The sequence below is a fragment of the Tribolium castaneum genome, chromosome 7 (genome assembly GCF_031307605.1).
Source record: "Tribolium castaneum strain GA2 chromosome 7, icTriCast1.1, whole genome shotgun sequence".
Lineage (NCBI taxonomy): Eukaryota > Metazoa > Arthropoda > Insecta > Coleoptera > Tenebrionidae > Tribolium > Tribolium castaneum.
This window is the reverse complement of record NC_087400.1, coordinates 387,127-448,074: the sequence shown is the minus strand read 5'-3', so window position 1 is coordinate 448,074 and position 60,948 is coordinate 387,127. Positions and strand designations below refer to the sequence as shown.

Genomic DNA, 60,948 nt, shown 5'->3' with positions numbered 1-60,948 from the left:
GTCACGTATTGTGAGCTGTTGGACCGGTGTCTGGTGACATAAGAGAGAGCATAAATCTCCGTGTAAAATCAGTAATGAGTATAGCCATGTGCAGGTCCGGCCCCACAATGGGTTAAATAATTCCTTAACCAAGGCATTTACGAGCGCCTTTTGTTGTGTAATGCCTTAGCTACCGGTCCTATTGTGTTTTTTGCTTTCCCTTTCAAAATTTTCCTTTTACGGGGCCATTTATAACCCCTTCGGTGACAGAAGTTGATCGTTGTCCGCTCCTACACCCCCGAATATTTAGTCCTTGCTGTAGGCCGTCAAGATTTTATTAATGATATGGCCACTGTCCACTTGGCGCCGGACAATAGGCCCTCAAGAACACCTCGATAATTATCGCTTAAACACCATTTAAAATTCTCGGAAACGTGATGCAACTCAAGGGCTGCTCCGCAGATGGATACACTTGGAGAAAAAATCTACAAGTGTGACGGCAACCAAGCGAAATTCGTGCTCGGTTAAGCCTTTACGGGACGAAATCTTTTAAGCCCCAAACACCCTAAGAATCCAAAGCTTCAAGAATTGTGGAGGAATGCCTGCAAAATTGAGGTTCCTGTAAGTTCAAAATTTTGGCGTTTTCTCTATTTAGGGTATTTCAGAATTTACTTTTAAGTTTCTTATTTGCGCTCGAGTGTGTCAGTGCACTGCATGTACCTCCTCGTGGTCGTAGCGTGGGCAACAAAGCAGACCTTATTTTGTTTTAAGTCTCGAGCAGACAGGCAAAACATGCCAACACTGACTGATTTAATTTTTTGATAATTTTTGTATAATTAAGAAATAATACAATACTTTAATTTTTTGAAAAATTTAATTTGTTATGTTACTCAAGTGTACAATAAAAATGTTAACAAAATCTGTGTTTTATTACCCCAAAACAACTTTTTTTGTAAGTTTCATTGCAAATTTTGTTTATAATAAATATAAAACGTTTTCATTTTGTTTAAAATGAAAATATATTTTTTTATTTTAAACAATTTGCAATGAAACTTGTAAGATAAAAATAATAAAAAACAATATAAAAGGAATTTATTCAAACGTAGCGCTTTACCGTGGTAGTAACGCACTTCAGCACCAGAGGCGCTGGATTCTCCTGTTGCCAGTGATTTACTAGGGAATTATCACTTCTTAACTCGTACTGTTCTGTTCTGTGGCTGTTCCAAACCAAACTAGATAAAATGGTGGTGTTTTGGTGAATTTCCGTGTTAGAAAAAATCAAATAAATTAATGAAAAAAACTCGAATTACCGACAATATCGTATAAAAAACACTAATCAAAATGAATAATAAATAAGTGAGGTGTTTGCCGCACATTTAAATAAGTTTCAAGCAACCTAACCTAACATGGCCCCTGTACCTCTGGAAGGAATCCAGACTTTGGTGGCGAACGCCGCGGCTCAAGGGGGCCTCGGGGGCCCCCAAGAGGGCAACCGCGGCGGCATGATATCCCTCGCCAAGCTAATCGACTATATTATCCAACGAACTTACCACGAACTCACAGTCTTGGCCGAACTGTAAGTCGCAATAAATTGGTTGTAAGTTTGTTAACCGCCCTTGTAGTTTACCGCGGAAGACTGACATGGAGCGAAAAGTCGAAATTTACAACTTTGCCACAAGAACGCGCCAATTGTTCGTGCGGCTGTTGGCCCTAGTCAAGTGGGCCAACAGTGCGTCCAAAGTGGAAAAATCAGCGGTAATTTTTCTTATTTCATGAGAGTGGTAGTAATGGTAACTTTTAGCGCATTATGGGGTTTCTGGACAAGCAATCATTGCTCTTTGTTGAGACAGCTGATATGTTGTCACGCATAGCTAGGGACACCCTGGTGCAGGCCCGTCTTCCCAATTTTCATATCCCTGCCGCTGTTGAAGTCCTGACCACGGGGACCTATGGCCGATTGCCTGCCTGCATCAGGGAGAAAATTGTGCCCCCAGACCCCATAACAAGCACCGAGAAACGCAACACTTTACTCAGGCTAAATCAAGTGATACAACACCGGCTAGTGACGGGGAATTTGTTACCACAGATGCGCAATTTGAAGGTAACTACCAAATTAAGTTGGCTGAGATAATTAAATTGCAATTGTTTTAGATTGAAAATGGGCGCGTAACGTTCCATGTCCAACACGAATTCGAAGTGTCGCTGACTGTGATGGGTGATGGGCCTAACATTCCCTGGAGGTTGCTAGAGATTGATGTTTTGGTGGAAGATAAGGAAACAGGGGATGGGAAGGCATTGGTCCATTCTTTACAAATTCAGTATATTCATCAGTTGATTCAAACCCGGCTAGTGGATAATCCGCAGCCTTTAACAGAAGTCTATAATTGTTTGCACTTTTTTTGCCAGTCGTTGCAATTGGAGGTTTTGTACTCGCAAACTTTGCGTCTGATGAGAGACAGGTTGGACGACCACATTCACGTTGACGAGTATATACCAGGGAAATGTCTAACAGTCTCTTATTGGAGGTAGCTATTGTTTTAAAACTCATTTTATTAATTTTAAAATGCGCTTTCCAGAGAGTTAACAACAAAAGGCAAAGAGTCCGCCAACAAAGACCTGCGTTCGGAGCTCGGCTACCGCCTCACCATCCAGGTGGACGCCCACGACCCGGCGCGCCCTCTCGCCGTGTTGCACGTCCCTTCCCTCGGCAACAAAGAGAGCGAAATCGCCGATCGCGCCATCCGCTCCGAAATCCTCTCCATGGAGCGCCTCCTCGTGCACACCATCTACGTGCGGACGCGCAGCCGCCTCAGCGACATCAAACTCGAGATCCAGGGCATGGTCAAAGAAGTGGAATGCAACCTCCAAGGCTCCCCTGCCATCCTCTCAATCGCCATCCTCCAGCCGTGTCTCCGCGCCGAGCAACTCCTCATCACCGTCGACACCCACACCGGCATGCTGCAATGTCACGTGCCCCAATACGACCCGCCCCTTGTCCCCGAACTGAACAACGCCCTCAACGGCGACCACTCCAAACTACCGGTTCTCATAAGCGAATTGCGCTTCTGGATCACGCAGAGACGCTGCGAGAAGACTTTGCAACATCTACCAGCCACTGCGCATGAAAGACTACCACTGTTGCATCACTCAGATCACCCGTTGACTAAAATCGGACGACATCGGATGTACATCCAACTGCACCGGCACCCGAATGTTGTTTTAATCGTTGAGTTGAAAGAGAAGGAAACGTCGATGTGTGAAGTCGACTGTGCGTTTCACATGGCCGTGGTCAAGCCCTCAAGCATTGAGGACAACCCTGATGATGACACCATCGAAACCGAAATCCCGAAAGTCTACCTCAAAGTACAAACTCTAATCGAGTTTGATACTTTTGTTGCAACGCACGGTCCCTTCACTTCAATCGATTCAGATTCCGATCACACTGAACTAAATAGTTTGAAACGTAAGGGCGGAGTCAAGCCGGAACCGCCCACAAGGCGGTCCAAACAACCCGCCTACTTTATATCAGAATTAGCGCATGTCGTTGCCATGTGTGACGAACGTTTGCCGTACGTGAGCCTGGCCAATGAGTTGAATAAACGCAGTATTTTTCATCAAGGCTTGCAAGTTGAGGCTAACGCCACCGGTTTGGTGTTAAAATTGATCCAATTACCGCCTCCAACGACCGAAATAGGCGGCTCACCGGCTTGGCACGCCCTCTTGAAGCGATTATTGACCGTTTCGATCAGGGTTTTGAGCAAAGGGATGATGAAAAGTTGGATGACAGAGTTTGTTTTTTATGCGACACCGTTAACTAGCACGCATCCGAAGGAACAAGGTGGGTCGGTATTACAGGAAACTGTTTTCTAAGCTTGGTTTAATGTAGGGTCGCGACGGCCGGTGTACTTCCAGTACGATATGGCCACAATTGACGCCACTTCACGTACGGTTGACTCATTATTGAGTGATTGGTACCAAATTGTGCACTTGTACACGATAGTGCATGATTTGAGTGAATATTTAAAGGGCGGTAAGTTTGGTTGGGTCAGTTTAAGTGTGTCTGTTAATTTGTGATTGTTTCAGATAAGTACAATTTGTCCAACATGTTCAGTATTAAGTCTTACAATTATAGTAAGTTAGTTTTGTGTTATGGCCCTGAAAAGGGTGCCATGGTTTCGATACATTGGAACAGTGGGGAGAAGGCGTTCAAGTTGGCATTTGGTGCGACGAATAATGCGATCAATGCGCATTCTTTGATTCGGGAACAGTTGGAGAGTCATTTAAATGAGTATCGAAATTTGGCGCAAATTATCCAATTGTTACACGAGACGTACGAACCCTTGATTTCCATCAGTAAGCTGCCGACGCTCCCGCAGCTAGGGATCCAAAATACAGTAAGTGTTAACGTAACAAAGAAGTTGTTGTGTGACATTTGAATTGTTGCAGCGCCCTCAAGTGCCCGTCCAAACCTTCACCATAATGGCCCAATCGTGCACCCTCATCCGGCTCGCCTACCAGGGCATGTACTGCCTGGAGCTGCGCATCCGCGGCGCCGGCCTTGTCTCGCTCCGCGACGGCGCCTACAGCCGTTTCGACCGCAGCAACGTCGTCGACGTCTTCTCGCCCACTCAAGGCCTCAAAGCCTTCCTCTCGAAATACGTGGACGAGACGGCCGTCTTCCGCCGCCGCTCTCAATCCGAGGACGACAACCCCCCATCCCCCGTCTCCATGGAGGTGGAAGGCGGGGCCAGCGCCGGCGGCGGCTTCCTCGGCCACCACCGCGGCCCCCAATCCCCCGCGGGCACGCGCGAGCCCGGCCTCCGCTTCCACCCGCCCCTGACCCCGCCCTCCGGCTCCAACCCCCACACCCCCGCCAGTCCCCACACCATCAACCAGACCCACACCAGTTTCGGGTCAAGTCCCGCGACGTCCTTTAATCTCTCATCGCCGACTTCGCTCCCAGCGAATATTAATCCGAGTCCGATGCCGCACCCAAGTCCCAGTGGACTTGTTGCCAATTCGCCGCTTAATCCACAATTGCCAAGTCCTGGGGGTTTGTTATCGAATTCGTCACCGGGGCCGGTTTCGACCAGTCTTCCGGGTCATAGTCCCGTTAGTAGTTTTATGGCAACGGGTCATACGGATGGAAGTCCGTTCCCGTCCTCGCAGAGTATGGCGTCGCCGGCGGCGTCCAATTGGCCAGGTTCGCCGAGTATGCCACGGCCATCGCCAGCAAGGCCGGGACAGTCACCTGGGGGGCACCCCATAATGCATAGTCCGCAGAGTGGGGATATGAGGACGGGGAGTCATTTGTCGAGGGTTTTGCCCCAGAGGTCGTGGGCGGGGGCTGTGCCCACCTTGCTAACACATGAGGCGTTGGAGACGTTGTGTTGCCCGTCTATGCACCCGCAAGGGCTGCCGGGGCCCGAGCTAGCGCCTTTGGAGAGGTTCCTGGGCTGTGTTTATATGAGGAGGCAGTTGCAAAGGTTCATACATAATGAGAATTACGTAAGTATTTTATTTAATTAAGTCAATCTCTGACTATTTCAATTGCAGTTAACTGCCATCCCTAATACCGAACTGGGCGTCATCCACTTCAAAGTCACAGAAATCCTGCAATGTCGAATCGGCTTGAACCCACAACACTTGCAAAGTCTCCACCTCAAAATCACTCCTCTGCCCGACCATAAGGACGTATGGACGTCAGAAGAACTCCAAGTTTTGGAAAAATTCTTCGACACACGAGCAGCAGCGCCCCCTTACAAACCAACCGCAATGTTCACTTTTTGCACAATGTTGAACGTTCCAGTCAACGTCCTTAAGGATTTCATACAAATCATGAAACTGGAATTGATGCCTGGACTCGTCCAACAACAAGGTATGAAATGGTCGGTGCAGTGGATGCTCCGGATACCGCCCTCCGCCATGCCCATCGTTCCCACGGGAATGTCAGGAGTGCTCGTCTACCGGGCAAAAATCCTGTTTTTTGTAAGCACTTGGTTGATTTTTGTGACTCATGTTTTAAAAATTATACTTTATAGTTGCAAATTACTCGAATTGGAGTGCAGTACCCCCCGAACATGGAGCCGCCCTCCCTAGTGCTCCCTTTCATCTACGACGTTAATTCAAACATGACGCAGTTGGCCGAGAAAAGGGAGGCGGGGACTGTTCCCGGCATGGCCGCCGCCAGTCAACTCCTCAAACACTTTGCCCAATTCCAGTCGAACATCTCCGAGTGTTCGATTTTCCCAGCCTTGAGGGAACTCCTCCTCAACCTAGTGCTGCCAACTGAACCGCAACAGAGTCCAGCACCACAGATACAATCACCGGCGATGCAAATGCAACAAGGGGGCCAACCAGGGTATCCAGTCTCCATGCCCATGGGCATGATGGGGCCACAATAATGTATTTTGTAAATATGAACGAAATGAAATAAACAGGTTTGTTTTATTCATTACATGTAGAAAAGTCCAAATTGGTGTGTACACGTGCAAGTCGGAAAGGCACTGTTACAATAATACTGAATTTCCCCGAAAACTATACGTAACGACTAGATTAACATAATGCTTGGTCCCAAGCCTCCTACTTTATGTACCCATTGAGGGCCTTAGCTAAACAAAACGCCAGAAATATCCCGACCAACTCGAGCAAACCCAAACCGACAGCCACACCAATGACCACATCAACGTGGATCATGATCCAGTGGACGAGCGCATCGAAGCAACCCTGGAAAACCAACATGAACCAATGGCATTCACCCACTTGGCACTTACTTGTTTGTAGTACGAGTTGACTTCGTTCGGACTCGTCACACACGACGGAACCTTCGGCTTCAACTTCAGGGGATCCCCTTCGAGGACGCAGCACGACTCAGGAATCACTTTCCCACTGTTTGTCCACTTCGTGCTGCTCCGATAATCGGTGTAATTATTAACGCCGCAACATTTCAAGTTGGCCTGGAGGTGGTCCCACATCAACGTCACGGCGTCTTTATTTTCCGGCGGTGAGTAGTAATTTTCAATCGTTGATTTGAGTAATTTTCGAGTTTCCTCCTCCGCCTTTAAAAAACTGGCTTTAAACACAGAAATGCGACAATCGCGACTCACCTTCGGCTTGTACGCCACTGTCAGACAAGCCACCGCGATTTCGGCGATCAAAATCACCAACAAACAAATGCCGTACTGGAAAAAAAAACAATAACTGGGGAGGACCGCAGACTAAACACTCATTCAGCCAATCAATTAACTCGCCCACCGAATTAATTCCAATTACTTGTTACGAGGGGTTTTTATTGCCATACATCCTAACACGTATTTTTGCCTCAACCTTGATTAATATTCACTCTGAGTGGCGTAACGAGGAAAATTAATCTATTTACCCCATGAATAATAAATCGCATCACCTTGCACCACTTTTGACTTACCGTCGTTAGGAGGCATTGGGACTCTCTTAAGGCGCCACAATAGCCCAAAAAACTGACGATAAACATGAAACCGCCCACGGCGATCAGAATATAGGCCCCTTGTTCGATGACGGCAGGTTGGATAAATTGCTAGAAATAAAACCAATTTGACTATGGGTCAATTGTTGCACGACCTCAGAATTCGCAATAATTTAACAATTAATTGCTTTATTTAATATTCAAGACTTGTCCATCAAATCGACTTATTTTTTATTCAATTATTCACAAGAATGCAGTCAATGGCCCCGGTTTGTTTTGTAAATACGACGTATCTTGTCCGATCTTTTTTTTCCCTCAATAATTAAAAAAATACAGTTACAATTTTGTTGCATTATGAATTAAGCAAACACACGAATTGTTTCCATGTATCATTTGAGACTGAAATTGTGTTTATATGAAGCGATTGTTATTTGCTTTTAGTAGATAATAGTAATACGACGTTGTTTTCCTTTTATTCGAACAAAATCGCAAAAATGGATAATTTTATTCATTACAGTTTTTGTATGCAAATTTTAATCTGCATTAAACTAGGTGCGGCAAAATGACACTAATTATTATATTGTATTATTATTGTTGGAAAAATGATCAAATTTCAAGCGGGATCAAAGTGTGCCAGAGGTTAGCGTGTTAACTGCGCGAAAAACCGAAATTCATTTTTTTATTTACGAAAATTCATCACAGAATGACTTTGTAAGTAAGCAGTTTAGAGAAAAACGAGAGAATAATTTTAGTCAAAACCGCATCTCGCTATCGTCTTTTGTTTTCGATTTATAAACAAAAGTTGGCATTTTTGTGAAATCTTAAAAAAATTCATATCTTCCTTATTATAAAAGATACACATTTGAAACAAAGACATTATACAGGCACTTTTTTCAGAGAATTTAATCAGCGATTTTTTTAATTATTCGTTTAGCTGTAATAACATAAAGTTGTATTTTTTTTTAATAGGAATCATAGTTGGCTATGACATTTTCGAAAAGCTTATTTTTTTCTGATTTGATGTGTCTATTTGTATAATACATTAATTTTAAATATTTAAGAAAAAACAAAACATTTCGCTTTTTCTTTATAGTAGGCCATGAAAAAATTTTGGATTTTTAATTAAAACTATGAAAATTGTATTACCCAACAAGTATTTATAATTTAATGATTTTTTAAACCCTAAATAATTCAAAAACAGCATAATAAATTTTTATTAGATCAAATTTTTGCAATTAATAAAAATTATTTGTTTTTATATTTAAAATGGCAAGCTTACGTTGTCATTCTATTTTCCAATTTTAAACATGAAATGTCGGAAGAAGAAAAATCTTATTAATTGTATGATTGCGTATCAATAAAATTTTTTTTACAAAAAAATGTCAATCCAAACACCAAAATCAAATTCCATGTGCGGTAAAAAAATACACAACATTATCAACGTCACCTCCATTGCACTAAATCATAAAAAAGTGGCATCAAGTGGTAGTGAGACATCGTTTGCAATTGTCTGCACATTTTTTATGTAATTAAAATCTGCGACGCTCGTATATTTGTTCAATTGAAAATAACTTTAACTTATTTTTATAATTTCACATTTTTTACTTTAATAACCGTTCACAAAATTTCTAGATTATTCACACATTTTATATGAAATAATTTTTCCATGGCCAACTACTTTACTTTCAAATATTTTAAATATATTTTTATCAAAAATATATAAAAATATCAAACTATATTTATATGGTTTTGAGTTCAGAAAAAAATAAGCTTTTCAAAAATATCACAGCCGCCTATGATTCTCATTTAAAAAAATACAACTTTATGTTATTACAGCTAAACGAATGGTTGAAAAAAATCGCTGATAACATTATTAAATTCTCTGTAAAAAAGTGCCTGTATAATGTCTTTGTTTCAAATGTGTATCTTTTATAATAAGGAAGATATGAATTTTTTAAGATTTCACTAAAATGTCAACTTTTGTTTATAAGTCGAAAACAAAAATTATTCTCTCCTTAGTTTTGGAAATCGCTTATTTAGAGAAATAAAAATTACAGTAAATTACACAAAACTGGAAAGTTCTATGAAACACAAATTTCCTAATTTTCTTGCAACAAGTATTGGATTAAATGACTAAACAATATGAAAAACAATTATAGGAATTATTATTTCTCTGTAAATAAGAGTTGAGATCATCCAAACAGTTTCATGTTTACATGACCCGACTGTCGTTTGTTTGCGGTAGATAATGTGCATTTCTCCGCTTCATTAATTAACCGTGGTTTAGGAACACAATACCAACATTTATGGCATGGGTCGTCGTGTTGCGAGAAACTCTATTTTTACGACGTTAACACGGTTTTTGAAGTAGAAATCGCCTTTATTGTTTTTTTCCTCAATTATTAAGTTTCAAATGTAAAGGTCACGTAATTACCATATTTATCAAAAATTGACAAGCGAACAAAACAGGTGATTAATTTACAGCCAAATTCCCTCGCGTGTCATTTGACACAGTTGAATGGTTCCAGCAATTTGTAAAAATTAATCGCAAGATTTTAGGAAAATGAATGATAAAGGGTCGTTGACCCTAATGGCATGCGAAGGGTTGCTTGCAGTGAATGCAACCACACACACGCGGCACTCTTCGATCTAAAAACTTACGTAAAAATAAACACAAACGTGATTTTTGATTATTGTAGCATGACAAGTGAAAGTTTCTTTTTCTTCTGTGACTAATTATTGTACAGAGATAATGATGAAAATGGCCGGAATTCGGCTCGATTGTAATCGTTTACGCTTCCTTACCTGGACATGGTCGCTGGGAACGATTTTGCTCAGTCCTACGAACGAGTTTTTATCCACGGCCAGCCAGATGCCAACAGCTAGGACCACAGAGCCAGCTAACTGAAAAAATTACAATTTTTTCCTTCAATTTTTGACAATTTTTTCAAGCCATTGGACAAAATAATTAATTTTCGATTTTTACTACTAAAGGTGTGTCGAAGAAATATTATTATAACTCCAAAAAATACCCAAAAAAATTCGAGTGGAAAAATCTGAAAACCTGTATATTTTTTGCACCATTTGATGATAAACATGATATGATTAAATAATAATTAAAAACAAATTTAAAAAATTATTAGCTGTTTGAAAAATATAAAAACTCCAACGTCGCATTTTACCAAATTCTCGAGAAAATATAAAGTATTTGATAGCAAACGCTGACTTCTGTGTGATTCCCATAATTTATGACACAACAGACACCTTGTAATAATAATTGAAAAAAACGAATTATTTTTTTTAATTCCATTATTTATTAGTTTACTACACTGAATTTCAAATTACCCGGAATTTTCCGGTTTTATCGACTAATTCGATAAAACAGCATTTTACTTCGACATTGAGGATTATATGATTTTCCACAATAGCAATTTTTTAACCATACTGTTTTGTTGTAATTACACTGTGTGATCAAATAATTCAGTCATTTCCAAGTGTTGGAAATACAATTTTAATGACCTTATCGTGTTATTTTATATCTCCACTTTATTATTTTTTTTCAAAAATTCAAAAAAAATAGTAAACCTAGAATTTTTTATTAATAATTGTTTGAAGGAACACAAAATCACAATCACCCGGAATTTTCCGCTTTCAATTTCCGGCAACAACACAAAAAATTGATTTTCACTTAGAGTACAAATAAAAAAATAAAAAAAAGTTCAATACCCCTAATTTCCGGCGAAATAGGTGTGGAAACCCATCAATGACAGAAAAAATTCGGAAAAGTTTTTATCGTGATTGAATCACCCCCAGCGGCTTCGTGAATAATAAATAAGTTCCAAGCAGGTGTTTTATCGGAATATTATCGTAAAATTGATTTCTTTGATCCAGGACATTGTACTCTCTTATCCATAAATAATAAACAAGTGCATGTTTGCATTCGACTCTCTCGTATTGTCGTTCGAACATCAATTTTTTGTTTACTCAAGTTACGCAAGTTACTTTCTACCAACAGCAGCGTTTAGGAAATAATTACTCGAGAAATGTCGGTCAGTAATTGTTTTTTCCATCAAAGAAAAGTGAAACTGTTTTAACAAAAGCTCCCCCAAAAATCAATACTTACAAATATGATAAAATTGAACGCGCACAGAATGTACTTGGCCAAACAGGAGCCACAATCGTAGACCATTTTGCGGTTGGTTGTTCTTTCACCTCCTTTCCATCTACAGCATCTGCAACAAAAAACGTCAATTATGACACTAGAGTCACTTTTATTTTTTGGTTATTCAAGTCACGGATCACGTCCATCAGCTCCGATAAATACCGTATTTGGCTTACTTTCAAATTTCACCTATTTTTTTCCGGCATAGGAATAGGCACATATTATGCGCGAGACATGAACTTTCTAGCCGTACTTGTAATTAGGGAAAAATTCACTTTTGCCGATTTTAATTGCGCTGGTTGTGGTTTTTAGCATAATTTCGAGGAAATGAGACAAATTATTTGAGGAATAATTAGCATAAGTGTGTCAAGGGTTGGCGTGTTTTTAGACGCAAGTCTTGTTTTTTATTAAACAGTTTCTAATATCTTTCATACTGTGGACACAACAGTAAATAAATCCCCAGGCTATGGTACTAACTGTAATAAGTTTTACGAGCTTATCCGTTCAACAAATGCTAATTTCTTGCGAGCAAATAAAACTTATTTCTGTTATCGAAATCAAAAAATTATTTCTTATGTGAATTTGTCATGATCAGACTTATATCATTTTTCCAAAAATTGCGTATTTTTTTCGGAAATTTTTATTAACCCACCTGTTGAGAGCCACTGTGTGACTTACTCTAGTTTATAAACAGTTAATTTTTTCATTAAACAAAATAGAGATAGTGGCTCATGGGTGTTTTAACAAGTTTTCAAAATTGTGACTAACATGTGGGAGGTTCGAATCCCGGTCCTGGCGAAGTTTTTTTTTTTACTAAAATTTAATAATAAATCTCAAATTTAAATAGAAGAATAACGTAGTGGATCAAGAAGTTAATTCGCCTTTGCTGTTTTGCTGTTTTGTAAATAACATTAAAATTTACGCTATTTTTAATTCTAGTTCAGCGGTTCTCAAAATTTGGGACTTCAATTTCAGAACGATTTTTTGGAAAACTATGCATTTTTTATTTATCTACCTTTAAATTTTTGCTAAACACACTGTATTATCGAAATATTAATAATTTGTGGTTTATTTATAAAAAACAGAACTAAAGCAATTAACACTTTTCTAGTCACACAAATCACACAATAAACATTTTTTTGAACAGCTTTTAAAAAAATCAGATAATCAGTGTCTAGATTAAAAAGGGCACTAATTCATATTTTTGGCCCAAAAATATTGTATGAAAAATTTATTATTTTATTATTTACTACTTTTTATTATTTACTACTTTTTATTATTTTACCAAATATTTGTGCGAATAAAAGCACAATGATACAAACCAGGAACCACATATGTTTCATTGGGTTTTATTTTAACCACAAAAATAATTACGCCCAAAAAACGCGAGCAAAATTTTCATGGGGAAAAATAATCCAAGGCACACTATTTATTATTCGACAATAGATTTCAAGGTAACATTGCTACCAAACTTGCAAAAAATTATTTCTTATGTGAATTTGTCATGATCAGACGAGTTAAAAGCCTTATATCATTTTTCCAAAAATTGCGTATTTTCTTCGGAAATTTTTATTAACCCACCTGTTGAGAGCCACTGTGTGACTTACGCTAGTTTATAAACAGTTAACTTTTTCATTAAACAAAATAGAGATAGTGGCTCATGGGTGTTTTAAAAAGTTTTCAAAATTGTGACTAACATGTCCCTTTATGTGGGAGGTTCGAATCCCGGTGCTGGCGACGTTTTTTTTTGTTTTTTTTTACTAAAATTTAATAATAAATCACAAATTGAAATGGAAGAATAACCTAGTGGACCAAGAAATTAATACTGTTTTGTCAATAATAGTAAAATTACGCTAATTTGTAATTCTACTTCAGCGGTTCTCAAAATTTGGGACTTCAATTTCAGAACGATTTTTTGGGAAAATTATGCATTTCTGATTGACATTAATTTTGCTTAATGGATTGCCATTTAATCACATAATTCTGAACAGCTTCAATTTTTTTATTTCAGTGAGTTCATATGAATTAATTAAAAAAAAAATTCAGATAATCAGTACTTAGGTGAAGAAGGGCACTAATTCATATTTTTGGCCCAAAAATATTGTATGAAAAATTTATTACGCGTATAAAAGCACAATGACACAAACCAGGAACCACATATGTTTCATTCGGTTTTATTTTAACCACAAAAATAATTACGCCCAAAAAACGCGAGCAAAATTTTCATGGGAAAAAATAATCCAAGGCACACTATTTATTATTCGACAATAGATTTCAAGGTAACATTGCTACCAAACTTGCAAAAAATTATTCTCGACACTGCATTGTTTGAATTTAAAATTTCGCACGTGAGTGTTTTTTTAACAATTGATTTTAGTTTTTTTTTGACTAAAAATATTCGTGATAGACATTATGCAATTAATGTTTTTAGCAAACCCACATGTTTGCATTAATTGTTTAGTTAATTACGTATAAATGTGTTAAGTAAGCAGTCTATTATGTGACTGTACCCAAGTCACTTTAATCGATTTGTGATTGTTTGCATTACTTTCGTACATTCACAAATAATAGAAGCTTTATTGGCTCATCAATGCTAACGACTTCTGGTAATGCAGTGGTAACAAAAAATTTTTTTTATTATTTTTGTAATTTAATATTAAAAAAATCTCAAACTTTCCCTGGCATTTAAAAACCTTGACTGTCCACTCACATTGTTGAATGCACCTGCTCTTGGCTGGAATGTAGGTAGTTTTTCGTTTTTTAACGAAAGGTAAGTGGACTGCCTGTCAACGACAGGCAGAAGAGGATCCGATCTTTTTTTATACAACAGCAGATGTTTCGTACATTTCTACCTGTTATTATTATGTTATGTGTTATTTATAGAACGTCAAGTTTTAAATGAAGAAATCCCCGAAAAAGTAAGTTTCCAAGTAATTAAATATGCAGATTTACGATAAGGCTCCCCTTTTAGAAACTAAATGATTCATTCTTATTGTGCACTCGCAGCCATAGAGATTTTTACGTAAAATAATTTACATAATTAGTTTTCCTTAACCGTCTTGGTCCAGCAATTAATTGAAGCACCAAAACGAAATTCTGACCTTGCCAAGCGGTAATCAAGGTCGGTATTCCACCTGAAACACCAATAAATCAAGGAAAAGTTCCCACAACAATCATTTATCTAGCAATCAAGCTGGTTATTCTTTTGATTAATTGACTGCTTCCTACCTTGTTATTAGCAATTTTCACGTGCGTTACTCACCAATTAATTGAATCCCCAATCAAGTCGTTCGACTGCTTTATCTCATGTTTAGTTAATTCCAGAATTGGAGACGAGCGAACGCACAACACCAACAACACGACTAACTCAACAACAACCGTAACTGCTTTATAAATACACAACTTGAACATTAGTGACTCGGGCGCGACTGCGTCCATTCCTTTTAAATTCAAACACTTGTTGCTCCATTCGAGCGAAGTAAACACGTGTTTGGGAAATTAGATATTCATCTTGAGATTAACAACGATAAAAACAACCAGTCACAACAATTAAATAAGAAAAAAAATTAATTATCAAAATTTTGAAAAATCAATTTTTGTCCCATTTTTTTTTTCTCACAATTATGTCAAAGAGACAGGAAATGATAGATAACACGCAAAAAACGAATACAAGCAAGTGGGGTAAAAAGTCGATAATAATAATTGATTTTGTAGTTTTTTACCCCTGACAGCTAGGCAACCATGTCGGCAAAAGTGCGCGCATGGTGCTTTTCTACAGCCAAGTTCACATCAGGAAAAACATCATTCCGCAAACTTTTTTTTCACCCTCTTTATATCCTTCAATTTTTTTTATTTTTGCAGGAGATTAAGCCCTTTGATAGGGCCTTCGACTGTAAAAAAATCATGTTCGGACAAACACCCCTTGGGACCTTAATGAATTTTTTAAGATTTCCAGATTTCGCAAACTTTATTTTTTTTCACCCTGTTTATATCCTTCATTTTTTTTTATTTTTGCAGGAGAATAAGCCCTTCGATAGGGCCTTCGACTGTAAAAAAATCATGTTCGGACAAACACCCCTTGGGACCTTAATGAATTTTTAAAGATTTTTTAAGATTTCCAGATTTCGCAAACTTTATTTTTTTTCACCCTGTTTATATCCTTCAATTTTTTTTATTTTTGCAGGAGAATAAGCCCTTCGATAGGGCCTTCGACTGTAAAAAAATCATGTTCGGACAAACACCCCTTGGGACCTTAATGAATTTTTAAAGATTCTTTAAGATTTCCTGATTTCGCAAACTTTATTTTTTTTCACCCTGTTTATATCCTTCAATTTTTTTTATTTTTGCAGGAGAATAAGCCCTTCGATAGGGCCTTCGACTGTAAAAAAATCATGTTCGGACAAACACCCCTTGGGACCTTAATGAATTTTTAAAGATTCTTTAAGATTTCCTGATTTCGCAAACTTTATTTTTTTTCACCCTGTTTATATCCTTCAATTTTTTTTATTTTTGCAGGAGATTAAGCCCTTTGATAGAGCCTTCCACTGAAAAAAATATTATGTTTAGACAAACACCCCTGGGCGCCTTAACAAATTTTTTTAACTCAGTTTGCAAAATTGAGAAATTTTATAAAAAATTAAAAAATTCGTTAAGGTACCAAGGGGTGTTTGTCCAAACATGATTTTTTCACAGTCGAAGGCCCTATCAAAGGGCCTAATCTCCTGTAAAAATAAAAGAAATTGCAGGATATAAAGGGGGTGAAAAAAAATCAGTTTGCATTGCTTGAATATGCAAATAAAAAATGCAGAAATTAAATGCAGTTAAGTTTTAATTTGTAATAGAAACACATTAGAATTGTCAGGAGATGTTATATGCAAGTCAGCGTAACAGCTTATTGAAGTTTTTACAATGATTTACGATTATTTTGATAATTTTCCTGGTGTGAACTTTTTTGGTACATTAGGCAACCAACAATTACAACACTGGGCAAAGTGGCCCTAAATCAATCAAAAATTGCCAAAAAAAAACAAAAACGCGGGCATTATCATAATTAACCCCAAAAAACACCGTTTAATTGCACTTTTCATACAAAAAAATCAAATTTTGTGTATTATTGACATTTGACAGTGGTCAACTTGTCAAAAATTTGTGGTTAGGTGCAAGCACATGTGTCACAAATTCCACCCAAAATGGAATATATAACGGAGCTGCCGCCCCCCGAAGCCCCAAAAAACAAAATGTAAGCCCCTTTACACCCCCACGCGCGCCTGACCCCCCTTTTCCAGTCTGTGCTGCGAATGCGGTACCCCCATCGAGCCCAACCCCTCGAACATGTGCGTGCCTTGCCTCCGCACCAAAGTCGACATCACTGAAGGCATCCCCAAACAGGTCACTCTGCAGTTCTGTCGCGGCTGCGAGCGCTACTACAGCCCCCCGTCCGAATGGACCCACTGTGTGCTCGAATCAAAAGAATTACTTTCATTATGTTTGAAAAAACTGAAAGGTTTGAGTCGGGTTAAGTTGGTCGACGCTGGCTTTGTCTGGACCGAACCCCACTCCAAACGCATCAAAGTCAAGCTAAGGGTGCACGGAGAAGTGCTCGGTGGGGCTGTGCTGGAGCAGGTGTTTATCGTTGATTACGTGGTCAGTCACCACATGTGCGATGACTGTCACCGGTCGGAAGCCCAGAACTTCTGGCGGGCTTTGGTGCAAGTGAGACAAAAGGCCGAGAATAAAAAAACGTTCTATTATCTGGAGCAGCTGATTTTGAAGCATAAGGCGCACGATAACACCCTGGGGATTAAACCGATTCATGGTATTTTTCGTTTTTTCGTTTGGTTTTAGAGAAATTGCTGATTTTTTTTTGTAGATGGGCTTGATTTTTTCTACGCCACTGAGGCCCACGCCCGGAAAATGGTCGATTTCCTTGCCGCCATGCTCCCGTGCAAATACAATCATTCGAAAAAACTAATCTCGCATGATATTCACAGCAACTTGTACAATTACAAATTCACATATTCGGTGGAAATCGTTCCGGTGTCGAAAGACAGTTTGGTGTGTTTGCCCAAAAAACTGACGCAACAATTGGGCGGGATTTCCCCCATTTGTCTGGTGTACAGGGTTACCAACTCGCTGCATTTGATCGACCCATCAAGGGCGCAAAGTAGTCTCCTCATTCATTTGTTTTACATCTTCTAGTGAATTTTTTTTTCAAGTTGCCGAAATAAATAGCACTGTTTATTGGCGCTCTCCGTTCAATGCCATCTGTAATCCGAAACAACTGGTCGAGTACGTGGTTATGGACATTGAGCCGATTATGGATAAAGACCGTAAGACTTTCCCGGGACAGGGGGCTATTTCAAATAAGCATGTCTTGTCGGATATTTGGGTCGTCAGAGCGTCTGAATTGGGGGTTAGCGACAATACAATACACACAAGGACACACTTGGGGCACGTGTTGAAACCAGGCGACTATGTTTTGGGGTTGGTTAAGTTCCCGACTGTTGATTGAATAAATTTCCAATTAAAAATTTTCAGTTATAATCTTGAAGACAGTAACATAAATGATGGAAATTTTGATAAATTGGACAAGAACAGTGTCCCTGATGTTGTTTTGGTGAAGAAATATTACGATAGGAGTGAGAGGAAGAGGAGGAGAGTGTGGAAGTTGAAACACATGGCTCAGGAAGAGACGGCGTTGATCACCGATAACAGGTATTTGATTGGTTTCCAATTCTCTAGCAATGTTCTTCTTTTGTTTCCAGGGATTATAACGAGTTTTTGGACGATTTGGAGGAAGATCCCGATTTGCGCCAAAACATTAATATTTTTAAGGATAATACGAAGCAAATTCCCATCGATTCGGGTGATGATGTTGATGAGAATGTTCCAAGGATAACATTGGCGGAAATGTTGGACGATTTGGTTATTGACGATGTTGAAATGTCCGAAGTTTGATTACAGGAACCTGTAATTTCTAAGTTATGATTTGATAAACCAGGCTTGCAATTTTTCGTATTATTCTATTGACCTGATTGCTTTTAAACAGTTATCCCAAAAAATAGTACGGCAGAGTAAAATGCAGTAAAAGCAGTTTACTAATTACTTGGAAAAAAATGCAGAAATGTTATTTAAAGTTTAAAATTTGTGCTTCGTTCCGTATTTTTCAAAACGCTGGGAATGCGGTTAAAGATACAAGAACACTTTGAAGGTTCAGAAAATATGAGTAAAAAAACTGAAAATTTTAAATCTCGTGAAAAGTTGGTATAATACAGAAAATGAGCCGCTGAATTCAATGGAACAAACCGCATTGCTCTACGACTTTTAGTTTTCGAGTTATGAATTTTTTTAATGAATAAAATTTTTCACTATGACAAATGGCTACCCTAAATTTAGGCAAAAATTTTTAAACTTTTAATTCTTGTGAAAAACTGATATATTATGTAAAATGAGCCGTAGAATTCAACCGAACAAACCGCATTGCTCTACGACTTTTAGTTTTTTTTTTATGAATTTTTTTAGTGAAAAACTTTGATCGCCTCTGTAGCCGGAACCGTTGCCCGGAGCGGCTCCGGGTTTGGTCGAAAAAATAGCTAAAATTAAGCGCTATCAGATGTTTTTTTGTTCGTTGCTCTAAGTCTTACAGTTTCCGAGAAAAACGCAAAAAAATGTTTCCATTTTCACTTTTTTTCAATTTTCAACCGCCAATTACGGCCAAACTATTAAAGATATCGAGAAACGGTAAAATGGAGGACAACCGGAATAAAAAACTCTACAAATTGGCATAGGACTCAAGGCGATATCTCGCAAAAAATTTTTCAATTTTCAAACGCCGATTACGGCCAAACTAAAAGAGTTAGGAGAAAACGCTTTTTTAGATCGGAAAGAGCACATCAAAATCTATAAGATAGAATCGGTTTTATTTGATTTTGAGACACTTTAAAAATTGACCGATTTTAAGGGGGGGGGGGGGGGTTTGTGGACTTTTAACAACTTTTGTGGGTTGTTAAGACATGTAGAAGTCCATAAAAATTTACTGGAGTGAGTTTAAAAAAAATTTTTTTTCACCTCTTTGAAGTTAAGTGTATTATTACTCAGGAAATTTTAGCAAAAAAATTAAAAATTTTAAATCTCGTGAAAAGTTGGTATAATACAGAAAATGAGCCGCTGAATTCAATGGAACAAACCGCATTGCTCTACGACTTTTAGTTTTCGAGTTATGAATTTTTTTAATGAATAAAATTTGGACTTTTTTAAAGGAAATTTAATTCTCTACAACTTTCCTCTGAACATTTTTCTTGTATCTGTAACAGTATTCGCAGCGTTTTGAAAAATATGGGGCAGAATGCAAACTTTGATGCTCTATCTGCCTGTATTTTCTTTATTCGCCTTATGCTAACCGTTATTAAATTACAACAATTTTTATAAATTTATTGCTCTGAAAACTTGGACGGTAATGGAACAAGTGCGCCTCTGGCGACATTAATGGGGACGTTTTATTTGTCATATTTGTTTACCATAGATATTTACAAATATTCCAAATATGTTGCTATGGCTCCTATCTCAATACCCTATGACATGACTACTGATTAGCTACACATTCAAAGTCCTCCCAGTCTCGCATCAAACTTCCTGACACAAAAATGCAGACTTCAATTCTATTAATTTTATTATTTAACGTTTTATTCGTATTTTGTCGCAACCATCAGCATACCGGTAAGTCCGAAATAATCACATTATATAAACCAAAAAAAAAATCTTAAACCTTGACAGAAATACCGCAAATAATTTCCCATGGCGTCCAAACACTACAAACGACCCAAACCCTACCCCACAGTCTCACATCGGCCGTCAAAAACCTAACAAAAATTCCAGACCCAAAACTGGCAAATGACATTTTTTGTCAAAGCTGCGAACTAGTCTTCAACCAAATTATCGAATACAGACGAGGAGGCGCAAATAAAGACTCAATGATTTCATATTTCCAAAAACTGTGCCGCCTTTTCACCGACTGGGGGCCCGTAGCGTGTGACGGTTACATAAATATTGAAATAGTAAAGTCGCAAAACAATTTACAAAAAAAAAAAAAACTCAAAACTATCATTTCCAGGACACTGTTCTTTACATCATCGACAATAAAAAAGACTTGACCGGATTCCGAATCTGCGCCATCGCCTTCCAGCAAAAAACGTGCAAAGACCCCAATTTGAAAAAATGGTCCGTTGCGATACCACCCCAGCCCCAGCCCGGGAATCCCCCGAAAATTCACCACAATCACGCAACACCGCTGAAACTCCTCCACTTGACCGACTTCCACTACGACCCGTTGTACCAAGCTGGGAGCAACGCCGCCTGTGATTTACCCCTCTGTTGCCAACAATCGAACGGCCCCCCGGTAAAACCCCCAAACGCGGCTGGTTTTTGGGGGGATTACCGCGTCTGCGACACACCTTGGTATTCCATTACCAACCTTACAGCCCATCTCACGCAAAATCACGTAATTCGAGAAAATCCCCAAATTTGGGCTTCACACCCTGGTTTTAGGCCACCTTTGATTTGGTTTACTACACGGGCGATATAATCAGTCACCGGTCTTGGGCCACCACCAAAGACCACAACGTCGAAGCTGTTCAAAAAATCTTCAAGTTGTTCAAGGACACGTTCAATGCCACCCCTGTTTATCCGATTTTGGGCAACCATGAGCCGCATCCGACCGATTTGTTAGTGCTTTAATGTTGGTAACACGACTTTACGTTTTTTTCAGTTATTCCCCGGACGGTGTCAGTCCGAAAATTTCAACGCAGTGGGTGTTTGATTTAATGGCGGCCGAGTGGGCACGATGGTTGCCGAACGACACGAGCGCCACTATCAAAGCCGGCGGTTACTACACGGTTTTGGTGAAACCCAAGTTCAGGATTGTGGCGCTCAATAGCAACGTTTGTTTCATCAGCAATTTGTAAAAACTATCCAATAGAAAAAAAATAATAACGTATGATAATTCCAGATGGTTGTTGTACGACGATAATGATCCCTACGACCAACTCAAATGGTTGGTACAAGTGTTAACTGAAGCCGAGAAAAACGGTGAAAAAGTACACATTTTATCGCACATTCCTCCAGGCGAAATTTTGTGTCTCCAACGGTGGTCGAACCAATTTCACAAAATAGTCAATCGGTAAATTATCAAGTGAGCTTAAGCTTCGAACTGTCATTTTCACCAGATTTGCGCCAATCATAGTGGGCCAATTCAACGGCCACACCCACTTGGACGAGCTCCGCCTTTTCCGCGATACCAACAATACGAGAAAAATCGTCAATGTTGCCTACAATGCGGGCAGTTTTACCACCTTTGTCGGGTACAACCCCAACTATAGGACGTACGAAATCGACCAAAATGACTACGTAATCGCCTTTTGTTCTATCAACTTGACATAACCACCATTTTCCAGAGCGTGCTAGATTATGACCACTACACGTTTAACCTAACAAAAGCCAATCAAGACCGAAATAAGACCCCTGATTGGTTCAAACTGTACTCGTTTAAAGAAGCCTACGGTTTGAAAAACACAAGTTACGCCAGTTTGGCCGATATGTTAGACCGCATGGCGAAAAATCACACAATGATGCAACAATATTTCAGGTTTTTTTTTAGCAATTGTTTGTCGTTTGTTACAATTTTTGTAGGTTTCAAGGGCGTGACAGTGCCCCCGCAATGGCCCCCGGTTGTAATACCAACTGTGAGGCTAAACTGCGCTGCGCTATCACCGCAGTTGAAGCCGACCAAGCGATTCAGTGCCAACAACTTAGGAAAAAACAAAAAAAATCAATCAAACACTGATACTATTTATTTTAACTATTTATCTAACGGAGTCCAGTCGAACTTGGCACTCGTCAGACTCTCCGTTGGCAAGTGGTCCAAAAGTCGCATCTAATAATAAATAAAAAATAGAGAAAAGTAAGCGAGTCGTTAGAATCACCTGTTTTCGCACATATTTGACTAGGATTTCCAACGATCGGGGGTCCACATCCCCCTGTTGGTACAACCGCCTCCACAGAGCCCCCGCTAGGACAGTGTCGTCCCGTTGCAGCCCCTCGTCGTATGCAATCAAGGCGGCTTGCAGCTGCTCAGAGAGCTCCTTGACCTGTTCGCGGGCCACAGACGGGTTACTTAACTACAATTAGCGCAAATTAAAAAAAAAATTACAAAAGTTGGCCAAACAACCGCCCCCAGTTGTTTAATCCTTTGCCCAACGTCATTCCAAAGCGCCTCGACTAGGAAATTCCTCAAGTGGCGCCCGTCCTCACCCTCTGCCATCACCCGCGCCGAAATCATCCAAATGTGCAGTTCGGTGATAACGAACCACGAGTAAAACGTATCAGACATGTCCAACTCTTCAAAAAAACTGATATAATTGACCCGATCTGCGATGTGTTCGTAGAGGAAGTAGGCCGCTGCCATCAATCGCTAAAAAGGGCTAATTTGGCCAAATCGGGCAAACACTTGGCGGGATTAATTACCGTTTTGTTCACGTTAAAAAAGGAGATTTTTTTCAAAATTTTTTTAACCAAACCGTCCTCCTTATGCAATTGTTTGGCACCAACGGTGGACATTTGGCGGACGTGAGCCCCCGTGTGGTGGAAACTTTGCGAATTAACGCCCAATTTGCGGGTTTCCAAGTTTAGAGACCTCTGAAATTTTTGAGGTTAGGTTGCAAAATTGGACGATTAAGTCCGGAAATACCTTGATAATGCCCCGAAGGGCGCCCTGGTATAGCCTCGCCACGTTCATTGCAGTTAAAAGGGTGAAACAAGGGCAAAATTACAAAATTCGTGAGGTGACAGCAATGACATAACTGTCAAAAGTGAGGTTAGGTGGGAGAATTTTCCCAAAACTGTTCGTATTTATTTATTTAAAAGTTTGTTTATTAAACAAATCATTCTAAGGCGTGGAGTAACATCAAAATTTTAATAATTGTGGGATTTTTCCGAACGGTTGGACCCGCCTTGTCATTTTCCGATAATAATTATCAAAAAATTGGTCCCAAGCAAACAAGTTATTAATTACGCATTATCGTTGTGTTAGATAAATGTTTAAACAATGTGAAGATTGTGGCATTCGAATGTGGCGGTCTTTTCGGCCAATCAAAAACGACAGATGGCGCTCCGCTTTATTTATTTTTTAATAAACAAGATTAATAAAAAATCGTAAAAAAAACACCCTGAGTGGTTGTGTTGCACGAAAAAGGGAAATACGATGATTAAGTGGCCAAAACCGTGTAAAAGCAACAAAAACCTGTGACGAAATCGTAAAAATAGTGTGCCGATTGACAGCTAAAGAAATAAATAAAAATGAGCATAGAAAATGAACAAAACTACGACTACAGTAACATTTTCGTGAAGACGGAGAAGCTCAGCGATACGGAAATCGAGTGTGAGGAGGAAATCCCCGATTGTGATATAATCAAAGTAGAAATAAAGGAGGAATCCCCGGACGACCCCAGGTAACTTGATTCAAGTTACAATACGTTGTTAAAACCGGCTTTGCAGTTTTTTGAGCCCTGAGGAGCCCCCCGAAAGTGAATTAATCCCCACTGTGAAAACTGAGCCCGAAAGTGAGCTCAAGAACTTCCACTGCACGCTATGCCCGTTCAAAACGAAATGGAAAAACAGCCTTCGGGGCCACATGAAAATCCACAGCTCGCCCGAATTCGTGAAACTGTACCGTTGCCGAAAATGCGCCTACAAAACCAAATGGAAAAACTATCTCGCCAAACACACGCGCATTCACAGCGCCCCCGATTGCCTGGACATGTACAAATGTACAACGTGCAGCTTCCAGACCAAGTGGAAGACCAGTCTCAAGATGCACGAGTCGATTCATTCGATCAAAGACACGAACTTGAAGATTTACAAGTGCACCAAGTGCCCGTTCGAGTCCAACTGGAAGCAGTACTTGAACCGCCACATCAAGTCACACTTGCCCGAGAGCTTGCAAAAGCACAAATGCCCCGAGTGTAGCTTCCAAACCAAATGGAAGCAATACTTGAAGGAACATATGAAGATACACTCAGCTCCTAACACCGTCAAGCAATACCAGTGCGAGAAATGCCAGTTTAGCACCCGCTGGAAGCAGTATTTCAAAGAGCACGTCAAGCGGCATACTTCGCCCAAAAAAACCAAAAGTCACAAATGCACCGAGTGTATCTTTGAAGCCGACTCGAAAGTCACCCTCGCGCGCCACTTGCACAAAGTCCACGATATCGTAGACAAAATCGAGTATTTCCAGTGCTCCGAGTGCATGTTTAAGACCAGATGGAAGCAGTACTTGAAGCGCCACATCAAGCTCCACGACGAGACCGCTAGTTACAAGTGCCCCGAATGCCCGTTCGAAACCCGGTGGAAGAACAGTCTGATCGGCCACCAAACCGTCCACAGCCAGGCCAAACCCACGGCACTCTTCCACTGCACCGTGTGCCCCTTCCAGACCAAGTGGAAGAACAGTCTCGCCGGGCACATGGCCATCCACAGCCCCCTCGACCCGTCGAAAATGCACCAATGCCCCTCATGCCCCTTCCAATCCCGCTCGAAAACCTACCTAAAACGCCACATCAAAATCCACACCGGCGAGCACGAGGAGACGTTCTCATGCCCCCAATGCCCCTTCCAAACCAAATGGAAGCAGTACTTCAAAGAGCACGTCAAGAAACACGCCCCGGACCAAAGCCCGCTCTTCAAATGCCCGGAGTGCGAGTTCACCAGCAAGTGGAAGCAGTACTTCCGGGAGCACGTCAAGAAGCACCAGAACCCGGAGCTGTTGAAGCAGTACGCGTGCGAGGAGTGCGACTTCACCACCACCTGGCGCAAGTGCTACCGGGAGCATGTCAAGCAGCACAGCACGCCCGATAAGGTGTACAAGTGCACCAGTTGCAAGTTCAAGACCAAGTGGAGGCAGTACTTCCGCGAGCACGTCAAGAAGCACCAAAACCCCGATCTGGTCAAGCTGTACAAGTGCACGATCTGCTCGTTTATCACCATCTGGAAGCAGTATTTTAAGGAGCATGTCGAGCGACACAACTCCACGCAGATTTATAAGTGTGCCAAGTGCGAGTACGAGGGCGAGTCGAGGTATTTCCTGGCCAAGCACGTGAAGGAGGCGCATTGCCAGGCGGAGGTGAAGACGTACAAGTGCGAGAAGTGCGGCTTCACGACCAAGTGGAAGGAGAGCATCAAGTCGCATCTGAGGGTGCACTCGAATTCGAAAACTGCCAAGATTTATAAGTGTGCGGTTTGTATGTTTGATACCAAGTGGAAGAGTAGTTTCAACTCGCACATGAAGATGGTGCATAGTAAACCAGAGGTGCAGAAGAAGTATAATACGAGGCGGAGCAAGACTGGAGAAGAGTGCAATTGAAAGGAAAGAAGGCTCATATGAATATAATGTTGATGTTTTTAAAATTATATTTAAGAATCTCTATGTTAGGGTCATATCGTTCGTGTTAATCTTATATACTCTGCTGGCTTGTAACCCAACACTATTAGGAGAGAACAATAATTGCTGTATCTACTTTTTATTTTAAAGATTTTATTTACAATGTGACAATAGAAATATTCATTTTAAAACGTGTCTTATTTGCTGACTACGGACTATTCGGAAATAAAATTAACTAGACGCCCTCTGGTGATGACTTTTGAACTATGTCGAAAACAGTAAAGAAATTTTCGTAATGCCACATTTAACTGACATTTAATTAATTGTTCAACAATTTTGCGTGTATAGTGTTAATTACTTACAATAGAAAGAATTACTTTAAAAGTACGTGGTGGTAAATACTAGCGTTGACTTTGGTTCTGTAGTTTTTCGTGGTATAAAGTGTTTATTGTTGGAACTTGAAAGTGGATAAAAAGTGAAAAATATTTAAATTTTGATTACAAAGTGTTATCAAACAGTTGTCTAATTAAAGATTATAAGTAATGGATCACAGCGAACACAAAGTTTGGCTCAAGAAACCAATAAATTAGTGAAGTGTTATGAATTTTAGGTTAGAATTTTCCACTGAAAAAATCATGAAATGCTGCGGTAAATCTACAAAACTACAATAAAGATTAACAACTGCTGATACATTTAAACGTAAATTATGCCAAAAGGTAGGCTTTTCAATGTCTTCATAATAATTTTCCAATAAAGAAAGTGAACCAAACAGTCATTCGTTATTCGTGTTTTCCTCGTCATCTCTCATTTGTCAACATAAGTTTCTTGCATCAAAGATTCAATAATCATTCCGCATAGGCAATGTAATAATTGTGAAGTCCCAAAATTCGTACAACGCTCAAAATATCCGAATAAACATTTTCCCGCCATTTATGGTTACTGTTTTCGACCTAGCTCAGTGGCGCCCCCAACGGTAATTTTACTTCCGAATTAGTAGGAGACAAAATCGCACCCAAAGGTGTAGTACGGCCAGGTGGAAATGAGGGCGCTTCGAGCGTTATGTCTCGGTGCCTAATACTAATGACGTGGAAAAATGCACAAATGTTGAGCTTTGCATTCTCAACAAAGTCAGAAAAACTAACGATTAAAATTGTCATGACAAACATGAGAAAAAAATTTTTTAATATTTAAAATTTGCGCTTCGTCCCGTATTTTTCAAAACGCTGCCAAGATACGAGAAAAACGTTAAGAGGAAAGTTGTAGAGAATTAAATTTGCTTTAAAAAAGTCCGCGGGACCGTAGCTTTATCTCCAACGGTTTAGGCCCTAAAGACGCTCAAGCCACGATTTACCGGTGGTCAAGTATGGGAAAGTGAATTTATAGCCAAACCGTTGGAGATGGAAATATGGTGTCGCGGACTTTTTTGTAGCAAATTTAATTCTCTACAATTTTGTTCCTTACACTTTTTCTGTATCTTTAACCGTTTTCGCAGCGTTTTACTAAATAGGCGACGGTGCCCAAAAAATTATCGCTTGGAATTATCAATTTGCAAACGCAGCGAATACGGTTCAAGATACAAAAAAGTGAAGGCGACGAGGTTGTAGAGAATTAAATTTTCTACAAAAAAGTCCGCGACACCATATTTCTATCTTCAACGGTTTGGCTATAAATTAATTTTCCAATACTTGACCACCGGCAAAATGGAGGAAATCCATCGCTTGAGCGTCTTTGAATGGCTTTGGGGCCTAAATGGTTGAAGATAGAGATATGGTCTTGCGGACTTTTTTAAAGGAAATTTAATTCTCTACAACTTTCCTCTGAACACTTTTCTTCTATCTGTAACCGTATTCGCAGCGTTTTGAAAAATATGAGGCAGAGTGCAAATTGGTAAAACTTTGAAATTTTTTTAAACATAGTTTAAGATATAATTTTTGCACTATTTTTATCTCCGATTATTGAGAATTTAATGCTCTATCTGCCTGTATTTTTTTTATTCGCCTTGTGTTAACCGTTATTTAATTACAACAATTTTTATAAATTTATTGCTCTGAAAATGACGGTAATGGAACAACAGCGCCTCTGGTGACAATAACGGAACTATCGAGGACGGGAACGTTTTATTTGTACGTTTCGTTTTAGATATCCTTAGTATAGAGGAAATAATTCAATAAAATTTCTGTTAAATGATTTTTGACACAAATACGCAGCCCACTATGCAAATTAATATGTCAACTGAAAATAAATAATTCGGCCACAGTTTCGTATATTGAAACTTTTCTAGGTGCAATAATTCAAGCGGACTGCTTACACATACAGGGTGACTCTATCAAGACGTCCATAACCGACTTGATCCACATTTATTACGGTTTTAATTTCAAAAGTAGAGTGAAATATGAATAAGCCGAGTACAAAACCTGAAAAAATAAATTACAAAAAAAAAACTGAGTTAATGTCAATATTTACGCCAAGAAACGTGGCCAAAGACATGACTTTGACGCCACAAGCCCTCAAAGTGAGTGGTTTTTGGCTTCGTAATAAAATCAGTAAAACATATCTCTGAACTATGACCGATTTTTTGTACCACAAGAACGTATAAACAGCATCGGCAATAGCCAAGCTCTGAAACAACAATTTTAAAAGCAAAATTTCAAAAAAAAAAATCTAACCTCGTCCAAAATTTTTTGCCCGTAGTAACACACGACAAAAAGCATCCCCAGCCACCCCAACAAATGCATAAAAAACCGAAAAGCTTCCACGTAATCATCAGTCGTGGAAATTTCAAATCCCAAAACGCTTATAATAAATCCGGTCCAAGTGATGTGCAAAAGCATCATTTGGTTGAACGCCAAATCGGTTCGAATACCATAACTAAAATAATATGGATGGATTTAGAGCACGACGAGCGCAGCGCGGAGTGCCTTAATAGAGTAAAAATAAATCGTACTTAACTCCAAAATGGCGGTGTGATATTTGACACAGAACTTCATCTTGTGCTCCAAAATCTCCAAATCGTTGACTTGGGACAAGTCCAAAATAATTTTTCTGAGACATTGCAACTGCACCGTGATGTGTATTAAAACCCCACAGATGAGTGTTGTGACAACAATGACAACACTCGTGCCCAAAATGCAGACAAGGATTTCGTACAAGGCGACCAGCTCAGCGAGTGGCGAATAATCAAACTTGAACGGGAACAGAAACCGGACCACAAGTCCGCACGGAATCCCGTATCTGGTCATGTGAACGGACTTGCTTTCGTGGCACTTTTTGTAGCCCAGAATGGGCAATAGCCCATAACACAAGTTGCCCACAATCCCATAAACTATAAACAATTTCGTGTAAAATTTAACCGATTTGTCGGTCTCAGTGATGACTGCTTTCGAGCTGAAAGTTTCAAAAAGGGCCAAGTCGGCTATCAAAGCCCTGATTTTGTGCTTCCGGTTGATGAAACAAACCGAGACGTAGATAACAGCAAAGAGGGCACTTAGTGCGACGAAATTTTCGTTAACACTTGTGAACGAAATACTTTCTTCTGAAAAATTTTTACAACAGTTTTTTTTTTTTGATTGGAGTTTGGCGGCTTACCGTAAAATTGTGACACCAAATCTGCTAAAATCGGAAAAGTGGTGATTGTGATGATTACGGAGACGTAGTATTGTTGGATGGTGGTGCAAAAAGTGGTTTTTTCAGGCAACATGTTCAGATAAGTGAAGGATTTGACGAAAAATTGCAGGTAAGTCTCGTCCATCATGTCTAGTTGACATGGTTTTGACTGGTTTTGCATTTATATAAGGAATAAAGCTCGTTAAAAAATCATCAATGGAGTTTTCTTACTTGCTTGTTCAATTATTTACAAGGAAAAGAACAAAACTGTAATAAAAGTGTCTCATGAAAGCGCAAATTTCAGCTTCGAACTTTGAATGATCGTTAATTTATTAAGGTCAGAATTTGTATTTTTAAACAGAAGAATAATTTTAATAAAGTCGTTGCAAATTTAAATTTGAAATAAATTTAAAAATGTACCAAAAACCCTTTACTCAATATCAATATCCCTTAACTTTTTTTATTATTTTTTATTTTCACAATTACGGCTAAACTATTCGAAAAAGTGGAACTATTTTGATCCACTTCTATGCAAAATGATCCGGGGAATCCATTGGCATCGAGAAAATTGCCAAATTCCCAATAGTTTTTTAGTTATGAATTTTTTAATATTTTACCAAATTTTGCATTTGTCTCCAATTTGCTCGAAAACTATTAGTCGGAGAACAATAATTTTTTTTGAAAAAGATAGATAATTTAAAGAGCTTTCCAACGATAATACACTTCATGGGGTTATCTCTGATAGTTCCGGAGCTATTGCTTGACAAAAGTTCCGGGTACCCAAAATCGACAAAAATTGCGACGAAAATTGAAAAAATCAAACATAAAAAAATCGAATATATGGACTTTTTGTGGACTTTTAACAACTTTTGTGGGTTGTTAAGACATGTAGAAGTCCATAAAAATTTACTGGAGTGAGTTTAAAAATTTTTTTTTTTCATCTCTTTGAAGGTAAGTAACTCAGGAAATTTTAGCAAAAAAATTGAAAATTTTAAATCTTGTAAAAAGTTGGTATAATACAGAAAATGAGCCGCTGAATTGAATGGAACAAACCGCATTGCTCTACGACTTTTAGTTTTTGAGTTATGAATTTTTTTTTGGTGAATACAATTTTCCACTATAAAATGGCTACCATAATTTTAGGCAAAATATTTAAAAAAATTAATTTTTGTGTCAAAATTTATATTTTTAAACAAAAAAAAATGAAAGACTGAAAATTTAAATCTGAAAAATAAAACCAAAAATGTACTGAAAACCCTTTATTTCCACTTTCCTACTCAACCACCTTTTTCCTCCCCAAAGCCTCCGCCTCCTCCACCGTATCCGGCAGCTTGCAGCCCACAGTCTCCGGCAACTTGAAACACAACAGGGCCCCAATCAGCGGTGCCAGCCCGAAAACAAGCGGCGGCAGCCACTCCCTCACCAAGACCAGCCCCGCAACAAAGGGCGCCGCCATCGAGCCCACTCTTGCAAACATCGAACTCGTCCCAACCCCCGCATTCCTGACAACAGTGGGGAACAGCTCCCCCGAGTACAAATAGACCGTTGGGAAGGAAATCGCCAATGCAAACATATCAACCGAACTGAGCACCGTCCTGACCCAAGTGGGCTCAGGCGGAATGCCTCCGATCAAAAGACACGACAGCCCCGACAGGACGTTGGAGAAGACAAGCGTGTACTTGCGCCCCCATGCCGACACCGCCCACAGCGAGAAAAACGTGCTTGGGATTTGCATAACTGCCGACAACGCGATGTTGACGAAGATGTTGCCCCCCAGCTGGCCGATGTACTGCGCCCCCCCGAAGAAGCACAGCCCGCAGGCGAACCAGTTGTACCCGATGCAGGCGGTGTACGTGCGCATGGTGGGGGTGCGGACCAGGTCCAGGATGTCCCCGCTGTGGGCGCCCCCTTGGAGCTGGCGCCGCTCCATGTAGGTGTCCACGTTGGCCGGGATGGGGGCTGTGGGGCGCTTGTTGCGTCTCGCGGCCAATTGCAGCACTTCGATGGCGTCGCTTTTGCGCCCCACTGCGAGCAGCCATCTTGGGGACTCGGGCAGCAGCCAGTAGTAGGACAGCAGGAGGATCCCGGGGACGCAGATGGCTATGTGGAAGTGGTGCCAATCCCGCAGGAAGTAGGCGAACAACGGCAAGGTCAATAATCCCATATTGAAGGGGATTTGGTACAAGATCCCAAGCGTTGTGCGCCATTTCATGCCGACTATCTCCATGACTAGGACAAAACTCATCACCATGGTGCCCCCAGTGGCTAGGGCTGCAATGAAGCGCAGAACGAGGAAGAGGGGGAACCAAGGGGAGACGGCAGCCCCCATGCCGCACAACACTTGGAGAAAGACGGCACAGATGAGGGGGCTGCGGCGACCGAGGCGGTCGGATAAGTACCCGAAAAGCATGTTTCCGAAGAGGATGCCTAGCATGGTTAAAGTTTGGGCCAGGTTGGCGAGGTAAGCACGGTTGCAGACCAGGTCCCATTCGGTGATGATGGTTTCAGTGAATACGGACCTGGAATTTCGAAAAATTGATATATTATGTAAAATGAGCCGTAGAATTTAATCGAACAAACCGCATTGCTCTACGACTTTTAGTTTTTTTTTTATGAATTTTTTTAGTGAAAAACTTGGATCGCCTCTGTAGCCGGAACCGTTGCCCGGAGCGGCTCCTGGTTTGGTCGAAGAAATAGATAAAATTAAGCGCTATCAGATGGTTTTTTGTTTGTTGCTCTAAGTCTTACAGTTTTTGAGAAAAACGCAAAAAAAGGTTTCCATTTTCACTTTTTTTCAATTTTCAACCGCTAATTACGGCGAAACTATTAGAGTTATCGAGAAACGGAAAAATGGAGGACAACCGGAATAAAAAACTCTACAAAATGGCATAGGACTCAAGGCGATATTTCGCAAAAAATTTTTTAATTTTCAAACGCCGATTACGGCCAAACTAAAAGAGTTAGGAGAAAACGCTTTTTTAGATCGGAAAGAGCACATCAAAATCTATAAGATAGAATCGGTTTTATTTGATTTAGAGACACTTTAAAAATTGACCGATTTTAAGGGGGGGTGTTAACTTTTTTTAATTTTTTTAATTTTCTCATTTCTGGCTAAACTATTCGAAAAAGTGGAACTATTTTGATCCAATCCAATGCAAAATGATCCGGGGAATCGATTGGCATCGAGAAAATTGCCAAATTCCCAATAGTTTTTTAGTTATGAATTTTTAAAAATTTTCCCAATTTTTGCAATTGTCTCCAATTTGCTCGAAAACTATTAGTCGGAGAACAATAATTTTTTTTGAAAAAGATAGATAATTCAAAGAGCTTTCCAACGATAATACACTTCATGGGGTTATCTCTGATAGTTCCGGAGCTATTGCTCGACAAATGTTCCGGGTACACAAAATCGACAAAAACTGCGACGAAAATTGAAAAAATCAAACATCAAAAAATCAAACATGTGGACTTTTTGTGGACTTTTAACAACATTTGTGGGTTGTTAAGACATGTAGAAGTCCATAAAAATTTACTGGAGTGAGTTTAAAAAATTTTTTTTTTCATCTCTTTGAAGGTAAGTAAGTGTATTACTCAGGAAATTTTAGCAAAAAAATTGAAAATTTTAAATTTCGTGAAAAGTTGGTATAATACAGAAAATGAGCCGCTGAATCCAATGGAACAAACCGCATTGCTCTACGACTTTTAGTTTTCGAGTTATGAATTTTTTTAATGAATAAAATTTTTCACCATGGCTACCCTAAATTTAGGCAAAAATTTTTAAATTTTTTATTCTTGTGAAAAATTGATATATTATGTAAAATGAGCCGTAGAATTCAACCGAACAAACCGCATTGCTCTACGACTTTTAGTTTTTTTTTTATGAATTTTTTTAGTGAAAAACTTTAATCGCCTCTGTAGCCGGAACCGTTGCCCGGAGCGGCTCCGGGTTTGGTCGAAAAAATAGATAAAATTAAGCGCTATCAGATGTTTTTTTGTTCGTTGCTCTAAGTCTTACAGTTTCCGAGAAAAACGCAAAAAAAGGTTTCCATTTTCACTTTTTTTCAATTTTCAACCGCCAATTACGGCGAAACTATTAGAGTTATCGAGAAACGGAAAAATGGAGGACAACCGGAATAAAAAACTCTACAAAATGGCATAGGACTCAAGGCGATATCTCGCAAAAAAATTTTCAATTTTCAAACGCCGATTACGGCCAAACTAAAAGAGCTAGGAGAAAATGCTTTTTTAGATTGGAAAGAGCACATCAAAATCTATAGGATAGAATCGGTTTTATTTGATTTAGAGACACTTTAAAAATTGACCGATTTTAAGGGGGGGGTGTTAACTTTTTTTTAATTTTTTTTATTTTCTCATTTTTGGCTAAACTATTCGAAAAAGTGGAACTATTTTGATCCAATCCTATGCAAAATGATCCGGGGAATCGATTGGCATCGAGAAAATTGCCAAATTCCCAATAGTTTTTTAGTTATGAATTTTTTAAAATTTTACCAACTTTTGCATTTATCAGCAATTTGCTCGAAAACTATTAATCGGAGAACAATATTTTTTTTTGAAAAAAATAGATAATTTAAATAGCTTTCCAACGATAATACACTTTATGGGGTTATCTCTAATAGTTTCGGAGCTATTGCTCGAGAAATGTTCCGGGTACCCAAAATCGACAAAAACTGCGACGAAAATTGAAAAAATGAAACATCAAAAAATCGAACATATGGACTTTTTGTGGACTTTTAACAACTTTTGTGGGTTGTTAAGACATGTAGAAGTCCATAAAAATTTACTGGAGTGAGTTAAAAAAAATTTTTTTTTTCACCTCCTTGAAGGTAAGTTTTATTTCTCAGGAAATTTTAGCAAAAAATAACAAATTTTTAAATCTCATGAAAAGTTGGTATAATACAGAAAATGAGCCGCTGAATTCAATGGAACAAACCGCATTGCTCTACGACTTTTAGTTTTCGAGTTATGAATTTTTTTATCCAGAGGAAGACTTAGTTCAACAGAGAAATCAAAAACTGCGCCCCTTTGCTGTGGTGCACTTACCGATCGAAATTGTGTCCGGTGCAATTAGCGCCACATTGCGCCGTTCGGTTATCAGTGCAAGTAAATGAGACTGGAGGAGCAATAAAAACAATACTGAGCTGGAGCCAGGCTACTGGGAGTTTGACGAAGGAGATGATAACACACATGAAAATGTGCCAACGGCCGAGGGAGCCGATGCTGCGCTGGATTATGTCCTCGTTGGAGTCGTCTTTCACTGCAATTTTGGAAAAACTGTGTCTCGCAAGCGACTTGCTTGTTACTTACTGTTGGAAGGAAGGCAATTGTGTCTATTCAAGGCGCACAAGGGACATCTTCCGCCACCAAAAAGCTCACAAAGATACTGATCTGATTTTACAAGTATCACCTATTCTTTGTTGTGCTGTGACGTAAGACGAGGCCGCAGACGGAAGAGTAATTGCGAATAAAATAAGCTATTACTTTATTTAGACACGTGGTTAAAATGGAAGAATTACGGCCCACTTAGCTTTTGCCGAATTTCATTGAAATGAGCGATTTGCGGTCGCTTATATAACTTGCGAACATGGAAAACTCAACAGTTTCCATTTAAAGAATGATAAAGGGGAAATTTATGAGTGTGTTCTGATGGTTTGAAATTTGTAGTATTTCCATTGTTATTTTATTTTTTCTTGGTACGTTTGTTACTAGCTGCTTCCAGCGAAAATAAACTGTTTGATGTTTGTTGTAACTCGAATATTCATGTAAATATTTCCTTTCCCGTATCAATAAATCAGCAGCGGAGATGTCGAGATGGGTGACATTGAAAAGGCGAGTTATAAATTCATAAAAGAAATGCCTCTACTTATTAAATTAAATTTTTAAAACCAGAAAAAATTACTAGAGAGGCAGCGTAAGAAATGTACAACCAACACAGTTAGTCCTTTTTTTTTAAATAATTTTAAACACGGATATCTAAGGATATGAAAGGACGTACAAATAAAACGTCCCCGTCCTCGATAGTTCAGTTAATGTCGCTAGAGGCGCACTTGTTCCATTACCAAGTTTTCAGAGCAATAATTTTATAAAAATAGTTGTAATTAAATAACGGTTAACACAAGGCGAATAAAAAAAATACAGGCAGATAGAGCATTAAATTCTCAATAATCGGAGATAAAAATAGTGCAAAAATTATATCTTAAACTATGTTTAAAAAAATTTCAAAGTTTTACCAATTTGCACTCTGCCTCATATTTTTCAAAACGCTGCGAATACGGTTACAGATAGAAGAAAAGTGTTCAGAGGAAAGTTGTAGAGAATTAAATTTCCTTTAAAAAAGTCCGCAAGACCATATCTCTATCTTTAACCATTTAGGCCCCAAAGCCATTCAAAGACGCTCAAGCGATGGATTTCCTCCATTTTGCCGGTGGTCAAGTATTGGAAAATTAATTTATAGCCAAACCGTTGAAGATAGAAATATGGTGTCGCGGACTTTTTTGTAGAAAATTTAATTCTCTACAACCTCGCGCCTTTCATTTTTTTGTATCTTCAACCGTATTCGCTGCGTTTGCAAAAAGAACGCACTAATTCTAAGCGATAATTTTTTTGGGCACCGTCGCTTATTTATCAAAACGCTGCGAATACGGTTCAAGATACAAAAAAATTAAAGGTACGACGTTGTAGAGAATTAAATTTGCTACAAAAAAGTCCGCGACACCATATTTCTGTCTTCAACGGTTTGGGTATAAATTCACTTTCCCATACTTGACCACCGACAAAATGGCGGAAATCCGTCGCTTGAGCATCTTTGAACGTCTTCAAAACCTAAACCGTTAAAGATAAAGATATTGTCTTGCTGACTTTTTTAATGGAAATTTAATTCTCTACAACTTTCTTTTGAACATTTTTCTTGTATCTTTAACCGTATTCGCAGCGTTTTGAAAAATACGGGACGAAGCACAAATTTTAAATTCAAAATAATTTTTTTCTCATATTTCTCATGAAAATTTTAGTCGTCAGTTTTTCTAAGTCTGTTGAGAATGCAAAGCTTAACATTTCTGCATTTTTTTCCAAGTAATTAGTGCACTGCTTGAATTTAATTAATTTTTTTTTGGTTTTTTGAAACGTTAGGCAATCAACATTACGCATGTTCACATTTGATGAAACATTTCTGAGATTTCAATGACAATTGACGATTACTGAAAAGTACTATTTTACGGACGATTTCAGAAACAAAACTCTAAAGTTTTTGGTAAAAAATGTTACGTTAAACATATTTATGAGTGATTTTTTTATTACCTTCAATAAATTGATCAATTTCCTGTGTATTTTCTAACTCTTTGCTCTCGTCCATTGTAACACAAAAGATCCAAAATTGCCAAGTTTTATTAAACTCAATGTCACAGCACGTTTATCTATTTTAAATAGCCATTAGTAATGGATTTTAAAACAATTCTTTGTTAGGTACAGTTATTTATTTTTCAAAAATCCCTTAATTAGGTAATAAATCTGAGGCTAAAGATAAAACCAGTTGCAAAAAACTGTAATTATTTACGGAACGGCTTAAGTTTTTAACGATTAAACTTTGGCGCCTTTAACCCCAGACACACCAACCTAAACTTCGCGGTTGCAAATTTTAAAATAAATAGCGTTTTAGGCCCCACTTTAAAACCGAATTAAATCCGCTTTATTTTCCGGTTTGGTTTCTATCGTTTGGCGCAGTTTCATGTGAATATTTGGCCGTTTTGTTGCAAAATTCGTCAAAAACGTTGGTTTTGCCCCGTGAGGTTGGTACGGTTGGAGCAGGGTTAGTTTTCATTCCAACACGTGTGGACAAGTTTACACTGAAAAAACCGTGAAAATAAGCGCAAAAACTAGTGAAAATGGTTGTAATCCAGCGTGTGGTGTAAGTAGAAGCCCCCTTTGCCCCGATTTCCGCTCACGCGGGCCCCAATTTGCAGTAAGGCGACCACACGTAAAGGCAAAAAGGTGCTCCTGAAGAAAGAGCCGCAAGTGGTTGAGGGCCCCAAGAAGGCGCTCTTTTTCCAGGGCAGGCGCTCGTCGGAGAAACTGCGCCGTTTGGCGAAAGATCTGTACGATTTGAAGAAGCCGGAGGCGCAAATGCTCAACAAGAAAAATGATATAACGATTTTTGAAAATGCCACTCCTGTGGAGGCGTTCTGTAAGAAATATGAGTCGTCTCTGTTCGTTATGAGTTCACATAGTAAAAAAAGGCCGGACAATCTAGTCATTGGTAGGATGTTTAATTATAGTCTGCTGGATATGGTGGAGCTGCATGTGGAGGCTGCTGAGTTCATGAAAGACTTTGCCTGCTCGAAAATAGCGCTCGGGACGAAGCCCTGTCTCGTGTTCAACGGGCCGGCGTGGGAAGAGACTGAAGTGTTGAAACATCTCAAGAGTTTGTTCATTGATATGTTTCACAGGGAGGAGGTTAATTCAGTCAGGTTGCAAGGGTTGGAGCACACTATTAGCTTTACTGCTACGCCAGAAGGGAAGATTTTGATTAGGTCGTACAAAGTTATGATGAAGAAGTCGGGGTGTCGGGTGCCGCGGGTGGAACTTGAAGAAATGGGTGAGCTTCGTGAAAATAAGTCAAGTTGCTTGTTTTTCTAAACAATTACAAAACTACGAAGGACTATAAGTTAGGAGACGAAACGAGATAAAAAATCGCACCCAAAGATGTAGTACGGCAGTGGAAAAATGAGGGCGCCTCAAATCGTGTGTCAAATCGTTTTAAATTAATTTAAATTCAACCAGTTGACTAATTACTTGGAAAAAAATACAGAAATGTTGAGCTTTGCATTCTCAACACACTGAGAAAAACTGACGACTAAAATTTTCATGAGAAACATGAGAAAAAAATTATTTAAAATTAAAAATTTGCACTTCGACTCGTATTTTTCAAAACGCTGCGAATACGGTTAAAGATACAAGAAAAATGTTCAGAAGAAAGTTGTAGAGAATTAAATTTGCTTTAAAAAAGTCAGCGAGACCGTATCTTTATCTTCAACGGTTTAGGCCCTAAAGACACTCAAGCGACAGATTTCCTTAAATTTTTCGGTGGTTAAGTTTTGGGAAGTGGATTTATACCCAAACCGTTGAAGATAAAAATATGGTGTCGCGGACTTTTTTGTAGCAAATTTAATTCTCTACAACGTCGTTTTTTACAATTTTTTGTATCTTCAACCGTATTCGCAGCGTTTTGATAAATAGGCGACGGTGTCCAAAAAATTATCGCTTAGAATTATTGCGTTTTTTTTGCAAACGCAGCGAATACGGTTGAAGATGCAAAAAATTGAAAGACACGATGTTGTAGAGAATTAAATTTTCTACAAAAAAGTCCGCGACACGATATGTCTATCTCCAACGGTTTAGTTATAAATAAATTTTCCAATACTTGACCATCGGCAAAATGACGGAAATCCGACACTTGAGCGCCTTTGAATGACTTTGGGGCCTAAATGGTTGGAGATAGAGATATGGTCTTGGGGACTTTTTTAAAGGAAATTTAATTCTCTACAACTTTCCTCTGAACATTTTTCTTGTATCTGTAACCGTATTCGCAGCGTTTTGAAAAATATGGGGCAGAGTGCAAATCGGTAAAACTTTGAAATTTTTTAAAATATAGTTTAAGATATAATTTTTTCACTATTTTTATCTCATATTATTAAGAATTTGATTCTCTATCTGCCTGTATTTTTTATTTGCCTTGTGCTAACCGTTATTTAATTACAATTTTTATAAATTTATTGCTCTGAAAACAGACGGTAATAGAACAACTGCGCCTCTGGCGGCATTAATCGAACTATCGAGGACGGGGACGTTTTATTTGTACGTCGTTTTTTACGAGATTTTTTAGGATTGCTAGAAATATTTTATTTAAGCTTTGAACGTTTTCAGATAAAAAAATTCACAATCAGTCACATCTCAGTATCGGTCAATTTTTTTTGTATATCTTATTATTTTAAACACATATTAAAAAAATATATTGAATTTTCTAATTTTGTTGAGCCAAAAAACCTCAATTCTCGTCAAAGCTGTGGTTAAAGTTTTTATTTTGATTTAATAATACAGTTAAATTTAATACATACAGTTTTGCACCAAAAAAATGACAATTTTACAATTTTTTTATTTGTAATTGTACAATAAATAATCTCCCTAATAAACATTAAACATCGTATTTTTTTCTGGCAAAATCTCCAAGTGAACATATTGAAAGAAATATAAAGAAATAAACTTGACGATTTTTTTTCTTTATAAATTTTTTGAGTGTTTTCTTTTTTTTTGAATTTTAGAAATTATCAAATATTTTTTGCAGGTCCCAGAATAGACCTCAGCCTTCGCCGAAGCAAACTCCCCAGCGAAGACCTAATGAAAGAAGCCTTGCGCAAACCTAAAGAACTCAAAGTGAGCAAAAAGAAGAACATTAGTGTTGACGGCTTGGGCACAACCCACGGACGCATCCACGTCGGTAAACAAGAAATCAACAAAATCCAAACCCGCAAAATGAAGGGCTTGAAAAAAACCACCGACGAAAAGAAACTCAAACGAGCAGCAAAGAGAACAACTGACAATAACAATGTAAATAATAAAGTCAAAAAGCAAAAGCTTGGATAACGCGTCGGTGCAATCTTGTTGATGATTATTGTGTATAAATGGTTAAATTGTCTAGTTCTAAGGCTAGTTTTACGTGTATTTTTTATTTAATGACTATTTCAATAAACTTTTTTTATAAAAAAAAAAGGGAAAAATTGTGCGTTGTAGCGAAAATCCCCTAGAACACAGTCTAGTGATTTTGGGTTTCCATGTTGGTGTAATATACACAAACATAACGCGTTGTTGACATTTCGACGTCGTTGACATTGTGATGTATTTTTCCGTTTAATCCCGGTTTTGCGTCACTACCCCACTGCAGGCGCCCCCAGTGGTCTTTCCGATGTAATCGGTGCCGTAGCCCGTGCGACAGTTCTCCCCCGCCATGCCCCCAGCGCCCGCCTGATTTTGGAGGTAAACTGATGTTTTTGAAATCGTGCGATGTCGAGTAACCCCAACCCGACGCCGGGCAAGGTGCGGGGCCCCGGCCGGCCCCCCAAGAAGATCATCTCGTGCACGTGGTGCAACGAGAGCAAGCTGCCCCTCAAGTACGTGCTGCCGACCACCAACGGCAAGAAGGAGTTCTGCTCGGAGACATGTCTCGCCGAGTTCCGCAAGGCCTACATCAAGGGGGCCTGCCTCCAGTGCGACAACGTGGTCCGGGGCGCCAACAGCCCCTCGAAGGACTTCTGCTCGACGTACTGCATGAACAAGTACCAGAAGAAGGCCGAGTTGCAGAATCGGGTGGCTGCGGTCGCCCCCACGACGCCGCTCGAGGCCTCGCCGGGCCCCTTCCAGTACGAGACGTATCAGCCGTTCGACTGGGACGAGTATCTCAAAGAGACGAACTCGGTGGCGGCGCCCGCGAGCTGCTTCAAGCAGGCGGTGACGCCGCCACATAACGAGTTCAAAGTGTCGATGAAGTTGGAGGCGTTGGATCCCAGGAATGTCACCTCCACGTGCATTGCCACGGTGATCACGGTCCTGGGATCCAGGCTCAGGTTGAGGCTGGATGGGAGTGATAATAAGAATGATTTTTGGAGACTGGTTGACTCGAAGGAGATTAATCCCGTGGGGCATTGTGAGAAGTCAGGGGGGATGCTACAGCCCCCATTGGGTAAGGAAAAAATTAACAAAACCAAAATACAATGTTTTGAGTCTGAAATAATGTTTTAGAGACAATTTATTTTTTGTTATTTATAAATTTGCAGTTTATTTGCTTATTAATAAAATTATGTGGTAATAATTCTACTTAGAACTATAAGTTAGGAGACGAAACGAGATACAAAATCGCACCCAAAGATGTAGTACCGCAGTGTAAAAATGAGGGCGCTTTCAGCGTTGTGTCAAATCGTTTTAAATTAATTTAAATTCAACCAGTTGACTAATTACTTGGAAAAAAAATACAGAAATATTGAACTTTGCATTCTTAACAGACTGAGAAAAACTGACGACTAAAATTTTCATGAGAAACATGAGAAAAAAATTATTTAAAATTAAAAATTTGCACTTCGACTCGTATTTTTCAAAACGCTGCGAATACGGTTAAAGATACAAGAAAAATGTTCAGAAGAAAGTTGTAGAGAATTAAATTTCCTTTAAAAAAGTCAGCGAAACCGTATCTTTATCTTCAATAGTTTAGGCCCTAAAAACGTTCAAGCGACAGATTTCCTTAAATTTTTCGGTGGTTGAGTATTGGGAAGTGGATTTATACCCAAACCGTTGAAGATAGAAATATGGTGTCGCGGACTTTTTTGTAGCAAATTTAATTCTCTACAACGTCGTACCTTTCACTTTTTTGTATCTTTAAAAGTTTTCGCAGCGTTTTGATAAATAGGCGACGGTGCCCAAAAATTATCACTTAGAATTATTGCGTTCTTTTTGCAAACGCAGCGAATACGGTTGAAGATACAAAAAATTGAAAGACACGAGGTTGTAGAGAATTAAATTTTCTACAAAAAAGTCCGCGACACGATATGTCTATCTCCAACGGTTTAGTTATAAATAAATTTTCCAATACTTGACCATCGGCAAAATGACGGAAATCCGACACTTGAGCGCCTTTGAATGACTTTGGGGCCTAAATGGTTGGAGGTAGACATATGGTCTTGGGGACTTTTTTAAAGGAAATTTAATTCTCTACAACTTTCCTCTGAACATTTTTCTTGTATCTGTAACCGTATTCGCAGCGTTTTGAAAAATATGGGGCAGTGTGCAAATCGGTAAAACTTTGAAATTTTTTAAAATATAGTTTAAGATATAATTTTTTCACTATTTTTATCTCATATTATTAAGAATTTGATTCTCTATCTGCCTGTATTTTTTATTTGCCTTGTGCTAACCGTTATTTAATTACAATTTTTATAAATTTATTGCTCTGAAAACAGACGGTAATGGAACAAGTGCGCTTCTGGCGACATTAATGGGGACGTTTTATTTGTACATCGTATTTTAAATTAAACTAGTTATTGATTTGTGAACATTGTTTTAATAATTAATTCCTAGTAAAGTGTCTCAAATTTGAATAAATATATCGTACGTTTCGTGGAAGTATTTAAAGCGATAAAAACTGTTGTTTTGTTCGGTGGGATATTGATTGAAGTGTAAAACAAATGAATAATAAATCAAGTAAAGGGAGTGCTTTTAATCACTTGTCGAACAAACTTTAATTAGAGAGAAGTAAATAATAGAGAATACTAATGACTGTTCTAAGCCTTGTAGCTGTTATCTAATGAATAAGTGATACTATAAGGAACGCAACACTGTTAAAATACAAGAAAGTTTACCTTTTTTCACTTCAGAAAAAAACAAACAAACAAATTTAAACACTTTGACATGAGGATTTCAATTTTTGCTTTCTCAGTGAAAACAATGTGATAAATTATACAAATATGTAATAATTAATAAGTTTCTCAATTTCAAGTCTCTTGTCTCTTGCAAAAACTGTATGAGGACAAAAAAATTTCAGGTTTTCGCATGAACGCGAGTTCGTGGCCGATGTTCCTCACGAAAACGCTCAACGGTGCCCTAATGGCCCCCGCCAACATATTCCAAAAAGAGCCCCCAAGTCCCAAATGCAACCTATTCCAAGTTGGGCAAAAACTCGAAGCTGTTGATAAGAAAAACCCCCAATTGATATGTTGTGCTACAGTCGGTGCAGTAAAAAACGAACAGATTCATGTTACGTTCGACGGCTGGAGAGGTGCTTTCGACTATTGGTGCCGTTACGACAGCAGAGACATTTTTCCGGTCGGATGGTGCGCCAAATCGGGGCATCCGATGCAGCCCCCGGGACAGAAAAACAGCACCGGACATGCCAGATATAAGTTTAAGCCGGCTTTGACAGCCCCCATACCGCCGATTTCGTCCACGGTGGCGGAGTCGCCCGAAGCGGACACTTCGGCGCCCCCGCCGCCCCCAATCACCATTCAGGTAAAATGGGGAAAAAATGAATTTTTGTGAATTTATTGGTGGTCTCTAGGTGCGGAAAAGCTGCATGGGGGGCCCCCTGATCGACGCCACCCAGCTGCCGCTGACAATCGAAGAAACGACACCAAAAGCCCTAGCCAAGAGCCTCATCGGCAAAATTTTAGTCGCTTCACACAAATCTGAGACGATTCTAGCCCGACTGGGGGCGTTACGAGGCGAAGAAATGGTCATCACCCACCAAAGCACCACCTACACCATAAAATTACCCCAATTATCGAAAGCTACCGACTTGGAAAACGTCTTCACAGCGCTGGCGTCGGCATTGGGGTGTTGCCATAACCTTTTCTGTAATATACTAACTTACAACAAGAACAAAAATCGATTTTTTTTTGTAGCATTAGACGGTATGAAGAAAGAATGTTCCTCGTGTGATGTTAAACCGTCACCACCGAAACGCAAACCGCCCCCAGAGCAAGAAGCAGCCACTTCGACAACCCCCGGCGATACTTCGGCCTCCGAATCGCCACTCGCTAGTCTCAATAAAATCCCCACACAGGAGTGGGGGATTGAAGAAGTGATACAGTTTATCGAGTCGGCGGATTCGTGTCTAGGAGTCCACGCCGACTTGTTCCGCAAACATGTACGTTGGTTGTCAAATTGTTTCATAATTACTTGGAAAAAAATGCGGAAATGTTGAGCTTTGCATTCTCAACAGACTGGAAAAAACTGAGAACTAAAATTTTCATGAGAAACATGAGAAAAAAATTATTTAAGATTTAAAATTTACGCTTCGGCCCGTATTTTTCAAAACGCTGCGAATACGGTTAAAGATACAAGAAAAATGTTTAAAAGAAAGTTGTAGAGAATTAAATTTCCTGTAAAAAAGTCAGCGAGACCGTATCTTTATCTTGAACGGTTTAGGCCCCAAAGACGCTCAAGCGACGGATTTGCTTAAATTTTTCGGTGGTTAAGTATTGTGAAGTGAATTTATAGCCAAACCGTTGGAGTTGGAAATATGGTGTCGCGGACTTTTTTGTAGCAAATTTAATTCTCTACAACGTCGTACCTTACAATTTTTTGTATCTTGAACCGTATTCGCAGCGTTTTGATAAATAGGCGACGGTGTCCAAAAAATTGTCGCTTAGAATTATTGCATTTTTTTGCAAACGCAGGGAATACGGTTGAAGATACAAAATAATGAAAGAGACGAGGTTGTAGAGAATTAAATTTGCTACAAAAAAGTCCGCGACGCGATATGTCTATCTCCAACGGTTTAGGTGTAAATTAAGTTTCCGATACTTGACCACCGGCAAAATGAAGGAAATCCGACAGTTGAGCGTCTTTGAATGACTTTGGGGCCTAAATGGTTGAAGATAGGGATATGGTCTCGCGGACTTTTTTAAAGGAAATTTAATTCTCTACAACTTTCCTATAAACATTTTTCTTGTATCTGTAACCGTATTCGCAGCGTTTTGAAAAATATGGGACAGAGTGCAAATTGGTAAAACTTTGAAATTTTTTTAAATATAGTTCAAGATATAATTTTTGCACTATTTTTATCTCCGATTATTGAGAATTTGATGCTCTATCTGCCTGTATTTTTTTATTCGGTTTGTGCTAACCGTTATTTAATTACAACAATTTTTATAAATTTATTGCACTGAAAACAGACGGTAATGGAACAAGTGCGCCTCTGGCGACATTAACGGAACTATCGGGGACGGGGACGTTTTATTTGTACGAATTTAATTATTTAATTTATTTTTTGTTTGTGCTTCTCAAAGATTCTTTAGCTGTATATCTTGATTTTAGAAAAATAAGAGAATTTCGAATGTTAAGCGTTCTGTAGAATGATTGACAGTCGTTAGTTAATTGGGAATTGTTGCAGGAAATCGACGGAAAGGCGCTGCTGCTTCTCAATTCGGACATGATGATGAAGTACATGGGTCTGAAGCTAGGACCGGCACTGAAAATATGTAATTTGGTCTCGCGGCTTAAGGGCAGAAGGTACAATTCGCTTTAAGGAAGAAAAGAAAGTCTATTTTTCCGTACTTGGATGCATAAATTGTGTCATTGTTATGTACCTCCCTTAGAGTTATATATTTTTTATTATCAGAAAACATTTTTTTCCTAATGTTTGTGATACGTTCAAGTCTCGTTTATCGGCAATACAATTGTATCGTAAATTGTAGGTTTAGCGACTCGATTCTCCGTTCGTTTATTCCAAATTGCGCATTTTCCAGTATTTCGTTAGGAGCTTTTTTGTAGAAATAAATAAAAGTATTTAATTTTCTTACCATTTTGATTTCATTTTGAAAAAATGAAACGTGCATTTAGCTTAGCTCTTTTATAGACGACGCAGTGGATGTTTGGCATGGGGACACTGCTGTTTGTTTCAAGCATTTTTACCGATTAGTTTAAGTGTTGAGATTGTTTAAATTTAATTCTGTAACAGTGAGTTAATAAAGAGGAATATCAAACAATTAACCAGTCCTAGTGCTTTATTCCACTCTCAAAAAAACAGCAGTATTAACAACCAACGAACCAACATCACAATATACTTCGGTTGCAGTGTGAAAGTGTTAAAGGGCTCTGGCTTGCCCTTAACATACAACTTAATTTTCTTCACCAGTTTCAACAAAGTACGCAAATAATTGTCACTGATCTCTCGCGTGTGGTAAAACTTCGTCCACAAAATACCCGCCAGGACCGCATCATCACCATGTAGGGCTTCATCATAGTCTAGCAAAGTCTGACGTACCCCCTTAAACAACTCATCCACATCTACATTCGCAAAATCGGGATTTTCCGATTTTAAGACGACAAGTCGTTGAGACACGTCGCTTTTTAACACTTCCACCATTTGCTCCCTCAAGACAGCCCCCTTGTGCCCCTCAGCACTCGCCCGAGCTGCGTACATCCACAAGCACAGCTCCATTATCACAAAGCGAGTCTGGAAACTGTCCTCAAGGTTCAATTCGTCAAAAAACGATTCATAATTTATGCCCCCCAACAACTCTCTGTATAAAACAAAACCTGCAACTTTACAACGCTAAACACATTTTTGATGTTGAAGTAACAAAGCCAACACACCGCTGAATTAATAAGTGACAGGGGCCTCAACGGCCTGCGTTCAATGCTAACTCTCGCGTTCAAAAGGGGCAATTTGAAGGCGATTCCCTTCGGCGCCCCTTTTTTCCGCTGGGTGGCGAAGCCCTGGACCCCACGCAAACCACCCCTTCGAATCGCCAAGTGGAGCAAAACGGGCGTTGCCATTTTATCTAAACACCGATATTTTATCGAAAATCGCGATAAAATATCGGTACTTGAAAAAAGTGAGGTTAGGTCGACTCTATCGCCATCTCTTGGCCAGTGGGAGTCCGGAAGAGCACAAGATCTGGCAAAAATCGCCCGAGAATACGCAAAAACAGCCCCATTTCTCACGTGAGTTGTTAAAATAGCTACCTTGAGATTATTTCAAAGACTTGGCCCCCAAATCATTTGGGGCGAGCGGAGCGTTGAAGGGTAATTCAAGGGAGAGACTGTCACTATTTTGACCTTTAGAGTGGGCCCCAAAACACAACGGGGCATGGAAGGGGGCAGTTGAGGACGGGTTTGCGGTCAGGGGGCTGGGCTTGGTGCGGGTGGAGGAACAATTATATACTCAGACTTTGTTTTATCAGAATGACAGGAAGGTGTAAGAGCAAAACGAGGAAGCCGCTGGAGACAGCTCTGGGGAAGGCCCCCAAAGACAGCGAGAGAGCGGCCGACTTGGCGCACTTGCGCAAGCCGATCGAGACAAGTGTGTTTGGGTTGAAGCAAGTCCTGTCTTTGCTTCAAACCGCCACGTCTGAAGTAATTTTGTTGTTTGTTTGGGGAGGAAAATTACGTAAATCTTTCAGGTCAGGGAATATATAACGTACGAGTGCGACGTCCTGTACGAATGTCGAACGTGTCGGAGTATTTTTCGGAGTTTGGCTAATTTTATTCTGCACAAGAGGGAATACTGTCGCGAAAAATTCTCACTAGATGGTCACCACAACCAGGTATTTGAACAATAACACAATTTGGCTTTTCAAGTTTATAATTTATACATTCACAGGGTGGCGGTTTTGTTGTTGCTGAAGACAGTCAAACGTTGCCGCCGCCGCCGCCGCCACCGCCAAATGAAAATTCCAGTAGATGTGCTACACCCGAAGAGAAAGACCCGAAAAAGACTATTTTACCAATCATTGATAAACTTCTAAAGAGACAAAAAATCAGGCTTTTGGCTAAAGATACACTCAGTGAAGACTTGTCAAAAGATGAGAATTCAGATGATGACGTTATTTTCGTTTCGGAGGAAAATAACGTCATTTTGCAGAAAATCGATACTTCAGAAGCTGCCGTTTTCCAGACTGTTGTTAAAGAAGGGGTGAAGACGGAGGAAAACGAGGGATTGATTAAATCAGAGGTGGGTTGGTTTGAATTCGGCGCCAAGTCACTTGATTGTCACTTGTTTTTTTAAGTATTTGGAAGATGGCGCCTGGATTTGCTTGACATTTGTCATATTTTTGGAAATTATTTTTAAAATTTTCGGGTATCCGGAACATTTATCGAGCAATAGCACCGTAACTATTAGAGATAACCCCATGTAGTGTATTATCGTTGGAAAGCTCTCTAAATTATCTATCTTTTTCAAAAAAAATTATTGTTCTCCGACTAATAGTTTTCGAGCAAATTGGAGACAAATGCAAAAATTGGTAAAATTTTAAAAAATTCATAACTAAAAAACTATGGGGAATTTGGCAATTTTCTCGATGCCAATCGATTCCCCGGATCATTTTGCATAGGAATGGATCAAAATAGTTCCACTTTTTCGAATAGTTTAGCCAAAAATGAGAAAATAAAAAAAATTAAAAAAAAGTTAACACCCCCCCCCTTAAAATCGGTCAATTTTTAAAGTGTCTCTAAATCAAATAAAACCGATTCTATCTTATAGATTTTGATGTGCTCTTTCCAATCTAAAAAAGCATTTTCTCCTAGCTCTTTTAGTTTGGCCGTAATCGGCGTTTGAAAATTGAAAAATTTTTTGCGAGATACCGCCTTGAGTCCTATGCCATTTTGTAGAGTTTTTTATTCCGGTTGTCCTCCATTTTTCCGTTTCTCGATAACTCTAATAGTTTCGCCGTAATTGGCGGTTGAAAATTGAAAAAAAGTGAAAATGGAAACCTTTTTTTGCGTTTTTCTCGGAAACTGTAAGACTTAGAGCAACGAACAAAAAAACATCTGATAGCGCTTAATTTTATCTATTTTTTCGACCAAACCCGGAGCCGCTCCGGGCAACGGTTCCGGCTACAGAGGCGATCAAAGTTTTTCACTAAAAAAATTCATAAAAAAAAACTAAAAGTCGTAGAGCAATGCGGTTTGTTCCATTGAATTCAGCGGCTCAGTTTCTGTATTATACCAACTTTTCACGAGATTTAAAATTTTCAATTTTTTTGCTAAAATTTCCTGAGTAATACACACTTACCTTCAAAGAGGTGAAAAAATATTTTTTTTTAAACTCACTCCAGTAAATTTTTATGGACTTCTACATATCTTAACAACCCACAAAAGTTGTTAAAAGTCCACAAAAAGTCATATGTTCGATTTTTTGATGTTTGATTTCTTCAATTTTCGTCGCAGTTTTTGTCGATTTTGGGTACCCGGAACTTTTGTCAAGCAATAGCTCCGGAACTATCAGAGATAACCCCATGAAGTGTATTATCGTTGGAAAGCTCTTTAAATTATCTATCTTTTTCAAAAAAAATTATTGTTCTCCGACTAATAGTTTTCGAACAAATTGGAGACAAATGCAAAAATTGGTAAAATTTTAAAAAATTCATAACTAAAAAACTATTGGGAATTTGTTAATTTTCTCGATGCCAATCGATTCCCCGGATCATTTTGCATAGGAATGGATCAAAATAGTTCCACTTTTTCGAATAGTTTAACCGTAATTGAGAAAATAAAAAAAACACTCCATAATAATGATGCGGATTTGTGTTCCAGGTGATGGAAATCCACGGCATTTTGGAGAACAACGAAGCCGTAATGGACAGCACCGGCAAAGTGTGCACCTTCGAAACCTCCAAACCCAAGCAGGAGCTCGTCTGCACCGAATGCAACTTCACCTTCTCCACCGAGAAAACCCTCACCCACCACATCAAGTACAAGCACAACCAAACCTGCATCGTCTACCCTTGTCCCGACTGCAGCGAGACGCTCTCGAACGCCTGGAGCGTCTACCGCCACTTGTACAACGTCCACCGGCGCACATCGGCCCAGATCCGGCGCATGCGCGACTTGATCCACTCCAGCCGCGTCCGCAAGTCGCAAAAACCCCCACCGAAGACCCCGCCCGAAGAAGAGAAACAACAGCGCAGCGAAAGCGAGGAAAACCAATGGATGAACAATTTCGAGCGCGACAAGGACTTGCAAATGTGCGGCGGCTGTGGAAAGCGGTTCGAACGCAAAGCCGCCTTGCATTCGCACTCGCAAATGTGCACCAAGAGAATCGCGCTGTGCAACAGCCTTAAGAAAGGCAAGGCGGGGCCAAGTGACAAGAGGGCTGAGAAGGGCGGAGCTAGGGGTGTACAAGGGGCGGCGAAGCGCAAACCGGCGCTGGTCTCGACCTACAAGCGCACAAGCGAAGCTAAAGCGCCAGTAGGCGAGGTTTTGACCATTTCGGACGATTCGAGCGAAGTTCCAGAAACTTTGAACAAGAAGCGCCTCAAGTGGGATTTTGACCCGAAACTGGCCGACATTTCGGACGAATACAAGACGTATCTGAACGACGAAACCGACCATTGTTTCCTGGCCAAGGCGCAAATTTACATGGATAAAGCCGGGCTTAAGTGCATCCCTTGCGGGAGCAGTTTTGTGTCAGTCTATCTCTTGCTGAGGCACATGTCTGTGCATTTCTCCTGGTTTAGGTTCCAATGTAGCAAGTGTTCGTTCATGTCGTTTCATAAATACGACTGTACTACGCATGCTAGCAACCAGCACAGTGTTCCCAATGCGATGATGGAGAGTACAGTGTTGCCAATTCCCAAGTGGAAGGTTTTGTGTTCGTCGCATGATTTCGAGCAAGTTGTGGAGGAAATGCCTCCACAGTTGGAGAAGTGTGAGAAGAGTGAGGCGATTGTTTTGGAGGATGATGAGATGCCGGTGCTTTTATTGGACGATGGGAAGAAGGAGGAGCAGGAGGAGGAGAAGGCGGGGCCTTCGAAAGGTTTGGAAAATAGTCGGCCGGTCCGAAATCGGACGAAAAGTGTGAAGACGGTGCAAGACGATTTTATTTATGATTTGAACAATGTTTTGAAACTTAACGATCATTCCATTAAGAATAGAAGAATGAAAAAGAATCTAAATAAGTAAGTTGCATGTGTATACCTAAAGGAAAATAAAGTGTTATTTACAATTGTCGTTTATTTTTTTAATTATAATAAAAAACATATGGATTTTTTGTGGACTAAAAACAACTTTTGTGGGTTGTTAAGACATGTAGAAGTCCATAAAAATTTACTGGAGTGAGTTTAAAAAAAATTTTTTTTTCACCTCTTTGAAGGTAAGTATTACTCAGGAAATTTTAGCAAAAAAATTGAAAATTTTAAATCTCGTGAAAAGTTGGTATAATACAGAAAATGAGCCGCTGAATTCAATGGAACAAACCGCATTGCTCTACGACTTTTAGTTTTCGAGTTATGAATTTTTTTAATGAATAAAATTTTTCACTATGACAAATGGCTACCCTAAATTTAGGCAAAAATTTTTAAATTTTTAATTGTTGTGAAAAATTGATATATTATGTAAAATGAGCCGTAGAATTCAACCGAACAAACCGCATTGCTCTACGACTTTTAGTTTTTTTTTTATGAATTTTTTTAGTGAAAAACTTTAATCGTCTCTGTAGCCGGAACCGTTGCCCGGAGCGGCTCCGGGTTTGGTCGAAAAAATAGATAAAATTAAGCGCTATCAGATGTTTTTTTGTTCGTTGCTCTAAGTCTTACAGTTTCCGAGAAAAACGCAAAAAAAGGTTTCCATTTTCACTTTTTTTCAATTTTCAACCGCCAATTACGGCGAAACTATTAGAGTTATCGAGAAACGGAAAAATGGAGGACAACCGGAATAAAAAACTCTACAAAATGGCATAGGACTCAAGGCGATATCTCGCAAAAAAATTTTCAATTTTTAAACGCCGATTACGGCCAAACTAAAAGAGCTAGGAGAAAATGCTTTTTTAGATTGGAAAGAGCACATCAAAATCTATAAGATAGAATCGGTTTTATTTGATTTAGAGACACTTTAAAAATTGACCGATTTTGAGGGGGGGGGTGTTAACTTTTTTTTAATTTTTTTTATTTTCTCATTTTTGGCTAAACTATTCGAAAAAGTGGAACTATTTTGATCCATTCCTATGCAAAATGATCCGGGGAATCGATTGGCATCGAGAAAATTGCCAAATTCCCAATAGTTTTTTAGTTATGAATTTTTTAAAATTTTACCAATTTTTGCATTTGTCTCCAATTTGCTCGAAAACTACTAGTCGGAGAACAATAATTTTTTTTGAAAAAGATAGATAATTTAAAGAGCTTTCCAACGATAATACACTTCATGGGGTTATCTCTGATAGTTCCGGAGCTATTGCTTGACAAAAGTTCCGGGTACCCAAAATCGACAAAAACTGCGACGAAAATTGAAAAATCAAACTTCTAAAAATCGAACATATGGACTTTTTGTGGACTAAAAACAACTTTTGTGGGTTGTTAAGACATGTAGAAGTCCATAAAAATTTACTGGAGTGAGTTTAAAAAAAAAATTTTTTTTCACCTCTTTGAAGTTAAGTGTATTATTACTCTGGAAATTTTAGCAAAAAAATTGAAAATTTTAAATCTCGTGAAAAGTTGGTATAATACAGAAAATGAGCCGCTGAATTCAATGGAACAAACCGCATTGCTCTACGACTTTTAGTTTTCGAGTTATGAATTTTTTTAATGAATAAAATTTTTCACTATGACAAATGGCTACCCTAAATTTAGGCAAAAATTTTTAAATTTTTAATTGTTGTGAAAAATTGATATATTATGTAAAATGAGCCGTAGAATTCAACCGAACAAACCGCATTGCTCTACGACTTTTAGTTTTTTTTTTATGAATTTTTTTAGTGAAAAACTTTAATCGCCTCTGTAGCCGGAACCGTTGCCCGGAGCGGCTCCGGGTTTGGTCGAAAAAATAGATAAAATTAAGCGCTATCAGATGTTTTTTTGTTCGTTGCTCTAAGTCTTACAGTTTCCGAGAAAAACGCAAAAAAAGGTTTCCATTTTCACTTTTTTTCAATTTTCAACCGCCAATTACGGCGAAACTATTAGAGTTATCGAGAAACGGAAAAATGGAGGACAACCGGAATAAAAAACTCTACAAAATGGCATAGGACTCAAGGCGATATCTCGCAAAAAAATTTTCAATTTTCAAACGCCGATTACGGCCAAACTAAAAGAGCTAGGAGAAAATGCTTTTTTAGATTGGAAAGAGCACATCAAAATCTATAAGATAGAATCGGTTTTATTTGATTTAGAGACACTTTAAAAATTGACCGATTTTAAGGGGGGGGTGTTAACTTTTTTTTAATTTTTTTTATTTTCTCATTTTTGGCTAAACTATTCGAAAAAGTGGAACTATTTTGATCCATTCCTATGCAAAATGATCCGGGGAATCGATTGGCATCGAGAAAATTGCCAAATTCCCAATAGTTTTTTAGTTATGAATTTTTTAAAATTTTACCAATTTTTGCATTTGTCTCCAATTTGCTCGAAAACTACTAGTCGGAGAACAATAATTTTTTTTGAAAAAGATAGATAATTTAAAGAGCTTTCCAACGATAATACACTTCATGGGGTTATCTCTGATAGTTCCGGAGCTATTGCTTGACAAAAGTTCCGGGTACCCAAAATCGACAAAAACTGCGACGAAAATTGAAAAATCAAACTTCTAAAAATCGAACATATGGACTTTTTGTGGACTAAAAACAACTTTTGTGGGTTGTTAAGACATGTAGAAGTCCATAAAAATTTACTGGAGTGAGTTTAAAAAAAAAATTTTTTTTCACCTCTTTGAAGTTAAGTGTATTATTACTCTGGAAATTTTAGCAAAAAAATTGAAAATTTTAAATCTCGTGAAAAGTTGGTATAATACAGAAAATGAGCCGCTGAATTCAATGGAACAAACCGCATTGCTCTACGACTTTTAGTTTTCGAGTTATGAATTTTTTTAATGAATAAAATTTTTCACTATGACAAATGGCTACCCTAAATTTAGGCAAAAATTTTTAAATTTTTAATTGTTGTGAAAAATTGATATATTATGTAAAATGAGCCGTAGAATTCAACCGAACAAACCGCATTGCTCTACGACTTTTAGTTTTTTTTTTATGAATTTTTTTAGTGAAAAACTTTAATCGCCTCTGTAGCCGGAACCGTTGCCCGGAGCGGCTCCGGGTTTGGTCGAAAAAATAGATAAAATTAAGCGCTATCAGATGTTTTTTTGTTCGTTGCTCTAAGTCTTACAGTTTCCGAGAAAAACGCAAAAAAAGGTTTCCATTTTCACTTTTTTTCAATTTTCAACCGCCAATTACGGCGAAACTATTAGAGTTATCGAGAAACGGAAAAATGGAGGACAACCGGAATAAAAAACTCTACAAAATGGCATAGGACTCAAGGCGATATCTCGCAAAAAAATTTTCAATTTTCAAACGCCGATTACGGCCAAACTAAAAGAGCTAGGAGAAAATGCTTTTTTAGATTGGAAAGAGCACATCAAAATCTATAAGATAGAATCGGTTTTATTTGATTTAGAGACACTTTAAAAATTGACCGATTTTAAGGGGGGGGTGTTAACTTTTTTTTAATTTTTTTTATTTTCTCATTTTTGGCTAAACTATTCGAAAAAGTGGAACTATTTTGATCCATTCCTATGCAAAATGATCCGGGGAATCGATTGGCATCGAGAAAATTGCCAAATTCCCAATAGTTTTTTAGTTATGAATTTTTTAAAATTTTACCAATTTTTGCATTTGTCTCCAATTTGCTCGAAAACTACTAGTCGGAGAACAATAATTTTTTTTGAAAAAGATAGATAATTTAAAGAGCTTTCCAACGATAATACACTTCATGGGGTTATCTCTGATAGTTCCGGAGCTATTGCTTGACAAAAGTTCCGGGTACCCAAAATCGACAAAAACTGCGACGAAAATTGAAAAATCAAACTTCTAAAAATCGAACATATGGACTTTTTGTGGACTAAAAACAACTTTTGTGGGTTGTTAAGACATGTAGAAGTCCATAAAAATTTACTGGAGTGAGTTTAAAAAAAAAATTTTTTTTCACCTCTTTGAAGTTAAGTGTATTATTACTCTGGAAATTTTAGCAAAAAAATTGAAAATTTTAAATCTCGTGAAAAGTTGGTATAATACAGAAAATGAGCCGCTGAATTCAATGGAACAAACCGCATTGCTCTACGACTTTTAGTTTTCGAGTTATGAATTTTTTTAATGAATAAAATTTTTCACTATGACAAATGGCTACCCTAAATTTAGGCAAAAATTTTTAAATTTTTAATTGTTGTGAAAAATTGATATATTATGTAAAATGAGCCGTAGAATTCAACCGAACAAACCGCATTGCTCTACGACTTTTAGTTTTTTTTTTATGAATTTTTTTAGTGAAAAACTTTAATCGCCTCTGTAGCCGGAACCGTTGCCCGGAGCGGCTCCGGGTTTGGTCGAAAAAATAGATAAAATTAAGCGCTATCAGATGTTTTTTTGTTCGTTGCTCTAAGTCTTACAGTTTCCGAGAAAAACGCAAAAAAAGGTTTCCATTTTCACTTTTTTTCAATTTTCAACCGCCAATTACGGCGAAACTATTAGAGTTATCGAGAAACGAAAAAATGGAGGACAACCGGAATAAAAAACTCTACAAAATGGCATAGGACTCAAGGCGATATCTCGCAAAAAAATTTTCAATTTTCAAACGCCGATTACGGCCAAACTAAAAGAGCTAGGAGAAAATGCTTTTTTAGATTGGAAAGAGCACATCAAAATCTATAAGATAGAATCGGTTTTATTTGATTTAGAGACACTTTAAAAATTGACCGATTTTAAGGGGGGGGGTGTTAACTTTTTTTTAATTTTTTTTATTTTCTCATTTTTGGCTAAACTATTCGAAAAAGTGGAACTATTTTGATCCATTCCTCTGCAAAATGATCCGGGGAATCGATTGGCATCGAGAAAATTGCCAAATTCCCAATAGTTTTTTAGTTATGAATTTTTTAAAATTTTACCAATTTTTGCATTTGTCTCCAATTTGCTCGAAAACTACTAGTCGGAGAACAATAATTTTTTTTGAAAAAGATAGATAATTTAAAGAGCTTTCCAACGATAATACACTTCATGGGGTTATCTCTGATAGTTCCGGAGCTATTGCTTGACAAAAGTTCCGGGTACCCAAAATCGACAAAAACTGCGACGAAAATTGAAAAATCAAACTTCTAAAAATCGAACATATGGACTTTTTGTGGACTAAAAACAACTTTTGTGGGTTGTTAAGACATGTAGAAGTCCATAAAAATTTACTGGAGTGAGTTTAAAAAAAAAATTTTTTTTCACCTCTTTGAAGTTAAGTGTATTATTACTCTGGAAATTTTAGCAAAAAAATTGAAAATTTTAAATCTCGTGAAAAGTTGGTATAATACAGAAAATGAGCCGCTGAATTCAATGGAACAAACCGCATTGCTCTACGACTTTTAGTTTTCGAGTTATGAATTTTTTTAATGAATAAAATTTTTCACTATGACAAATGGCTACCCTAAATTTAGGCAAAAATTTTTAAATTTTTAATTGTTGTGAAAAATTGATATATTATGTAAAATGAGCCGTAGAATTCAACCGAACAAACCGCATTGCTCTACGACTTTTAGTTTTTTTTTTATGAATTTTTTTAGTGAAAAACTTTAATCGCCTCTGTAGCCGGAACCGTTGCCCGGAGCGGCTCCGGGTTTGGTCGAAAAAATAGATAAAATTAAGCGCTATCAGATGTTTTTTTGTTCGTTGCTCTAAGTCTTACAGTTTCCGAGAAAAACGCAAAAAAAGGTTTCCATTTTCACTTTTTTTCAATTTTCAACCGCCAATTACGGCGAAACTATTAGAGTTATCGAGAAACGGAAAAATGGAGGACAACCGGAATAAAAAACTCTACAAAATGGCATAGGACTCAAGGCGATATCTCGCAAAAAAATTTTCAATTTTCAAACGCCGATTACGGCCAAACTAAAAGAGCTAGGAGAAAATGCTTTTTTAGATTGGAAAGAGCACATCAAAATCTATAAGATAGAATCGGTTTTATTTGATTTAGAGACACTTTAAAAATTGACCGATTTTAAGGGGGGGGTGTTAACTTTTTTTTAATTTTTTTTATTTTCTCATTTTTGGCTAAACTATTCGAAAAAGTGGAACTATTTTGATCCATTCCTATGCAAAATGATCCGGGGAATCGATTGGCATCGAGAAAATTGCCAAATTCCCAATAGTTTTTTAGTTATGAATTTTTTAAAATTTTACCAATTTTTGCATTTGTCTCCAATTTGCTCGAAAACTACTAGTCGGAGAACAATAATTTTTTTTGAAAAAGATAGATAATTTAAAGAGCTTTCCAACGATAATACACTTCATGGGGTTATCTCTGATAGTTCCGGAGCTATTGCTTGACAAAAGTTCCGGGTACCCAAAATCGACAAAAACTGCGACGAAAATTGAAAAATCAAACTTCTAAAAATCGAACATATGGACTTTTTGTGGACTAAAAACAACTTTTGTGGGTTGTTAAGACATGTAGAAGTCCATAAAAATTTACTGGAGTGAGTTTAAAAAAAAAATTTTTTTTCACCTCTTTGAAGTTAAGTGTATTATTACTCTGGAAATTTTAGCAAAAAAATTGAAAATTTTAAATCTCGTGAAAAGTTGGTATAATACAGAAAATGAGCCGCTGAATTCAATGGAACAAACCGCATTGCTCTACGACTTTTAGTTTTCGAGTTATGAATTTTTTTAATGAATAAAATTTTTCACTATGACAAATGGCTACCCTAAATTTAGGCAAAAATTTTTAAATTTTTAATTGTTGTGAAAAATTGATATATTATGTAAAATGAGCCGTAGAATTCAACCGAACAAACCGCATTGCTCTACGACTTTTAGTTTTTTTTTTATGAATTTTTTTAGTGAAAAACTTTAATCGCCTCTGTAGCCGGAACCGTTGCCCGGAGCGGCTCCGGGTTTGGTCGAAAAAATAGATAAAATTAAGCGCTATCAGATGTTTTTTTGTTCGTTGCTCTAAGTCTTACAGTTTCCGAGAAAAACGCAAAAAAAGGTTTCCATTTTCACTTTTTTTCAATTTTCAACCGCCAATTACGGCGAAACTATTAGAGTTATCGAGAAACGGAAAAATGGAGGACAACCGGAATAAAAAACTCTACAAAATGGCATAGGACTCAAGGCGATATCTCGCAAAAAAATTTTCAATTTTCAAACGCCGATTACGGCCAAACTAAAAGAGCTAGGAGAAAATGCTTTTTTAGATTGGAAAGAGCACATCAAAATCTATAAGATAGAATCGGTTTTATTTGATTTAGAGACACTTTAAAAATTGACCGATTTTAAGGGGGGGGTGTTAACTTTTTTTTAATTTTTTTTATTTTCTCATTTTTGGCTAAACTATTCGAAAAAGTGGAACTATTTTGATCCATTCCTATGCAAAATGATCCGGGGAATCGATTGGCATCGAGAAAATTGCCAAATTCCCAATAGTTTTTTAGTTATGAATTTTTTAAAATTTTACCAATTTTTGCATTTGTCTCCAATTTGCTCGAAAACTACTAGTCGGAGAACAATAATTTTTTTTGAAAAAGATAGATAATTTAAAGAGCTTTCCAACGATAATACACTTCATGGGGTTATCTCTGATAGTTCCGGAGCTATTGCTTGACAAAAGTTCCGGGTACCCAAAATCGACAAAAACTGCGACGAAAATTGAAAAATCAAACTTCTAAAAATCGAACATATGGACTTTTTGTGGACTAAAAACAACTTTTGTGGGTTGTTAAGACATGTAGAAGTCCATAAAAATTTACTGGAGTGAGTTTAAAAAAAAAATTTTTTTTCACCTCTTTGAAGTTAAGTGTATTATTACTCTGGAAATTTTAGCAAAAAAATTGAAAATTTTAAATCTCGTGAAAAGTTGGTATAATACAGAAAATGAGCCGCTGAATTCAATGGAACAAACCGCATTGCTCTACGACTTTTAGTTTTCGAGTTATGAATTTTTTTAATGAATAAAATTTTTCACTATGACAAATGGCTACCCTAAATTTAGGCAAAAATTTTTAAATTTTTAATTGTTGTGAAAAATTGATATATTATGTAAAATGAGCCGTAGAATTCAACCGAACAAACCGCATTGCTCTACGACTTTTAGTTTTTTTTTTATGAATTTTTTTAGTGAAAAACTTTAATCGCCTCTGTAGCCGGAACCGTTGCCCGGAGCGGCTCCGGGTTTGGTCGAAAAAATAGATAAAATTAAGCGCTATCAGATGTTTTTTTGTTCGTTGCTCTAAGTCTTACAGTTTCCGAGAAAAACGCAAAAAAAGGTTTCCATTTTCACTTTTTTTCAATTTTCAACCGCCAATTACGGCGAAACTATTAGAGTTATCGAGAAACGAAAAAATGGAGGACAACCGGAATAAAAAACTCTACAAAATGGCATAGGACTCAAGGCGATATCTCGCAAAAAAATTTTCAATTTTCAAACGCCGATTACGGCCAAACTAAAAGAGCTAGGAGAAAATGCTTTTTTAGATTGGAAAGAGCACATCAAAATCTATAAGATAGAATCGGTTTTATTTGATTTAGAGACACTTTAAAAATTGACCGATTTTAAGGGGGGGGGTGTTAACTTTTTTTTAATTTTTTTTATTTTCTCATTTTTGGCTAAACTATTCGAAAAAGTGGAACTATTTTGATCCATTCCTATGCAAAATGATCCGGGGAATCGATTGGCATCGAGAAAATTGCCAAATTCCCAATAGTTTTTTAGTTATGAATTTTTTAAAATTTTACCAATTTTTGCATTTGTCTCCAATTTGCTCGAAAACTACTAGTCGGAGAACAATAATTTTTTTTGAAAAAGATAGATAATTTAAAGAGCTTTCCAACGATAATACACTTCATGGGGTTATCTCTGATAGTTCCGGAGCTATTGCTTGACAAAAGTTCCGGGTACCCAAAATCGACAAAAACTGCGACGAAAATTGAAAAATCAAACTTCTAAAAATCGAACATATGGACTTTTTGTGGACTAAAAACAACTTTTGTGGGTTGTTAAGACATGTAGAAGTCCATAAAAATTTACTGGAGTGAGTTTAAAAAAAAAATTTTTTTTCACCTCTTTGAAGTTAAGTGTATTATTACTCTGGAAATTTTAGCAAAAAAATTGAAAATTTTAAATCTCGTGAAAAGTTGGTATAATACAGAAAATGAGCCGCTGAATTCAATGGAACAAACCGCATTGCTCTACGACTTTTAGTTTTCGAGTTATGAATTTTTTTAATGAATAAAATTTTTCACTATGACAAATGGCTACCCTAAATTTAGGCAAAAATTTTTAAATTTTTAATTGTTGTGAAAAATTGATATATTATGTAAAATGAGCCGTAGAATTCAACCGAACAAACCGCATTGCTCTACGACTTTTAGTTTTTTTTTTATGAATTTTTTTAGTGAAAAACTTTAATCGCCTCTGTAGCCGGAACCGTTGCCCGGAGCGGCTCCGGGTTTGGTCGAAAAAATAGATAAAATTAAGCGCTATCAGATGTTTTTTTGTTCGTTGCTCTAAGTCTTACAGTTTCCGAGAAAAACGCAAAAAAAGGTTTCCATTTTCACTTTTTTTCAATTTTCAACCGCCAATTACGGCGAAACTATTAGAGTTATCGAGAAACGAAAAAATGGAGGACAACCGGAATAAAAAACTCTACAAAATGGCATAGGACTCAAGGCGATATCTCGCAAAAAAATTTTCAATTTTCAAACGCCGATTACGGCCAAACTAAAAGAGCTAGGAGAAAATGCTTTTTTAGATTGGAAAGAGCACATCAAAATCTATAAGATAGAATCGGTTTTATTTGATTTAGAGACACTTTAAAAATTGACCG

At 38.2% G+C, this 60,948-nt stretch overlaps 12 protein-coding genes across 19 annotated transcripts; 7 read left to right on the top strand and 5 right to left on the bottom strand.

Annotated features, from left to right (window-relative positions):
• The first annotated feature begins 1,124 nt into the window (after positions 1-1,124).
• MED14 (Mediator complex subunit 14) lies at positions 1,125-6,433 on the top strand. Its single transcript, XM_064357833.1, has 10 exons — positions 1,125-1,555; positions 1,602-1,734; positions 1,781-2,080; positions 2,131-2,504; positions 2,556-3,817; positions 3,866-4,009; positions 4,063-4,373; positions 4,426-5,487; positions 5,536-5,967; positions 6,021-6,433. The coding sequence occupies exons 1-10, from the start codon at positions 1,386-1,388 to the stop codon at positions 6,381-6,383; spliced, it is 4,551 nt and encodes a 1,516-aa protein (XP_064213903.1). The 5' UTR covers positions 1,125-1,385; the 3' UTR covers positions 6,384-6,433.
• On the bottom strand, positions 6,021-15,040 carry Tsp66E (Tetraspanin 66E). 4 transcript variants are annotated; one of them, XM_008200667.3, is made up of 8 exons: positions 14,845-15,025; positions 14,684-14,716; positions 11,544-11,652; positions 10,226-10,324; positions 7,403-7,531; positions 7,086-7,160; positions 6,753-7,037; positions 6,021-6,705 (listed from the first exon to the last, which is right to left on the bottom strand). In XM_008200667.3, the coding sequence occupies exons 1-8, from the start codon at positions 15,018-15,020 to the stop codon at positions 6,562-6,564; spliced, it is 1,050 nt and encodes a 349-aa protein (XP_008198889.1). In that variant the 5' UTR covers positions 15,021-15,025; the 3' UTR covers positions 6,021-6,561. The 4 variants fall into 4 exon arrangements, with proteins under 4 accessions (XP_008198889.1, XP_015839660.1, XP_967238.1 ...); XM_015984174.2 differs by lacking the exon at positions 7,403-7,531 and having other exon boundaries at positions 14,845-15,040; XM_962145.4 differs by lacking the exon at positions 14,684-14,716 and having other exon boundaries at positions 14,845-15,003.
• A 1,408-nt stretch (positions 15,041-16,448) lies between these two features.
• Nmd3 (Nonsense-mediated mRNA 3) lies at positions 16,449-18,590 on the top strand. Its single transcript, XM_962057.5, has 6 exons — positions 16,449-16,821; positions 16,868-17,397; positions 17,452-17,745; positions 17,798-18,065; positions 18,120-18,296; positions 18,347-18,590. Exons 1-6 carry the CDS (start codon positions 16,772-16,774, stop codon positions 18,537-18,539), a joined length of 1,512 nt encoding a protein of 503 aa, XP_967150.1. The 5' UTR covers positions 16,449-16,771; the 3' UTR covers positions 18,540-18,590.
• A 1,515-nt stretch (positions 18,591-20,105) lies between these two features.
• LOC655418 (sphingomyelin phosphodiesterase) lies at positions 20,106-22,540 on the top strand. The gene is made up of 9 exons (XM_008200665.3): positions 20,106-20,297; positions 20,355-20,635; positions 20,692-21,078; positions 21,126-21,301; positions 21,346-21,537; positions 21,586-21,756; positions 21,803-21,983; positions 22,031-22,221; positions 22,266-22,540. The coding sequence occupies exons 1-9, from the start codon at positions 20,225-20,227 to the stop codon at positions 22,417-22,419; spliced, it is 1,806 nt and encodes a 601-aa protein (XP_008198887.1). The 5' UTR covers positions 20,106-20,224; the 3' UTR covers positions 22,420-22,540.
• LOC655335 (ubiquinol-cytochrome-c reductase complex assembly factor 1) lies at positions 22,409-23,483 on the bottom strand. Its single transcript, XM_064357840.1, has 5 exons — positions 23,323-23,483; positions 23,100-23,270; positions 22,804-23,046; positions 22,559-22,753; positions 22,409-22,509 (listed from the first exon to the last, which is right to left on the bottom strand). Exons 1-5 carry the CDS (start codon positions 23,368-23,370, stop codon positions 22,435-22,437), a joined length of 732 nt encoding a protein of 243 aa, XP_064213910.1. The 5' UTR covers positions 23,371-23,483; the 3' UTR covers positions 22,409-22,434.
• A 142-nt stretch (positions 23,484-23,625) lies between these two features.
• LOC655254 (zinc finger protein 57) lies at positions 23,626-26,201 on the top strand. The gene is made up of 2 exons (XM_961783.5): positions 23,626-24,082; positions 24,129-26,201. Exons 1-2 carry the CDS (start codon positions 23,931-23,933, stop codon positions 25,990-25,992), a joined length of 2,016 nt encoding a protein of 671 aa, XP_966876.3. The 5' UTR covers positions 23,626-23,930; the 3' UTR covers positions 25,993-26,201.
• A 1,911-nt stretch (positions 26,202-28,112) lies between these two features.
• LOC655178 (olfactory receptor 20) lies at positions 28,113-29,771 on the bottom strand. Its single transcript, XM_961697.2, has 5 exons — positions 29,596-29,771; positions 28,960-29,542; positions 28,677-28,878; positions 28,474-28,629; positions 28,113-28,424 (listed from the first exon to the last, which is right to left on the bottom strand). The coding sequence occupies exons 1-5, from the start codon at positions 29,759-29,761 to the stop codon at positions 28,371-28,373; spliced, it is 1,161 nt and encodes a 386-aa protein (XP_966790.1). The 5' UTR covers positions 29,762-29,771; the 3' UTR covers positions 28,113-28,370.
• Positions 29,772-30,859: 1,088 nt separating this feature from the next.
• LOC135266837 (organic cation transporter protein-like) lies at positions 30,860-37,086 on the bottom strand. Of its 4 annotated transcripts, XM_064358163.1 has the most exons (4): positions 36,928-37,029; positions 34,939-35,053; positions 34,675-34,888; positions 30,860-32,132 (listed from the first exon to the last, which is right to left on the bottom strand). In XM_064358163.1, coding segments are annotated over exons 2-4 (1,461 nt in total). In that variant the 5' UTR covers positions 34,940-35,053; positions 36,928-37,029; the 3' UTR covers positions 30,860-30,886. The 4 variants fall into 4 exon arrangements, with proteins under 4 accessions (XP_064214233.1, XP_064214230.1, XP_064214231.1 ...); XM_064358160.1 differs by lacking the exon at positions 34,939-35,053 and having other exon boundaries at positions 36,928-37,086; XM_064358161.1 differs by lacking the exon at positions 34,939-35,053 and having other exon boundaries at positions 34,675-34,882; positions 36,928-37,086.
• Positions 37,087-37,379: 293 nt separating this feature from the next.
• On the top strand, positions 37,380-40,400 carry Non3 (Novel nucleolar protein 3). Its single transcript, XM_961528.4, has 3 exons — positions 37,380-37,534; positions 37,590-38,221; positions 39,968-40,400. The coding sequence occupies exons 1-3, from the start codon at positions 37,512-37,514 to the stop codon at positions 40,264-40,266; spliced, it is 954 nt and encodes a 317-aa protein (XP_966621.2). The 5' UTR covers positions 37,380-37,511; the 3' UTR covers positions 40,267-40,400.
• Positions 40,401-40,463: 63 nt separating this feature from the next.
• Scm (Sex comb on midleg) lies at positions 40,464-46,158 on the top strand. Its single transcript, XM_064358159.1, has 5 exons — positions 40,464-41,359; positions 43,211-43,674; positions 43,724-44,018; positions 44,067-44,311; positions 45,560-46,158. The coding sequence occupies exons 1-5, from the start codon at positions 40,684-40,686 to the stop codon at positions 45,692-45,694; spliced, it is 1,815 nt and encodes a 604-aa protein (XP_064214229.1). The 5' UTR covers positions 40,464-40,683; the 3' UTR covers positions 45,695-46,158.
• Positions 46,112-46,609, bottom strand: LOC135266745 (ubiquinol-cytochrome c reductase complex assembly factor 1-like). The gene is made up of 2 exons (XM_064357984.1): positions 46,217-46,609; positions 46,112-46,117 (listed from the first exon to the last, which is right to left on the bottom strand). The coding sequence occupies exons 1-2, from the start codon at positions 46,607-46,609 to the stop codon at positions 46,112-46,114; spliced, it is 399 nt and encodes a 132-aa protein (XP_064214054.1).
• Positions 46,610-46,745: 136 nt separating this feature from the next.
• On the top strand, positions 46,746-51,115 carry LOC654853 (uncharacterized protein). Of its 2 annotated transcripts, none has more exons than XM_961269.4 (5): positions 46,746-47,115; positions 47,355-47,526; positions 47,574-47,717; positions 47,774-48,124; positions 49,705-51,115. In XM_961269.4, exons 1-5 carry the CDS (start codon positions 46,808-46,810, stop codon positions 51,070-51,072), a joined length of 2,343 nt encoding a protein of 780 aa, XP_966362.4. In that variant the 5' UTR covers positions 46,746-46,807; the 3' UTR covers positions 51,073-51,115. The 2 variants fall into 2 exon arrangements, with proteins under 2 accessions (XP_966362.4, XP_008198885.2); XM_008200663.3 differs by having other exon boundaries at positions 47,030-47,115; positions 47,236-47,526.
• The last annotated feature ends 9,833 nt before the right edge of the window (positions 51,116-60,948 follow it).

What these genes read in the sequence shown, in the direction of transcription:
- MED14 (XM_064357833.1), top strand. Translation starts at nt 1,386, where the DNA reads ATGGCCCCTGTACCTCTGGAAGGAATCCAGACTTTGGTGGCGAACGCC. An exon ending in CCAAAGTGGAAAAATCAGCG is followed by an intron (nt 1,735 to 1,780) that starts GTAATTTTTCTT and finishes GGTAACTTTTAG; the next exon opens with CGCATTATGGGGTTTCTGGA. An exon ending in TCATACATAATGAGAATTAC is followed by an intron (nt 5,488 to 5,535) that starts GTAAGTATTTTA and finishes TTTCAATTGCAG; the next exon opens with TTAACTGCCATCCCTAATAC.
- Tsp66E (XM_008200667.3), bottom strand. Translation starts at nt 15,020, where the DNA reads ATGGACGCAGTCGCGCCCGAGTCACTAATGTTCAAGTTGTGTATTTAT. An exon ending in CGTTCAATTTTATCATATTT is followed by an intron (nt 10,325 to 11,543) that starts GTAAGTATTGAT and finishes TAATTTTTTCAG; the next exon opens with TTAGCTGGCTCTGTGGTCCT. An exon ending in TCAACTCGTACTACAAACAA is followed by an intron (nt 6,706 to 6,752) that starts GTAAGTGCCAAG and finishes TTGGTTTTCCAG; the next exon opens with GGTTGCTTCGATGCGCTCGT.
- Nmd3 (XM_962057.5), top strand. Translation starts at nt 16,772, where the DNA reads ATGGAATATATAACGGAGCTGCCGCCCCCCGAAGCCCCAAAAAACAAA. An exon ending in CGACCCATCAAGGGCGCAAA is followed by an intron (nt 17,746 to 17,797) that starts GTAGTCTCCTCA and finishes TTTTTTTTCAAG; the next exon opens with TTGCCGAAATAAATAGCACT. An exon ending in CCAGGCGACTATGTTTTGGG is followed by an intron (nt 18,066 to 18,119) that starts GTTGGTTAAGTT and finishes AAAAATTTTCAG; the next exon opens with TTATAATCTTGAAGACAGTA.
- LOC655418 (XM_008200665.3), top strand. Translation starts at nt 20,225, where the DNA reads ATGCAGACTTCAATTCTATTAATTTTATTATTTAACGTTTTATTCGTA. An exon ending in AAATCGACCAAAATGACTAC is followed by an intron (nt 21,984 to 22,030) that starts GTAATCGCCTTT and finishes ACCATTTTCCAG; the next exon opens with AGCGTGCTAGATTATGACCA. An exon ending in ATGATGCAACAATATTTCAG is followed by an intron (nt 22,222 to 22,265) that starts GTTTTTTTTTAG and finishes CAATTTTTGTAG; the next exon opens with GTTTCAAGGGCGTGACAGTG.
- LOC655335 (XM_064357840.1), bottom strand. Translation starts at nt 23,370, where the DNA reads ATGAACGTGGCGAGGCTATACCAGGGCGCCCTTCGGGGCATTATCAAG. An exon ending in TTTTTAACGTGAACAAAACG is followed by an intron (nt 23,047 to 23,099) that starts GTAATTAATCCC and finishes AGCCCTTTTTAG; the next exon opens with CGATTGATGGCAGCGGCCTA. An exon ending in GGATTAAACAACTGGGGGCG is followed by an intron (nt 22,754 to 22,803) that starts GTTGTTTGGCCA and finishes CGCTAATTGTAG; the next exon opens with TTAAGTAACCCGTCTGTGGC.
- LOC655254 (XM_961783.5), top strand. Translation starts at nt 23,931, where the DNA reads ATGAGCATAGAAAATGAACAAAACTACGACTACAGTAACATTTTCGTG. An exon ending in GAATCCCCGGACGACCCCAG is followed by an intron (nt 24,083 to 24,128) that starts GTAACTTGATTC and finishes CCGGCTTTGCAG; the next exon opens with TTTTTTGAGCCCTGAGGAGC.
- LOC655178 (XM_961697.2), bottom strand. Translation starts at nt 29,761, where the DNA reads ATGATGGACGAGACTTACCTGCAATTTTTCGTCAAATCCTTCACTTAT. An exon ending in TTTGGTGTCACAATTTTACG is followed by an intron (nt 29,543 to 29,595) that starts GTAAGCCGCCAA and finishes AAAATTTTTCAG; the next exon opens with AAGAAAGTATTTCGTTCACA. An exon ending in GGCAAAAAATTTTGGACGAG is followed by an intron (nt 28,630 to 28,676) that starts GTTAGATTTTTT and finishes TTGTTGTTTCAG; the next exon opens with AGCTTGGCTATTGCCGATGC.
- LOC135266837 (XM_064358160.1), bottom strand. Translation starts at nt 36,982, where the DNA reads ATGGACGAGAGCAAAGAGTTAGAAAATACACAGGAAATTGATCAATTT. An exon ending in AATTGATCAATTTATTGAAG is followed by an intron (nt 34,889 to 36,927) that starts GTAATAAAAAAA and finishes CCAAAATTGCAG; the next exon opens with TGAAAGACGACTCCAACGAG. An exon ending in ACCGGACACAATTTCGATCG is followed by an intron (nt 32,133 to 34,674) that starts GTAAGTGCACCA and finishes TCGAAATTCCAG; the next exon opens with GTCCGTATTCACTGAAACCA.
- Non3 (XM_961528.4), top strand. Translation starts at nt 37,512, where the DNA reads ATGGTTGTAATCCAGCGTGTGGT. An exon ending in GTTGTAATCCAGCGTGTGGT is followed by an intron (nt 37,535 to 37,589) that starts GTAAGTAGAAGC and finishes CCCAATTTGCAG; the next exon opens with TAAGGCGACCACACGTAAAG. An exon ending in GGTGGAACTTGAAGAAATGG is followed by an intron (nt 38,222 to 39,967) that starts GTGAGCTTCGTG and finishes TATTTTTTGCAG; the next exon opens with GTCCCAGAATAGACCTCAGC.
- Scm (XM_064358159.1), top strand. Translation starts at nt 40,684, where the DNA reads ATGTCGAGTAACCCCAACCCGACGCCGGGCAAGGTGCGGGGCCCCGGC. An exon ending in CGCCCCCAATCACCATTCAG is followed by an intron (nt 43,675 to 43,723) that starts GTAAAATGGGGA and finishes GGTGGTCTCTAG; the next exon opens with GTGCGGAAAAGCTGCATGGG. An exon ending in GTGTTGCCATAACCTTTTCT is followed by an intron (nt 44,019 to 44,066) that starts GTAATATACTAA and finishes TTTTTTTTGTAG; the next exon opens with CATTAGACGGTATGAAGAAA.
- LOC135266745 (XM_064357984.1), bottom strand. Translation starts at nt 46,609, where the DNA reads ATGGAGCTGTGCTTGTGGATGTACGCAGCTCGGGCGAGTGCTGAGGGG.
- LOC654853 (XM_961269.4), top strand. Translation starts at nt 46,808, where the DNA reads ATGCTAACTCTCGCGTTCAAAAGGGGCAATTTGAAGGCGATTCCCTTC. An exon ending in AAAACAGCCCCATTTCTCAC is followed by an intron (nt 47,116 to 47,354) that starts GTGAGTTGTTAA and finishes TTGTTTTATCAG; the next exon opens with AATGACAGGAAGGTGTAAGA. An exon ending in TTCAAACCGCCACGTCTGAA is followed by an intron (nt 47,527 to 47,573) that starts GTAATTTTGTTG and finishes TAAATCTTTCAG; the next exon opens with GTCAGGGAATATATAACGTA.